Source organism: Vitis riparia, chromosome 18, assembly GCF_004353265.1.
Source record: "Vitis riparia cultivar Riparia Gloire de Montpellier isolate 1030 chromosome 18, EGFV_Vit.rip_1.0, whole genome shotgun sequence".
Lineage (NCBI taxonomy): Eukaryota > Viridiplantae > Streptophyta > Magnoliopsida > Vitales > Vitaceae > Vitis > Vitis riparia.
The window spans coordinates 34,008,483-34,060,887 of NC_048448.1; the positions used below are offsets into that span (position 1 = coordinate 34,008,483).

General features: G+C 35.4%; 2 protein-coding genes and 1 pseudogene across 2 annotated transcripts; 1 reads left to right on the forward strand and 2 right to left on the reverse strand.

Moving 5' to 3' along the window:
• The first annotated feature begins 1,853 nt into the window (after positions 1 to 1,853).
• LOC117906316 (disease resistance protein RML1A-like) lies at positions 1,854 to 6,791 on the forward strand. The gene is made up of 5 exons (XM_034819305.1): positions 1,854 to 2,363; positions 2,779 to 3,853; positions 3,992 to 4,318; positions 4,420 to 5,214; positions 5,664 to 6,791. Exons 1-5 carry the CDS (start codon positions 1,861 to 1,863, stop codon positions 6,738 to 6,740), a joined length of 3,777 nt encoding a protein of 1,258 aa, XP_034675196.1. The 5' UTR covers positions 1,854 to 1,860; the 3' UTR covers positions 6,741 to 6,791.
• A 4,480-nt stretch (positions 6,792 to 11,271) lies between these two features.
• LOC117906100 lies at positions 11,272 to 28,197 on the reverse strand (annotated as a pseudogene).
• Positions 28,198 to 34,388: 6,191 nt separating this feature from the next.
• On the reverse strand, positions 34,389 to 51,325 carry LOC117906099 (abscisic-aldehyde oxidase-like). Its single transcript, XM_034819047.1, has 11 exons — positions 51,136 to 51,325; positions 49,282 to 50,232; positions 43,360 to 44,085; positions 40,373 to 40,626; positions 39,997 to 40,206; positions 39,675 to 39,893; positions 38,492 to 39,457; positions 36,895 to 36,990; positions 36,646 to 36,744; positions 36,221 to 36,410; positions 34,389 to 34,833 (listed from the first exon to the last, which is right to left on the reverse strand). Exons 1-11 carry the CDS (start codon positions 51,287 to 51,289, stop codon positions 34,622 to 34,624), a joined length of 4,077 nt encoding a protein of 1,358 aa, XP_034674938.1. The 5' UTR covers positions 51,290 to 51,325; the 3' UTR covers positions 34,389 to 34,621.
• Between the last annotated feature and the right edge of the window lie 1,080 nt (positions 51,326 to 52,405).

A 52,405-nucleotide genomic window follows, 5' to 3' on the forward strand; every position in this document is an offset into this window, starting at 1 on the left:
TTGTTTTAAAATAAATAAGTCAATTGAGTCATAAATATGTTTGGTTGAGAAATAAATCATATGGATTAATTAAAGACCTAACTCAACCTAATTCTTAAATAGGAGAACCTGATTATTAAATGAGTTAAATGATTTACTTGGTTTATTACTTGTTTAATAAATAGGTAAGATTTAAATTTATATTTTTAACTTAATTATTATTTGTGTTAGGTTTGGGTTAATTTATATAATAGAATATTTAAGTTTTGACACGATATGAATATGACCCATTAACATGAATTGTCACCTCAATTTACTTTAAAGAAAGTCATCCCCTCTTTTATTTGAGGTATACTAGTTTCAATTCCTCTTACACTTCCAATCCCATAAGCCCACTCTTTTAAGTGGTTATTATTGTACTATGGAAATTTCTAATGTCCACCTTAATTGAATTAAAATGAAATAAGTTTATTCTTATGATATACAATTTGATTTAAGAAAAATATTAAGATAAATTTAGAGTATGTTTAACAATATTTTTATATGAAGTGTTTTCAATATAAATATTTTCTACAAAAATGTTTTTTTTTAAATCATTTATCAATTGTTTATTTGAGAAGCACTATAATAAATAAAATTTTAACTTTTTAAAAATGTTTTTTAAATTTTATCAAAAGGTTTTTTTTTTTTCAAAAAATTTTGTACACTAGAAGTGTTTTCTAGAAATACTATTAAACAAATTCTTAGAATGTCTTTGATAGTCTTTATATTTGAAGTGTTTTTAGTAAAGATGTTTCCAGATAATCATTTATCAAATATTTTTTAGGCAGCATCACAAGTAATTTTTCAATATTTTGAGGTGTTTTTTATATTAGAAGTGCTTTCTAAAACTACTATCAAACAAACTCTTAAAAAATATTTTAAAAAAATTATATTTGACCAATATAGAAAAAGACAAGAAAAAATACTAAAATTTATTCTCTTCACTTTTTAAAAAATGTCAAAACCAAATTTAAGAAAAATGCATTCTTGATGATTTATTTTTCTTTTTAAACTTTTTTTAATAAATAACTAAATAAGAAAAAAAGTCTAAAAAAATAAATTTCATTTCTCGAAAGCAAGCGGAAAAAAATATAAAAATCATTATTTTTTTCCTTTTTATATCCATCTAATATATATATATTACCAGGAAAAAGGATGAAGTTTCTCAGAGGGCACCAATGGCTGAGATCTTATACAGTTTGGTCGACTCTTTGCAGACTTCAGTTGACCATCGACTTTCACGCGGAAAGTCTTTGTATATATCCTATTCATTTGTATCTTTTGCATTCATTTGTCTCTTTTGCATTATAAAAAAATGTTAAAAATTAAATATTCAGAGGCATCTTTGAACGTGGACACAACTAAAAGGTTGAGAAGCTTTGGTGCGAGCAATTCGGTGGAATCTCTGAACAAATGCTTCGATAGACTAAAAGAAAGAAAATTGAATCATTTTGTAGAGTTCATTGCACAACTTGCTCACTTGGAAGCAACCTACCCTCACTCAGATGAGCTTCTTTAGCACCAAAATCTGTCAATGAGAGGTTATACATCGTAGATCTCTTTGTTAAACCTATTCTTCTGCTTCTTCAATTTCTTAAGCCCCACTCAGATGCGCTTCTTTAGCACCAAAATCTGTCAATGAGAGTTTCACGACTTAGATCTCTTTGTTAAAACTATTCTTCTGCTTCTTCAATGGCTTCTTCTTCAATTTCTTGTTCCTCACTGGATTCTTCTTCTTTTTCAACAATTTCTTCAATGGCTCCTTCAATTTCTTCACTGGCTTCTTCTTCTTCTTCTTCTTCTTCTTCTTCTTCTTCTCCTTCACTGGCTTCTTCTTCAATGGATTCTTCTTCATCTTCACTGGCTTCTTCAATTTCTTCTTCTTCTGATTGGAAGTATGCTGTGTTTCTCAGCTTTAGAGGAGAGGATACTCGCAATAATTTTACTGGCCATCTCTATAAAGCTTTGGACCAAAAAGGAATTGAAACCTTTATGGATGATAAGAAGCTTAGAACAGGTGAAGAGATATCTCCCACACTTGTTACAGCAATCCAAAGATCAAGGTGCTCTATCATTGTTCTGTCAGAAAATTATGCATCTTCCAAGTGGTGTCTAGAGGAACTTGTGATGATACTAGAGTGCAAAAGAACCAAAAATCTGAAGGTTGTGCCTATCTTCTACAATGTGGATCCATCACATGTTCGGAACCAGACCGGAAGTTTTGGGGAAGCCCTGGCTAAACATAAAGAGAATTTGAAGATCAAGGTAGAGAAGGTGCAGAAGTGGAGGGAGGCTCTAACTCAAGTTGCCAATTTATCTGGCTTGCATTCCGTGAAGAACAAGTAATTTTCTAAAGCCAAACTGTTTTTAATTCATTGCTTTTGTTATTCATTACATTGTCATTATCATCATAATTATCTAGAGTCCTGGTTTAGATCTTAAACAGAATAAGAAAAAGGAACAGAAGTGCTGAAATAACACAATTATGCTAAATCTATTTTTACCTCTATCTAATCATTCAAATTCCTGCTGTTTCATGATTGGAATCAGTTGGAAATTTGATTCAATTATATCTTAATTGACCATTCTATCATACTCAATTAACCTTTCCTTCCCCCTCCCCCCAGCTGAACTCGCAATAAACAAGACTATGCATTCACATGTTTCCTTTCAAGCCGTCAAATATTTTACTACTTTTTGAACTATTTATGGGTTATCAAACTTACTACTATTTGTTTTTCAAATTCAAACTGACAGGCCTGAGGCTCAACTTATTGAGGAAATCATTGCAGATATTTCCAAAGATTTATATTCTGTACCTTTGAAAGATGCCCCAAACCTAGTGGCAGTGGATTCTTGTATAAGGGAACTGGAATCGTTATTATGTCTTCCGTCAATGGATGTTCGTATGGTAGGAATTTGGGGTATGGGTGGCATCGGTAAGACCACCCTTGCTAGAGCTATTTATGAACAAATTTCTGGCCAATTTGAAGGTTGTTGCTTTCTTCCCAATGTAGAACATTTGGCAAGTAAAGGTGATGACTATTTAAGAAAAGAACTTCTTTCAAAGGTACTAAGGGATAAAAACATAGATGTGACAATCACTTCGGTGAAGGCAAGATTTCACTCAAAAAAGGTCCTTATTGTTATCGATAATGTGAACCACCGGTCAATATTAAAAACTTTAGTAGGAGAACTTGATTGGTTTGGGCCACAAAGTAGAATCATTATAACAACCAGGGATAAACATGTTCTAACCATGCATGGAGTGGATGTTATTTATGAAGTCCAGAAATTACAAGACGATAAAGCCACTGAGCTCTTTAATCATCATGCCTTTATAAACCACCCTCCTACAGAAGATGTTATGGAGCTCTCTCAGCGTGTAATAGCTTATGCTCAAGGTCTTCCATTGGCTCTTGAAGTTTTAGGAAGTTCTTTATGCAAGAAAAGCAAAGATGAATGGGAATGTGCACTGAATAAACTAGAAAAAATCCCTGACATGGAAATTCGCAAAGTGCTTCAAACAAGTTTTGATGAGTTAGATGATGACCAGAAGAATATATTTTTGGATATTGCCATTTTTTTTAATGAGGTGGAAGAAGATTTTACAACAGAAATGCTCAATAGTTTTGGTTTTTCTGCAATCAGTGGAATAAGAACCCTCATTGATAAGTCACTAATAAGAAATTTGGATGATGAGTTACATATGCATGATCTACTAATAGAAATGGGTAAAGAAATTGTCAGGCGAACTTCTCCTAAAGAGCCTGGTAAACGTACTAGATTATGGGAGCAACAAGATATCTGTCATGTACTGGAAAAAAATATGGTGAGAGTCAAATATATTATTTTATATATATATAGGAAAATTTAAGCTTCAAAAATATTATTTTTCTTTAACTATTTATTCTTCTGTATTATTTGTGAGATTTTGCATGCTTTTCACTTATCCTATCAATATTGTTAGGGAACTGATGAAGTGGAAGTCATAGACTTTAACTTGTCTGGCTTAAAGGAAATATGTTTTACCACTGAAGCCTTTGGCAATATGAGCAAACTTAGATTGCTCGCGATCCATGAATCTAGCTTCTCCGACGACTCTGAATGTAGCTCCAGACTGATGCAATGTCAAGTACACATTTCTGATGACTTCAAATTTCATTATGATGAGTTGAGGCTCCTAATGTGGGAAGAATATCCTCTGAAATCATTGCCATCTGATTTTAAGTCCCAGAATCTTGTGTTCCTCTCCATGACTAAAAGCCACCTTACTCGGCTCTGGGAAGGAAACAGGGTATGGTTGATTTACTCTTTATTATTTTTATTTTTTTTGGGATAATATGTTATATAAATAATAAAGTGTAATTATTTATAATCACTTGTCTTTTGTTACAGGTTTTTAAAAACTTAAAATATATTGATCTTAGCGACTCTAAATACCTGGCAGAAACTCCGGATTTCTCAAGGGTCGCCAATCTTAAAATCTTGAATTTTGAAGGTTGTACACAGTTGCGTAAAATTCACTCGTCTCTTGGAGATTTGGACAAACTCATTGGCTTGAGTTTCAAAAACTGCATAAACCTTGAGCATTTTCCAGGCCTGGATCAGTTGGTATCCCTTGAAGCTCTCAATCTCTCTGGTTGCTCAAAGCTAGAGAAGTTTCCGGTTATCTCACAGCCCATGCCATGCTTATCCAAGCTCTGTTTTGACGGGACTGCTATAACAGAACTCCCCTCCTCAATTGCTTATGCCACCAAGCTTGTTGTGCTGGATTTACAAAATTGCGAAAAGCTCCTGAGTCTTCCAAGCAGCATTTGTAAATTGGCACATCTTGAGACCCTTTCTCTTTCTGGCTGCTCAAGACTTGGAAAACCTCAAGTGAACTCAGACAACTTGGATGCTTTGCCAAGGATCTTGGATCGACTTTCTCATCTACGGGAGCTTCAGTTGCAAGATTGCAGGAGCCTTCGAGCATTGCCACCACTTCCATCAAGTATGGAACTTATAAATGCAAGTGATAATTGCACATCACTTGAGTACATCTCCCCTCAATCAGTTTTCCTATGTTTTGGAGGCTCTATATTTGGTAATTGCTTCCAACTGACCAAGTATCAAAGTAAGATGGGGCCTCATTTACGGAGAATGGCAACCCATTTTGACCAAGATAGATGGAAGTCCGCTTATGATCAAGTAAGTCCTCTTCTGGTTTCATGTCATCATGATTTCCATTTGCAAAAAATGTTATTTGAAACACAATTTTTTTTTTATATTACCCAACCAATGAAGAAATGTTTAAAAAGAATTAAATTTGTAGTTCAAAATATATATATATATATATATTATATATATATATATATATATATATATATATATATATAACGACATAATATTAATTAATTTTTTAGTATACACCTTCAATATCCTAATCATGAATATTATTAGCAAAAAATCACCACTGCACACAATTGACTTCTTCATGCATGTTATTACCATTGCAGACGATTCATCTGATATGTTATCATAGAGACAGTCGCCAAATATATTTGTAAATAAAGTGAAAAAAACAATTGATTTTTTATTACCAAAAATAATAGGGCGTGTAGGTTTCTCTCAGCAGCATCATGGTTTTTGTTGTGCAGCAATACCCAAACGTTCAGGTGCCATTCAGTACTGTTTTTCCTGGAAGTACAATACCTGATTGGTTCATGCATTATAGTAAGGGGCATGAAGTAGATATAGATGTAGATCCAGATTGGTACGACAGTAGTTTCCTGGGTTTTGCACTTTCTGCTGTTATAGCACCCAAGGATGGGTCCATTACAAGGGGTTGGTCCACCTACTGTAACTTGGATTTACATGATCTTAATTCCGAATCCGAATCCGAATCCAGTTGGGTATGTTCCTTTACTGATGCTCGCACTTGCCAACTTGAAGATACGACAATTAATTCAGATCATCTGTGGCTGGCCTATGTACCATCGTTTTTGGGCTTCAATGATAAGAAATGGAGTCGCATTAAGTTTTCATTTAGTACAAGCAGGAAGTCCTGCATTGTGAAGCATTGGGGAGTTTGTCCATTGTACATTGAAGGTAGCAGTGATGACAACTATAACCATGATGGCGATTATTCCAGTGGGAGATGCTGCTTGAATGAGGGCCTTGGAGTGCAGACTAGTAATGACAACAACATTGATGATGAGGGGAATGCTTGTGGAAGTGTCCTTGATGATCTACGTGAATGGGGATTAGAAGATATCATAATCAGGAGAAGCCCTGAAGATGACCAACCCAGTGGACAGGTCTATGAAGATGCGAATGGCACACATGCCTGGAACCAAGAAAGGCTTCGGATGCAGCCAAACCCTCTCATAGCACAGACTAGTTATGGCCAGTACACTCATGAAAGGAATCCTGCTAAAAGTGTCCTTGATTATCGCTATGAATCCACATTTGAAGATGGCATAGTCAGGATGAGAAGCCTTCTTGAGGAGTACCCCGGAGTAATTGGTTTCTCTCCTACTGACTCACACTCCTGGGACCAAGAAAGGCTTGGGAGGCAGCCAAACCCTCCCATATCCAACAGTGAGACTGGGTTTTGGATTTGTATCACTATTTTTAGCTTCTTCTTTCTTGCTCACATTTTCCATTCCGCTTCATTTCGGATCTCACCACTTCTCGGCGTGTTACTCTTGCTTTTTATCTTTAGTCGGCTGTAGGAACCTGATAAAGAAAAATAATGATAATAATAGTAATATTACACGTGGCAACGCCCATGGGCTTCACCTTTTATTATTGTTTTATTTGTTCTATTTCTCTGTGAGTATTCCTTCTTGTCCTAATAATAATCGTCTTCTTTTCCATTTGGGGTAGAGTTCTTGTTCAGGCAGACCGTTGTTTAAGATACTTCTTGTGTGATGACCCAACCGAAGTCTAGGGATACGTGATTTTATTTAGTTATTATTTATTTCATAGGTGGGTTAATATTCAACATATGATGGCCTAAATTATTATTATTATTATTTTTTTTTTTTTTTGTGGGCCTTCGTGATAGTTGAGTTTTTAAGCCAAAGAAGAAGCAATTGGAGAGAATATTTATGGTGCCCTTGAGATACATCTCTTCTTCTTGGATCTTCTTCTTGTACATCCTTTATTCTTCACTTGGATTTCTTTTTCCGCTTCTTCTATCTTTTTCTCTTTCCACAACATCGTAGGGTTCTCTTTTTCCTTGGAAATGGACTTCAACTTTTGCCATATATGGGAAGCATGCTTCTAAAAAATCTCAAAGAAAGTGATTGATAGCTCATAGGTGAATTATTGAACTGCATAACAATCACTCCACTAATATTGTGTTGTTGAGTGTAGAGAGCAATAGACACGTGCACATACGGTTTATCATGATATGTTTTACGTTCATTAAGCTAAGTGCCGACAAAAGAATGTTGTCCATGAGAAGGAATATTAGAAAGAGTAAATAGAAGAGGTTGTCCATGAGACGAAGTGATAGGTAGGATTTCTCTGAAATTGGGTAACCAACTGGGTGCCTGTGAAAAAAGGCTGGTCATGACATTGGTTATTTAAATTGCAATCCAAAGTATAAAGTTATTGGCTTGATATACCTATTAGTCCAATAGCTAACTTAAAGTGTGATAATGTTGGAGTATTGGCCAGCCAAAAAATGTACAGGAAAGTTCTGGAAAAAGCCTAAAACTAATGGGTTCCCCATATTTTCTTTAATCAAGTTGAGAAAGAATGGAATATTGAAGGTGAAAAACAAAGGAAGTGGAATAATTACAAAGATGAAAATTAACTCCAAGCAACACAAAGAAGACTCCCCCTTTCAGGACACCCTCCAAGTTTTTACAGGGATCTTCCACCATCGGAAATTTGAGGCTTTAAGGAGTGAGGAGACCCCAATTCCAGGCAACCCACCTTCAATCGACCTATTACTTGCTCATGGCTTTTTGTAACAGTTCCCACGGACAACACTAGACTGTTGTGGTGCTTTTTGATAGGATTGTGCAATTAACCCGTAAGGTGCAGATGAGGCGGCTTTTAAGTACTGTTCGTTCTTGGCATCTGAGTCTACTACTTTGCTCATCCTTCAAAGCTAGAAAAGAAACTAGGGTAGAGGTCCCAAGTTAATTAGTTCAAAACCTCAATGTAAAGACAATAAAGAGAAAGAAAAAAAAAAGCACTTTGTTTTTTATGAAGTTCCAAACCCAACACCCTCCCACCCCATTCCACTCCCTGTATGAAAGAAGGGTCATTTTAATATTATTTTCGAGCATGGTGAGCTATGCTTACCTTTGGTGGCTGCAAATGTAGTTCAGTTAATAGAGGTAAAGTGTTGCTCTTGTAAAGTGGTAGCAGGAGAAACATGTTGTAGGTGGTTTGGCAATTTTCCCTATTAAAATATTCCTAGAAAAAAATAATTTAAATTTGAAAAAAAATAAAATAAAATAAAAACAAATCATTTTCCAAAGATTGTCATCTATAAGAGTCATGCTCATTTTGCAACCTGAAACTACACATTTGGCTTTTCTGGGAGCAATATATCTTCATTCATGAAGCTTGTAAAAAATACATAAATCAGGCAAACATTCTTCGTTTGAAAGATTATTTCATTTTATTTTTAATAATAGATAAGTGATAAAAATTAAAGGATCTAATTTATTTATATGATCATATGTCACTACCTATAAGGAACATTAATCAGAGCCATGTATACAATGTTGAAAAGTTAAACTTGTTTAGAATCTAAGAAGGAAAATTAGTTCTAGCTATGTTAAAAATAATATTTTATTTTGAGTGATGAGTGAATTCCTATATTTTTTTTTTCAGAGATTTTATTTTGTTCGATGTAAGTATCCATAAATAAGACATTATATAATATTTAAACAAGAATACTAGAAGATAATAGACTTTAAGTCTCTTCAACTATTTATCCTTCTTTATATAACAGTTTGTATATATATGTTTCTTTCAACCCTATTGCCATAACAAATTTCCATCAAAGTCATATGAAAAAAAATGATAAGTGAATATCCATTTCCGGTCCCTAACTAATTAAACAAAGACAATTTTGATAAATAGAGTATCAATGTAAATGTTTTACTTGATTTGCAAGATGCATGAGAGGTTGTAGATAAAGGCTATAAGAAGCCAAAAGATGAAACCGCATTACCCCAAAATAAAAAGCCTTAAGAGGAAACCATGCTATGACAAAATCAAAGGAATCTTTTGAAATATATAAGAAAGATAAGGAAACTTTTACCCTCATCTATCAAATAATGGATGAAAGTACTTTTGGGAAGATTTGAAGTGCAACTATTGCCAAAAAAGCATAAGAGATATTACACAAAGCACACATAAAGCAGTTGATAAGGTACAAAAAGTTTGTCTTCAAACTCTTAAAGGAAATTTTGAAAGTTTAAGTGTGGAAGAATTAGAACCAATATTCGATTATTTTTCTAGAGAATTGACTATTGTAAATTTATTAAAAGGAAATGGATAAAGAACTACAAGAGATCACTACTCCAAGTTCATCAACTTGTGAAATTTCAACAATATCATCTTCATTAGAAATCTTAGGCCAAAGGATACCATGCATGATTTAGGAGTCTACAAGATATTTATGAGGTAATGAAAAATCAAAACATTGTAACTTTCTTTTGTCCTTTTTAAAATTGTAAAGCAATAGATTTTGAAAAAATAATTCAAGATAAAAGATGGAAAGATGCAATGAATGAGGAAATAAAAGCAATAAGGAAGTATGACACATGAGAACTATGATAACTCAAATAATTGAAAAAAAAATTCAAGTGGATGTGAAATCTACTTTGTTAAATGGACATCTGAAGAATCCATGGGTTATGTGATAAAAGGGGATGAGAGCAAAGTTCTAAAATTGAAAAAACCTTCTATGGACTAAATCAAACACTAAGCATGGAATAATAGAATTGACAAATATTAATTTTAAGACAATAATTTTATTAAGTACCCTCATGAACATGCTCTCTACATAAAGGTGAACAAAAAAAAGTAATATATATATATATAGTTGTCTGCTTATATGTGAAATATTTGATCTTCACTAAAAAAAATTCAATCATGTTTGATGAGTTCAAAGAAGTAATGACTTATGAGTTTAAGACCGCCAATATTGGTCTCATGCTGTATAATATCTTGGAATAAAAGTCAAGCAAACTAAAAAGGTGTTTATTTTTTTCAAGAAGATTGTGCAAAAGAAATTTTCAAGAAGTTTGACATGAATATTTGTAATTTGATTAACAAACTAATAAAATCTAGAGTTAAAGTATAAAGACATGAAAGAGAAACTATGGATTTAATAAATAAAAAAAAAAAAAAGCTTAGTAGGAAGCCAATACTATTTGACTAGTACAAGGTCAGACTCTTTTTTAGCATATAAACTTGCTAGTCATTATATGAAAACACTAATGATGACTTGCATGAAAACTGTCAAATGAATTATTCACTACATCAAAAGTACACTTGATTATGGTTTATATTATCCACTCTTTAACAATTTCAAGTTTGTTGGATATGGTGATGGTGATTGGGATAAAAATTAAACGATCGAAAGAGAATAATTGACTTTATGTTTTTTTATGTGTGGGAGATGTTACGTTCACTTATACATCAAAGAAACAGCCTATTATGATCCTTTTAAGCGGAATTTATTTTAACAACAGTGCATATATATCATGCAAATTGGCTTAAAAATTTGTTGATTGAGCTTAATTTATCACCACAAAAACCAAATTAATCAATGATTATTGCATTATCAGAAAATCCAATTTTTTATGATCCATACAAACATATAGATACAAGATATCATTTTTTTTAGATAGTCTTTAAGAAAAAAAAAGTACAATTAAAATTTGCAAGTCCCATTATCAAATTGCAAATATTTTACAAAAGTTTGAAGATTTTAGAACATTATGGATGTTATTTGAAGTTATAAATCAAGTTTAAGTGGATATATTGAAATCTTAAACTTAATTTAAGAAGGTTTTTTTAAAAAAAAAAAAAAATTGAATTAGATCTGGTTTTTAAAATTCAAAGAGTATTTTATGTGAACGGTTCATTGAGGTTTTATATTGTTGTTGTTAGGAGTTTCTATTTTGTTAGGTATGAATATCTATTCATAAGAAATTATGTACTTTGATATTTGAACAAGAGTAGTAAAAAATAATTTTTTAATTCTTCTCAATTATTTATCTTCCTTTATATAATTGCTTGTGTTTCTTTCAAACTAATTACTCTAAAATACAACCACAATTCTACCATCCTATACAATAAATAGATCCATATACATTCAAACAAAAGCTTGAAATGATTTTAGCATTAAGAAAGCAAGCTTTGTAAATAATTCTCCACATTGTCCAATCCACAGAGCTTCTTCACAACAGGCATTGTTGCTGGGACCTCCAATTGGAATGTTGAATCGGACTTGTTTAGCCCTGTCCAACGAAGAAGCTGTTGTCGGGCTTCTCTAATAGCTGCCCTTGTAGCACAGTGGACTGAAACTGCTAGAAGTAATGGTGGTTCACCAGAAGCTGCACAACACACATTCACCTTGCTGATTATGATTCATCAATCTATATAAAGCAGTGCGCTGGAATTATTACAATGGAGGTTTTCTAGTCGATTGTACTACCAGCAAATAAAGCAAGTTTTTTCAGGTAGTTACAACAATAGCAGTACAAACCAGCTGCTACTGCAGCTACTTCTCATGCTATTGTAACGAGTTACTAATTATTCATGTTACTCTTAACACAGGACAGTTAATGCTACCCCAGCAGTGAGCTATTTCACTTCTACCTTTATTTTTGCTTATATTTTCCTACATTCCCATTTAGGCTGAATTAATATGCTTTTCTTGGTTTAAAACGAGGTCAACAACACTTCCTACCAAGTTGGGTGCCAACCTTCCCTAAGGGGCCACCTGCTGACGTTTTATAACCCTTAAATTACTTAACCTTAACATGGTATCTTGACGTTGAAACACCTGGTAGAATTGGAATCATGGCTGTGGGGATCCAATACTGGTCTTAATCACCTTGGTTGTAGAGCTTTCTCTCATAACATTAGATACATTGCAAGTGGATTAAAGATCGTGGTTCAATGGCTAGGGTTAGAGGTCCACCATTATGGGCATTAACATGAATCAAACACATTAGCCATAATGAAAGGAAGGGTATCTATCCCTGCCTCACATGCTATGAATTAGAGTATGTAGAAGGAAGAGAGATCCTACCAAGATTTATAAGAAAACAGCCTGCCTCACATTGTGATTAATTAGAATTACTTTTTATGAGCATTATAAAACATTAGAGTTGCATGACAAGGCAAAAAAAACAAAGGGAAAGAAATAAAAGGCTTAATCTTCTAGATCTCAATATTCAAAGAGAATTTAGCATTTTTAACATTAGAGCTTAACTAGCATATCATTTCATTGAGATCAGCAAGAGTTACTTCTAATGAATACTGCAAATTACTTCATTTGTATAAAATTCAAGAAAAAGAAAAGGCAAAGCCTCCTCGATTATCAATATTCAAAGAGAATTTAGCATATTTCAATAGATATATATTCTCTTCAACAACCTCCCACCTTTGGCTTCTCGCCCTTACCTTTACTCCACCACCCCCATCTCTCCCAACTTAAACCCTTTCTCATTTTTTGCAACAGGAGAGCTTCTCATATCAGATCTTCCTTGAATATTTCCTTATTCTACTGGGAAATCTACTAACATAAAGAAATAAGGAAACGAGAATTTTGTTTTACAATATTCTATTTTGAAAGGAATTATCATAAATTTAGTATTGGAACCAAATTTAGATATTGATACTTTTCAATAAAACTCCCCAAGCAATCACACCAGTGCATTCATCATGTTTTTCCATTTTCTTTTTCCTATTGTATGGTAATCAACCAAATCATTTTTGAAAATTTTGTACAACTCGTCTTGAAAATAAATTAAATTATGTATATTTTTTACAATTTGGATGAGAAATTTATATACTATAAATTAGAAAAATTATTATTAAGAAAAACAAAATATGACTTTAGCAGATTATGTTTTTATCTATTTTTCCTCTTGTTTCTCAAAATAAATTAGATCTAAAATTTTTTTGAGTTCTCATGTTACTCAAGAGCAAAACCAGCCACATAAAAATTGCTAAATTTGGATGAAAAATTAATCTAAATTAAATCAACAGAATTTGAAAACTATAACTGAAATTCTACTACATACAACTACTATTTTTACCCCACAATTCATTCAATTCTCAGTGAAATTACCTCATTCAAATTTGAAAATAGCACCATTAAAATCATATAATTTGGAATAGAAATACATTTACTACAAATTTCAAAATTCAGCCTCCTATCGTACAATTTCAATGAACAACCATCAATTCCAGTTAAATATCCAATGAACATAAGCAAAATATTCCATCATTTATACTAATCAAAATTTTTTTTTATTAGATTTCTAAAACATTCACACTCATTTAAATATCAACTTGAATAAAAATTCCTAGTTATTTTTCTAAAAAGAAAAGGCTAAGATTTCATACTCTTTCCCAAATGAAAATTCCTAATATTAATGAATTAATTTTAATAATGAAACACCTATTTCCATCACAAAATCATAAATTCAAAAAAGCATCTCACAGAAACAAGTGCTAATTAATAAGTTAAATTACTACTTTTTCATTAGATTTCAAATTAAAATAAGAAATATAATAATTAATTTTATAGATGTTTTAAACATGCAAAAATAAATAGGTTTAAGGCTTAACAATATTAAGATGAAAAAAAATCAAAAATAGAAAAGTCAATATGACAACCACCCTCCAACTTCTTCAATAATAAATGGTTGTGATGAAGATGATTCTTTTGAATGTTAAACATCATGCATGAGTAATCTAAGTTTTGATGATTATAAAACAAGGATTATGGGACGAATAGTTGAATTTTATCTTGGAGAATAGGTTATCAAGATCATATTAAAGGCAATGCCATTATTTAAAGAAATTCAAGAAAAGGCCTTAAAGTTGAAGACCATGGAAAGCTCCCAGGATGGGTTTGTTTTTAGTCTTTTCCTCCTATAAACTAGTACTTATGAATTATTGATGATGAAAAATCTTAACCTAGCTTAGGACGCCACCAATGACCCTTCATCTTCAAGAAAAATCATTGAAGAATACTTAAAAGTCCTCTTGTCAAAACTGAGCTTTAAACTTTAAAAAATCTCCTTGAAATTCAGGCATTATAGCTTAAAGACATGGTCAAATAGATGGAATCAATTTTGGACCCTTGTGGAACCTTTTTAGTCTATCTAAGCATGAAATGCCTCATTAGGCTGAAAGATCAACATAATCAGCAAAAGAAATGATAGATTTGCAAGTTCAGCTGCAAAAAAGTTGTGGTTGAGGAAACTCTTAATATGGTGGATATACCTCCACGCTTGGGAAGAAGCAGGAAAAAGTAGATATAGGCGGTTGTCAAACTACCATAAATCATTGTTTGCAATCTCTCATACCCTCTATCTCCTTTTATTTTGCAACAATTTGCATTTACACTTTATTATTATTATTATTATTATTATTATTATTATTATTATTATTATTATTATTATTTTATAGATAAAAAAAATGTATATAAAGCAAAAAGGAAGCACCAAAAGCAATGCCCTCAGACTATACAGGGAGTATACAAAAGATGCATCAAGGCTCAAACCAAAGTGGAAGGGAAAGAAACAAAAAATATCACCTACCCTTATTTAGAGCCTAACCAATCAATGAAGTTTACAAGTGAAGGAGAGCTCAAAACTATAGACACCCTAACCCAAGACTAAAGATTACATACAAAAGGATTTTTCAATCTTTGGAGCCAAAGCTCCTCATTACCAAATGCTAACATATTCCTTTCCTTCTAGACTGTCCAAAATATACATAAGGGAGTCATTTGTCAACCCTTTTTACGAGCTTTCCCCATAAAAGCCCCATGTCACCCAAGAAGAGTTTCCTTCACTGAACAAGAGAGAATCCAAGCCACACCAAAGAGGGAGAAAAGAAGATTTCACAGAATCCGAGTCTTTGCACAATGAAGTAAAAGGTGATCCACCGTCTTTACTTCAGAGAGGTATAGAAAACACCTATTTGCCAACGAGTACCCCCTTATTTGAAGTTGGTCCAAAGTTAAGACTTTACCTCAAGAAAGCCACCTTAGGAGGCACACTCGTCCTCCAAATACTACCACTAGGGAACAAAGGAGAATCTCTCGGCTCCAAAATAAAATAAATAGACTTGACTGCAAAGGTGTCACACCTCGAAACTGTCCAAATCACTTTATCTTTCACCTCCCTTTGCACCCTAAATGCTTGGATCTTTTGCAAAAAAATGCTCCACCAACTCTACCTCTCAATCATTAAACACCCATGAGAAAAGAGGGGTTCAACCACCCCCATCACCATCAAGGTTCCAAACATCCAATACCCAAGCTTCCTTAGACAAAGAAATGGAAAATAAGGAAGGGAATGACTCACAAAGTGGCTCATCACCACACCACTTGTCCATCCAGAAACTCACTCTCTACTCATTACCCACTTGGTAGGCCAACCTACCACTCAAATAAATCCACTCCTTCCTAATTGCTTTCCACAATCCCACACCATACCTCTCACTTACTGCACGGGAGCTCCACCCCCCATCCTCTTCACCATACTTGTGACTGATGACTTGCTTCCAAAAAGCCTCTCTTTCATTGGCAAACTGCCAATTCCACTTACTTAAGAGAGCTATATTAATTAGAGCAATATTTCTCACACCTAAACCACATTTCCTTTTTACCAAGCAAACCATGTTCCACCTAACAAGGTACGGTTTTTGCACAAAAGCTCCACCACCCTAAAGAAAATCCCTCTAAATCTTCTCCAATCTCAACCTCACTTTTCTTAGCATGTAAAATAGGGACACAAAATAGATAGGCATGCTAGATAAAGTGTTTCAAATTAGAGTGAGTATCCCTCCTTTTGAGATATACTATCTCTTCCACATTGCTAGGCTTTTTCAAAATCTCTCTTCAACTCCATCCCACACAACCACTGATTTGAAGGGGTCCCCCAAAGGCAAACCCAAATAGCAGGAAAGGAGACCACCCACTTTACACCTCAACTCCAAGGCCAAGTCCTCTATATCATGCACCTTGCCCATCAGAATTAACTCGCTCTTCTCCAAATTGATTCTCAAACCTGAGCAAGCATCAAACCACATGAGAAGCCATCTTAGATAAGTCATCTGGTCTTGAGACGCCACACAAAACACCAATGTATCATCAGCAAATAACAAGTGCAAGATTAGAATCCCCTCACCACTCCTACCTCTCACCCTCCAACCAAATAAGTAGCCCCCACTAATAGTCTTCCTCAATAAACAACTAACACCTCCATGGTTATCACGAACAAATAAGGGGAGAGGAGATCTCCTTGTCTCAATCCCCTCGAACTTTGGAAAAAATCGGAAGGAGAACCATTTATTAAAACAAAAAATTTCATAGTAGAGATGTACCATTCTATCCAATTTATCCATTTCTCCCCAAAGCTCATCTTTCTAAGCACTGCAATCCAGAACTTCGAATTGACATGATCATATGCCTTCTCTGTATCCAACTTACACAACACACCACCTTCATTGCTTTTCAACCTTGAGTCCACAACCTCATTTGCAACCACTACTGCGTCCAAAATCTGTCTACCCTCCACAGAGGCATTTTGGGACTCCAAAATCACTTTGCCCATTACCTTTTTAATTCTATTAGCCAACAACTTGGTCAGCAACTTATAAAGGCTACCCACAAGGCTAATTGGCCTAAAATCTTTCAGGTCTTCTGCACCTCCCTTCTTAGGGACTAAAAGGAAGACCAATAAAGTAGCATTCAAAGACTTTACAAATCTACCCCTCTCATGAAAGTCTCTAAAAAAACCCATAACCTCTACCTTCACAACATCCCAACAAAAAAAACCAAAAATCCATGGTGAAGTCGTCCAAACTTCGGGCTTTGTCCTTACTTAGATCTGAGAGTGCTGCAAACAACTCTTTTTCAGAAAAAGGAATCTCCAACCTCTTAGCCTCGCTTCTAACTAGTCCCATAAAAGTCAGCCCATCGATACAAGGACACCACCCCCCTTCTTCTGAATACAGGTTATGAAACACCCCCACCACACTATCTCTTAAATCAATATCCTCGGTATGCTAGTAGTCATTCACTTTCAACTTAGACAGTCAGTTTCTTCTACTAAGAGCATTCACCATCCTATGGAAGAATCTAGTATTATCATCCCCCTCTTTCAATCACACTTCCCTAGACTTCTGTCTCCGAGAGATTTCGTCTCTCAATACCCAAATCTTATAAGACTCCCTAGCCTCCTTTTTGGCTTCACAATCTTCCAGATTCAGAGCTAAACATTTCTCCTTTTCGTCCCAATACACAACCTGGCTAAGAGCTTCTCCCTTTTTAGCCTCAATGAGATTGAACACTTCTTTATTCAAAGTCTTCAAAATAGCTTTTAAGGCTCTCAATTTTGCATCTAAAACAAAGTTGAAGGTCCTAGTAAAATTGAAGCTCCCCCACCACATCTTCATCTGATCTTTGAGCCCCTCTTCATACCTCCTTCTAGCAAAATGGAAAAGTGATCAGAAACTGGTCTAGGTAAAACACCCTGCATAGACCCATTAAACAAATTGTCCCAATTATCTATCACTAAAAACCGGCCAAGCCTAGATTGTGATTGGTTATTCAACTAACCCCTCAAGGTAAAAGGACCCCCCTGCAAAGGAAAGTCCCTCAGCTCCAAATTCTCTAACACTTCTAAAAATCTTCTCATTGATGCAGAAAGCCCTCCTCCCCTACTACGTTCCTCTAGAAATCTAATCATATTGAAATCCCCATCTACACACCAAGGGTCACTCCATAAACCTCTTATTAACCCAAGCTCCTCCCAAAAGTCCTCTCTATCCCTACTACACACCAGACCATACACACCAGTAAACACCCACACAACCCCATTCACACAGTTCTTAAAGCAACATGAAATTGAGTATTCCCCTTCTTCCAAGTCAACCAACTCAAACACTCTATTATCCCAAAACACTAGAATGCCTCCAGCTGCACCCCTTGAATTGACTGCACTCTAGTCTAGATGTCTTCCCACCCTAAGACTACGAACAAGCCCTGTAGTCATTTCTTTAATTTTGGTTTCCTGCAAACAAACCACGCCCACCCTTTGAGATTTTATCACTAACTTAATCATATTTTATCTTTGTCGTTTTCCCCTCTCACATTCCGAGATAAAATTCTTATCTTCATTTGCACCCCAACACTAAAGCCCCTTCAGAAATACCCAGACTAGTATCAACCCTAGTTTTTTTATAGCTCACTGTCCACTCCAACTTCTTGAGTTCCCTACTAGATTTAGAAGACAGTGATTTCGTCTTTCTAGACACCTCATCCTGCCCCTTTTGGTCAATTCTCCCCTTCATCCTCCTCAAGAGATACAAAATACCCTCTTCGAACCCTTCCGTCGGCATACCAAGGCAACAAATGAACTTTGCAAGACAGCTAAAGTTCCACTCTTCATCTTGTCCCCCCTCTTCCAATTGAAAGTTAGTCCTCTCCACTATTGGACTCGCAAAACCCGATCCAATTGGGACAATCGCTAGCTCAATTGCACCAACACTGCCAGCCAAACCCCAAGAAGGCTCTTTCTGGCCATTGAGGACCAAGAAATCTTCAATCGGCACTAATCGTAGAGGATCCCAGCCCATCGCCACTGCCACTGAGCCTTCTGACCCACTAGAAGCCCCTTCCGACACCAACAAAGCTTTGTCAGGCCCTAAGAAAGGAGTAGAAGAATCGCCTGAAGCCCCAAAGAAAAAAAAGAGCAATTGTGAGAAACGGGATACCTGGATGTTTCGTCCATCAATGCCTTGTCGGTGACCGTCGATCGACTAGGAAGCAACCCCCCGGTGTTGAAGTCTTTGTCAGCCAACACCACCTGCTCTAGCCTTAATGCTCCCACAACATACTCAAGAGGAGCCTTCAAGGAAAAGAGTGCCCAAAAAGAAACACAAGGGGATGGGCCTCTTTTAAATTGGGCCCAAAAGGCCCCTTAGAGCACTTAACCAAGCCCACACCCATAGGGCTAAAGGGGTTAGAGCCCACGACCCAGCCTGCTCCACCCGTGGGTTTTTCATGAACCCACTCAGTTGAGTCCAACGTTTCTTTTCCTTTAAACTACTCCCAGCCTACTATCCTAAGCCCAGGCCCACTTAAAACTAAGTCCAAATCAGTGCCCTTAGCCGGCCTACCCACTACACCAACTGCACCCATATTCCTTCTACCACACTCAACCTGCTCCTCTGACCCTCAGCTCTAATCACCAAGTTGAGTCTCCCGCATGCTTTCACCAGCATGTGCAACCCACACCTTCATCCCTAAGCTCACACCCTACACTTTTGTAAGACTCAAACCTAGGCACTACCTGAGAAACCCATGGAGGTGTTTCCCACCAAAGATGAACCGCACAACAAGTATGTCTGGTCACCACCTGCAATGACCTTGGCAGATCCTTCCCAGTGGCTCTCACCAAGAATAATAATATTTATCTTTGTTCAAATTTTTACTAAAAAGTTAAGAATTGGTCAATCCCAATTCATAACCCACCATGTATCTCTAGGTTAGGTCAAGTAGATTTCACCTTTAAACCTAAGGAGCCTAATCCTAATATTAAGTCCACAAAGAATGATATGGTCCCAATTTTTCCTAAGTGATTTTTATTGTTTTATGTCAACAATCTTGTCTCATCATAAATCAAAGTCTTTTCATTGAATGTGATCTTTATCAACATTGGTAAAAAGCAAGTCATACGAAATAGGAAGTCTTAAGATCTTATCAACCTGCACCCTAGACACTTAAAAGTGGTTGGAAATGGGTGTATAAGGTGAAAAGCTAATTTGGTTTACCAATTGCCCCCTAATTCAAAATTCTAAAAACGAAAAAAATTACTAGTCCTGCCACAATGTTCCATATTCAAACAAATTTTTTCTCATTAGAATAATAGGAATTCTACCAAGAAAATTAGAAGGGTGCTTAAGGTTTTGATTTTTATTAATAGAGTAAAAATAAAATGGTGGAATTTGGAGAGCCCAAGCTAAATGATGCAATGTCATTCATAATTTTATTTTACTTATGATTTATGCAAGGAATGTTACATTTGTTCCAGTCGAAGAAAATCAGACATTAATTATTCAGTTTTTTTCTCTACAACTAGGATGCATTTTCAATGAAGAGCTAAAGAGAAATACCTTTAGAAGAAAGAACACGTTTTTTATGCTGTCTGCTGTTCATTATCTCAACATTGAACTGCTTGGGTATGGTGTCAATTGTTGGGATCTTGTATGTCCATGTGCCTTTAGTGACCACCAGTCCATCTGAATTAGTTGTGTATTCCTCAAGCATAAAAAACCCAATTCCTTGAACAAAAGCTCCTTCTATCTGTAAAGCAACTCAGAAAGAATATTAGAGCCACATGGATCAAATAAACCAATAATCAATTAAATAAACACAAGTTTTAAGAATAGGGAAACATTGAACAGTTATAAACATCCTATAGTATTCTCAAATAAATAAAAAATTGTCAGGTGGACCCATGGACAAGACACACCTATCCAGATAAATTTGATTTTCATTGCATTAATATGTGGATGTGGAGACCAAAATCAGAGAAGAGGTTAAATGCCAAGGCTTAGGGGATGGAAAAGAAAAGGAAATGGAAGTAAAAATTGAATTCAAGTTGTGATTAATCAAAGCTTAGGAATAGAAAAGCAGAGAAGGAAACGAAATATTTTAAGATTGTAGTTGGGCTGACCTGTCCTAAATCCACAGCAGGGTTGAGGCTTTGCCCACAGTCATATATAATATCAGATTGCAAAATTGTGGTTTCTCCAGTGAGAAGATTTACTTCCACCTGTGACACCCAAAGTTAAATTAGTATAGTAAAACTTGAAGCATGTTTAAGCATGGAAGCTATAGTCTCCTCCAAGTTTACCTGAAGAATACTAATTTAATTTTAACAAAAGCACTAATGAAAGCGATTAAGGTAATCTTGAAAAACTTGCCTCACTCACTGCAGCACCATAGTTTAGGTATCGCATGGAAGAAAAGTCAGGGACATAGTAAGAACTTGCTGATAAGTTCACAGCTTGACTTTGTGCCTGGATTTTCCTAAAGTAAAAGAATCAAATGGAAAAGGTCTTCAACATTTAATTTTGAGCAAGTCTGAAAAAAATGAAATATATATATATGAAATTCTGCTACACATTGTTGAAAAATATCAACGAGAATACTTTGCCATAAGCTCAATGCCTAGGAATACCTCTCACAAATTATATGATCTTGTAGTCAACTCAACCCCAATTTAGTTCATCAACTGTGAATGCAAGATGATCAATGTTGTCCTATAGTATCACTATAGGAGTCATAGTTCTGAATATGGTCACTGTAACTTGATGCCTTTTTTCCTCTTTGAGATATTACTACTGATGATTTGCAAAATAAATATCACATAAATCAGTGGTATATATCCAGAAAAACGCTTCTCTAAAGTGCAAGACTCTCCCAATAGTATCATAGAAGGCCAACTTAGATATGAGAAGCACATGCAACGGTTATATGCCTTCAGTCAAAGCAAAAGCACCTTCATTTCCAGTTGTAGGATTGCAAACAATCTAATATCCAACAAATAATCAAAGGAGTTAAGGAAAAAAAATTGTATTGACACCAGTTTAACACAAATAAGGTGGATTAGGAGTTGAGAAAATAATTATGATATCAAGATATATTGACACCATTTAGATCAAGTATACATACGCCTACATCTATTTCTTTCCAAAATGGATTGAATAAAGTAAGTCATTTCAGTATTAGAACCCCACTCAAATGCATTTCTACGATCATTATTAACTAATAATTTTAAGTACTAGAGACAAACTTATGTTTGCTTTTCTTTGCATTTTGGACCAAGCACTATTATATATCTCCACATTAACATCTCATTTCAATTCTTTGGGTCATTGCTTATCTCCTACCTTTTGAAAGAGTTTAAGATGTCAAATAGTTTATGATGAACTAAATCCAAGGCCATTTATAAGTTTATCTAATCCATAATCACATACATACTTATCCATGACTCTAAATTTTGAAAGCTGTTGTGCTATCTCTTTGTTTTCATGCTGAAAAGCTAAATACTTATATGCCCATAGATGGGACACATTCAAAATGGGATTTTTCAACCATTTTGGAAATTTACACTCTCCATAGTTGAAGAGCATGATGAAAAGAACCTAGTTTTTCAGCCTATTTGGAAAAAAAAAAAATGGAGAAACAAAAGTCACTGACTCAACAAAGATTGGAGGATATTCTCTCCGTTGATATGAAGCAGCATGCATCTGCACCATAACTTAATAAAGGGAGCATGACTTTATCAAGTCATTCAGCACTGAAAGGCAAGGCAGCAAAGAAAATGTAAAATATTCCAAAACTGCACATAACAACCTGAAGAATTAGTGTGCTCCATTTAACAGAACCCATTTGCTCCTGCAATTTTTCCTTGATAGGAATTAGTCTTTTAACCAACATATTGCAGCAGAGTCTAATAGCTTCACATGTGGACTCTGATGTAGTGCTTCCAGCAGTAAGTCCTCCCTGTATTAAGCTTAAGGTATCTGATTGTATGACCCTTACTTTCTCCAAGAAGTCTCCCATTCCATCACACTGAATTGAACTGAGAGCAAATGCAGCCATCTGTTTCACCTTTGTCCACAGCCCGTGGCCCAATTCAATGCCTCCAACTTCAACAGCAACAGATCCATCACTAAGAATGCTTACTTTCCCTGGAGTCGGTCTTAATGAAACTTCATGCACAATTGGTACTCGAGAAATACCCCTTTTCTGCCATTTATTGCACATATTAAACTGCTTTATCTTTTCAGTCCTTTCTTTAAAGCTTGAAGATGTAGCCAACTTATCCCAGATTGAAGGTAAAGTGTACTCAAAAGGTTCACCTGCACTGCCCTCAAAGAAAAAAAATGAGGCTGTTGTAAGTGTGGAGGTTTTTGCTTCTCACAGAGTCCACATCCACGGAAAGAGTAGATGCAATGTGTTCAATTACAGCTTCAGAAATAAATATAGCTTGTGCCTCCCAGGGGCACGCATTGCTGATTTAGACGAATGGTTTGTTTTGCACAACTTTATATCAAAAGATAAAGCACCCCAATCATAATTTTTAAGGGCTCCCAGCATGTGCTGAGGCATAACTGGGCTTACATCTACAGCTATTCCAGCATTGATTAATATATCAAGGTGTAAGGCAGTAATTTTGCCATCAGATTTGAATCCTACACTGTAGGTTACTTTCATTGGATGTCTTCCTCCTGCTATTATCATATCAGTTTTGCGATTCATATATATCCGGACAGGGCAGTGTAATTTGTATGCTGCAAGTGCACATGCTGTAGCAACCTAAGACATCATGAGTGTTTTCACTTAGAAGCCATTGTTAAGGGAAAGAAACAGTACAAAAGATAGGCCATCAGAAGAAACAGAATCAGATCAAGGACGAACTATGTGTGCATATGTGTGTGTATGTGTTTTCCTTTGTATTTTCCTTCAAATGGCCTTGCTCTTATGGCCATATGGACACAAACATGCAAAGTAATCATCAATTATACTCACAGGCATTGCTCTTATGGCCTTTCCACCAAAACCACCTCCAACCCTTCTTGTGATCACACGTACATTATGTTCAGGAATACCAAGACATCTTGCAATCGCACCATGTGCATATTCAGGGCATTGTATTGAACTGTAAACCACAATGCAGTTATCTTCATCTGGAACTGCAAGGGCAGTTTGGGTCTCCATATAGAAGTAATATTGTGACCCAGGTTTGATCTGGATGTGACAATTTAGAAAGAATTTATCATACAACCAAAAAAAGAATGGAAAAAAATAATATAAATAGGAAAAAAATTGCATAACAAGTAAATGGGAAGTACTTCAGCAGAGAGAATCTTGTGATCAGCTTCAGCCATTCCTTTCGAGAAATCACCAACCTGTTTTGGTTTAAGGATAGAAGGAACCTCAAAAAAGCTTGACTTCCTAACAGCCTCTTCAACAGATAAAATGGGTGGTTCCAGATTTTCCATGTCATAATCAACCACTGCAAGGTTTGCTGCCATATCTGCATGTTTCTGTGTGTCTGCAACCTATACACATATATCAGTGACCAAGTTGGGAATCTTAGTTCATAAAGTAATCGAATATCTTTGTATGCTATGCCTATTAAAAGCAACTTTATAATCAACCAAACAGAACATATATATATATATATATCTGTTTGTGGACAAGAAAGACAGAATCATGGTATTACCACAAAAGCAATATACTGTCCGGCACATCGAGTGAAATCATCAGCAAATAAAGGTTCAGTACCAAATCTATTCTTAGCGCCTATGTTCTCCCCTGGGATATCTTTAAAAGAAATAAGTGCACTGACTCCATCCCCCACTGATTTAGGCCTAAGTTTGATACCCTTTACTTGAGCGAAAGGCTTCGTACTATAAATGAAAGCCCCATGAAGGCAATTAGTTGGAGAGGGAATATCGTCCACATAAACAGCCTCACCTACATTATTGGTTAACTCATGTAAGTTGTCTAAAAGCAGAAAAAAACTAGTAGGTTTATCATCAGAAGCCTGCAGTAGTGGATAGATATCTCTAAAAGGAAATTTGGGGAAAAACAAAAAAAGAAAAGTAGTAAAAATAAAGGCTCTTTTTGGATCTTGAAAAGTTCGGGAGATAGTAGGAAGGGAAGAAAATAGAAGGGGAAATGGAAGGCAAGAAAAAATGAAGGAAAATAAATAATAAATTTGAATTTAATAAATTTTTCCTACATGTTTATCAGAATTTATTTTTCTTCTTTCCTCTTCTATATAAAGAATGGTGAATTTTAAAATGTATAAATTCTTCATAATTTTTCATGCTATTTGATATTCCTTCATATGTTCTATAACCCAAATGGTGCCAATAGGAATTTGTGACCAACACTAATCATTATCATGGATTATAAAATAACACATGGCCTTTTCCAGCCATAAATGTCCTGGCAGAGTGGTAATCAGTGAATTGTACCATGACAAAAAGCACAAACAGAAAGTCAAAGAAAGGTCATCCACAAGGCAGGAAAGAAAGCATCAATTTTATGAATATAAAGCTCAGATTACAAGTAAATTCCCTCAAAAGAAGCATCAGAGACCATAATATCACCAATATGATCTTGATCATAAAAATGAACAGAAAAATAAACTTAAGCATATAGCCAAACATTTACAACTAGAAATTAAATTGCTCCATACTTCTAGGCCATCAATAAAATCAATTATCTTTAACTAGTTTCATGTCTCCTGCCATGCCAACCACCAGCAGAAAGGTAATTGTAAAAGTAAAATAAAAATTAAATAGAAAATTAACTTATGAATGTCATAATATGAAACCAAGTTACATATAACAAACCAGAAGCTTGGATCGCAGCTCCAGACTTTGCAATTGGCTCACCAACTGGATGATACTGTCTATTCAATTCCACTCCCTGCTTTGCAGAAGATAGCAAGGTTGGGATTTTACCATGATCTAACTGCTTTGCAGGAGACAGCAAAGTACTACATCCATTCATACAACCATCAGGGGATTCAGCATTAGCCTCAAGCAAATGGCTAAAGAACTTGAAAAGAAAACTGACAGCCAAGCTTGACCTATAAGCTGGACTTGAAGTGCCATCATCGGGTACCACAATGCCTTTAAGTAATTTAACAGCTTCACAAAAGACACCAACACTTAGCACTTTTCCAGTTAAAAATTCTTCAACTTTTGTAGCTCTCGTTGGATGTTTTGTCCCATAAGCATCAAAAGCAAACCGGCAGTTACTTACAATAATTCCATTAGAAGTTGTACAGCGAGAAACTTTAGCCATTAAAGCAGCATTTAAATAGGGCAATGCATTTCCTAAGGGTCGTGGTGCAGCTCGATACGTTTCAAACAGTAAATTCATCTTAGTCCCTGAAGAAATGCCCATGATCCTATCCCAATCTGGGATTTTGATACTTATGAGTATACTTTTTGAGTCTAACTCTGGCCTTCTCAAGAACCCCTCCAATGTAAGCTCTTCACTTTTGAGACCAGTAATTATATTTACAGTTGAACCTACTGCAAGCAGTACTGTAGCAATGTCAGAGGGGAAATGATTCCTTTGTGCCATCACCAGATTTCCACCTAAACTAGCTGAGTTCCGGATGAACCCTGAAGCAACTTTTTTCATATGGTCAGCAATTTTTTTATAGACCATGTGTGTGAAATCCACCTTGGTTGCATTCCTTTAGAGCTTCAATAGCTTTAGAGATGGTTACAGCTGCTCCAATGCTTATCCCAGTATTATCCCTTCTAATCACTGACAGTTCAGGGATGTATCTTAGATCGATATATTTGTCATAGCTTTCCACTTCCTTGTAATAACCCATACAACAACTACTTTAACCCGAGTCCCATTTCCATCCTCAACAAAACCCAATAAGCTTCGAAGTTCCTCAATGGTAACAGGATTATACCAGGAATATCTACTAGAGTCTAAAAGCAATGTAGACCTAGTTTCAGTTTTCAAGAACTGAGGAAATGTACAAATCTCATCACTATGGTTATACAAGAGTAAGCTGCTTAGTTTCACTTCTTTACTATCACCCTTTCTCCAAAAGGAATTAAACCCCAAATCCTCCATATCAACATCTGCTGCAAAACTTTTACAGGCATCAGCAATGGGGCGATACCCAGTACAGCGGCAGAGATTTCCTGCAATAGCCGTTTCAGCTTCAGAAACTTTCAATTTGGAGAATCCCAGTGGGGGCTCTGGCCTGAGGGTTTTCTCAGCATTGACAAGAGCAGAGAAGAGTGACATGCACATTCCAGGAGTACAAAAGCCACACTGAGAAGCATGGAATCCAGAGAACCTTTCATGAATTGGGTGGAACCCATCTTTCGTGTTCCCAAGGCCTTCAGTTGTTGTAATTGAACATCCATTTATACTACAAAGCAGGGTAAGACATGAACTCACTGTAAAATCATCCAACTGGTCAAGCACAGGGTTATACTTGGAAAGTAGTACAACGCAAGCACCACAACCACCTGAAACAATGAAGTTAGAAAACATATCAAGATATCAGCAACCTTTTTTTTTTAGGGTTTTGATGGGCTATACAGAATCATAATCTTGAATGTGTAAAAAATTTTAGGAAACAATTGAATAATGGGACTATTCAAATCTGTAATACTTGAACCACATAATCATCAGCATAACCAGTAGTGAGCATAAGAAAATGAAATTTTCTTATAGCAAGGAATCAAACCTAAATATAGCAAGGAATCAAACCTAAATATAGCAAGGAATCATAAAATCAAATCCTACAACCAAATACAGAAAAAATAAATCGCAGGCAATACAATCAAAATCAAGCAATAGAGAGAACCAGATAAAGAATATTACACATGCAGAAGAAGAAAATACATCTATCATTGAGAAAAAGAAACCTAGATTGGGAATCGAAGAACTATTAAGAAAGAGAGAGTGATATGACTGCAGCTCATGTGTGTATATATAGAAAATAAACAACACAATTAAAAACGAGCAATAAAGCTTTAAAGCAAGCAATAAAGAGAAGATGATAAAGGAAATTCAACACAAAGAAAAACCCCTATACCCATCAAAGAAAAAGAAAAACCCAAATTGGGAAAAGAGAGAAGCATATGACCAAAGCAATATATGCATGTACAGTGAAGCAAAAACAAGCAAGAGTGCAGAGGTGAACGAAAGAGAGAGACCTTCACCGCAGCTGAGCTTGGCACCTTTGAAAGGAGTGTGAGAACGCAAGAATTCAAGCAAAGTAGTGGAAGGGTGGATGGTGGAGACCTCAAACCTTTTCCCATTAACAGCAAAAACCAGACTGTTGTTTACAGTTGATTCAGACTGCTCCATTTCTCCACTGCAAGTCTGCAACTCAACTCACTGCTTCCTTCATATCAACAGCAACTCACAGACAAAGACTAGCACAGAAATGAGTATCTCCTTACGCCACTCACCTTCTTTGGTATCTGAATAATGATGTTTCGGTGTATTTCTTCTGAAATAAAAAATAAAAATTTAGCCAGTAAAAAACTACTCTTTAAATATTCAATCTCGCCATGTTCACTTTTTTTCCTTTTAACATGTAAATGAGTCTTCAACCTCCAAATACCACTCCTTCCAAAAACCCAATCTCATTTTTCTCCTTCTTTTCTTAATTTTCTCCTTTCCCCTTTCATTTAAATTTAAGTTGTTTTAGGATTTGATAAATACAACTAACCATCATAATAAGTTTAAAATTTTATTAAATACTTAAAAAATATAAATGTAAATAACAAATAAAAAAATCTGAATATTTGATAATACTTCAAATTATCAATAATTATCAATGTTTTTATAACCAAATCAAGTATTTAACTTAAAAAGTTATTGGTTTATTGTTTAGACTAGCGGTTGAATTATAATTAAATCGATGACACCATATATATATTATTAAATTTTAAAATATATAAAAATAAATTAAAAATCAATAATATTTAATTTGTGTCGTATGCATAACTATAAATATATTAATATTTTAAATTTTATTAAATAAAATATTTATAATATTTAAATGTAAATAAATTGAAAATGAAAAAGAAATTAATTATTTAATTAATTTTATAGTTTTAAAAAAATTTTATTATTTTTATTTAATATTATAATTTTTTTAGCAAAAAATATATTTCTTTTGTTTGTTATATGAAACAGTAAATATAGCCTAATGGTTTAGTAATTACCTATATTTAGTTAAAACTTGATGTGTGAAATTAACTCTAAAAATTATTTTTAAAAATAAACAATTCTTTTTTTATAAGGGTTTTAGAAGGTCTTATGCAATGATCCGATACTTTGCTTAAGTGGAATACTTTGAGCTTAAAAAGGTTTTGTGGAAGGAAGGTTTTCTATTTTTTATTTTTATTAATAAAAATTTTATATAAAAATATAAAAAATCTTATACAAAAATTTAAATTTATCTTATATCTTCAAAAAAACTACTTAAAATTTTAAAAATTTATAGTAAAAATATTTTAATACCTAAATATTTATATTAATTTTTAAAAATCATTACATTTTTAATGTAAATCTTTAAAAGATTTATATTTTTTATAGAAATTATTACATAATTTAATTGGTTACCTTGTTTATAAATACATTATTAAATTAAATATTTCATTCTTCAGATTTAAAAAAAAAAAAGATAATTCAAAAAAAAAATTTAAAAGAAAAAAGTATTCTATAAAAAAATGCCCTTAGATTTAGAAACAGTTTTAAAAGTGTTAATTTTAATAAATATTTTTACAAAAATTTCTTAGACGCCTTCTTCTCAGTGAAGCCGAAGATCTTCAACAAAATAATAAATTTAACGAAATGGACAATCATTTCCCACTTGTCCATTTCTGCCTCACACTCTCAAAGAGACACTTTGGGATAAGGAGTCAATCTCTGCTTGCCACTAACCCTCATTGGCAGTTGAGTATAAGAATTCTTAAATAAAATTATTTTGATACCTTGTGTACTTAAAAACATTTTTTAAATTTTAAAAAATAAAATAAAATCATCTCCTCAAATTTTTAAAACTTGGAAAAGATTTATTGAGAACAAAAATTAAAATTTCATTTTTGAATAAGAGTGCTTATATTTTATGTAGGAGTTTCTATTTTAAAAAATAAAAAATAGAAAGTTTATTCAAATACTACCTTAATTCATTACGGTAACTATAATAGTGTTTTTTTTTCGCATTATTTCAAATTTAATATATGAAAGTAAAAGAAAAAAAGCAATTTTTTAATTTTTCTTTTTGTTTTGAAATCATATCCTAAAATTCAATTTTATGTTGAATAAAGTAAGAATTTAGTACCATTAGTGATTTTACCATTTGTTTTGTCTTTTTTCTACATTTGTCACCATTTTGTTGGTCTTTTCCATTATTCTACAAGAGCCATCTCCATAATCAACTTAACTATGATTCTAAACTTAAAGAACTTACATATAAAAGAATGATCCTTCACTTACCTCACTTTGGCACTTTCTCCTTTCTTTTAATTGGTTTTTAATGAAAAATATTTACCCTTTTAGGAGCATGTATTACAAGAGGGAGAGTAATGGCAAAGCCATTAGATTATTAAAGTGGCATTTGTTAAACCTTGGAGATATTCATTAACCATTAATTAATTCAATTTGTTTGTTACTAATTAATGAGAGGTTGACAATTGGTGATGGTTTTGATCATGGGTCTTTCTTCTATTAGGATGACATTTGCTATCGCTTAGGTGGAGGTGTACTACAGTTTGTAGTGGGAAAGTCTCATTAATGTAATGATGAAGGTGATCAACTCATATTCACTATGCTATGATAGGAGGGGATGACTTATTAAAATGGCAAGTGGGCATCTCAAATTAATGTGTCATCCTAGATTATTCGACATGTTAGTAGATTATCTTACCCTTACATCTGCCCCCTATTTTTCTAGAGAATTTTTAATAGATGAGTTGGGAAATATAATTTTAGGCAATACATTTTTTAGCTAAGTAGGCTTTTTGGCGTTCCCAAATATCACAACCAAGTCAATTGTCATCAGTTTCTTATGAAAGACTTTTTTTCTTCTAACGTCACTTTTTCTTTTCCTTTTTTTTAGTGTAGTTCCTTTTCTTAATCTTTCTCAACCTTCTTTACAAGGCATAATAGTGGATAGTAAAGCTATCATAAACATAAGATTGCATTTGGACTTTAAAATCATTACATACCTTTAATGAAACCACAAGTTTCTTCTTCAAACTTTTATTCACTTAAAAGACATGTTATTAATCTTTTGCGGTTTATCCAAGCAAATCAAAATAGTAAGAGACTTAATATCATGCTCATCAATCAACCCATGTAAATGATCACATCTTAGAGCTTTCGAGATTGTAATGAATCATCTAACTCTTATAAAATAACAAGCAAATCACTTACTCGAACTATCAATTATGATTAAAAAAACAAATAATAGGAACAAAAAAAAAAGAAAAAAAGAAAAAAAAATCACCATAGTAACACTTTGGAAATTGGGAAGACACTTAGGACTCAAGGATATTCATGATGTCTTAGAAAAGTTCTAATGGCAATAAATTGAAAGTACACAAACCAATGGTACTCCTAAGTTACTTAAACCTAGAAATGTCCAAAGGTTTAGTAAAAATGTTAACAATTTATAGGAACATACATTGTTGATATTACATTGTCTTCTACCAGGTTTTGAATAAAATAATGTTTGATGCTGATTGATGCTATAAATTGCATGGTAATGAGGGCAAAAATAATATCTTTAAGCTTGATTATAGCATTAAATACAATCTCAAATTAGTTAATTGTATCTTATCTTTCATATGCTTGATTTTCTCATATTTTTCATTAGTTTTTTTATTTTTACTACCTTTTATGAATAATGATGGTCTTGGATCCTCTTTGGGATATCTTAGAGGCAAGGCAAGATGAGAGTACAAGTAGAGATAATGGGTTAAAGTTGAATGAAGATCAATGACACAATTTTATTTTAACCAATCAACAATTTAAAGATCATTGAGGGAGATATTCATATGCTAAATATTTTTATATGCACCATTCGGGTTTAACAAAAACTGTTTTTCTATTACTTAGAGTAGCACTTCCATCAACAAATCCTATGTCCTTCTTATCAAAATTTATTTATTTATTTAAGAAGCTATGTTGTTGAGTGGTGAAAGTAATAGACTTACAGTTTTCTAAATATGTATAACAAGTTTATCATGATATGATTTTATTTTATTTATAAATCCAAGTGCCCATAAAATAATGTTGTCCATGAGAAGGAATATTAGGAAGAGTAAATAAAAGAGGTTGTTCAAAGGTGGTATTTGTTTTTTGGTTGATTTTTTATTAAGATAAAAATAACCTATTGATATCAATTAATATAATTAAATTGAACTTATTATCATAAGTTTAATTTAATTGTATTCGTTGATATCAAAGTAAAATATTTTGACTTTTTTCATTCAACCAAAAAATAAATACCATTGAAGTGTTAGGAAAATTCATTGAAATTAGGTAACTAACTAGGTACGAGTGAAAGAAGGTTGGTCATGACATGGAGTATTTAAATTTCAATCTAAATCATTATAGGTAATGGCGAAATATACTTGTTAGTCTAATAGTTAAGTTGAAGTGTAATTATGTTGGTATCATGGCAACGGGAAGTGCAGGGAGAAGCCTAAGCTAATGGGTTACACCATTGTCGTGTTTTAAACAGAGTTAGAGAAAGACAAAGGGAAGTGGAAGATCTAAAGTTTTCTAAATAATTCCAAGCAATTAACGCAATGACACAACTTAAACAACCGAGTTAAAAATATAAAAATAACATTACAAAAAAGACTTCCCTTTTCATGACACGCTCCAAGTCTTCATGGGATCTTCCACTGTGGGAAATTTGACGCTTAAGGAGCGAGATACCTAGATGCCATGCCAAGTAGCCCACCTTCCATCTATAACTTGCTAAAACGGTTTCCATAGACAACACCCGATTGTTCTGGTGCTTTTTGACAGGTCGTGCAACCAACCCACAAGGTGCAAATGAGGAGGAATTTAAGCATTTAATTGGTTCTTGGCATTTGAGTATCCTACTTTGCTCATCCTTCAAAAATGGAAGAGAAACTAGGGAACAAGAGGTCCCAAGTTTGGTTCAATACCTTAATGTAAAGACGATAACAGAGAAAGAAAGAGGAAAACACCTTTTCGTTTGATGAAGTTTGAACCCTAACCCCAACACCACCTAAAGCTAACGTAAATTTTCCTGAGAACAATACATCTTCATCCGTGAAGCTTGTAAAGAAGACATAAATAAGTCAGACATGCTTTGTTTGAAAGATTTCTTGATTTTATTTTTCCATAATAGACAAGTGATAAATATTAAGATATTTAAATCTTTTAAACTTTTATATTTAATTAAATAATAGTGAATTAATAATAAAACTTGTTATATTATAGAAAATTATTGAATAAAAAGTTTTATCACTCATTTACATTATTTATTTAAACAAATTTAAATTTTATTATGAAAATTACAACATTATTTTAAAAACATTAAGCTTTTGATATAAAATTTATCAAAATGATAAAAAAAAAAAAAAAAATTCTATTGAGATTTTAATTATTTTGAATTTTCTTTTAAATATTTTTAGAACAAAACTTATTTTTCGTTTACTTTTTTTTATTAACATAAAAAATTGTAAGGACAAGATTTGAAATATTAGTAAATACAAATATATCAATACTTGGATTTTATAGATATATTGAAAATATCAATAACATGAAAATTATTAAAAATTTATGAAAATACTTAAAAAAATTATAAAATAAGCAAAAATAATTATTTTGTAATGGTAATTAATATAGGTATGATAAAATATAATGTTTATCAAACTTTTTAAGAAAATATTAATTTAAATTCCTTTAATATATTTGTATTAATTTATTTTAAAAATTAAAAACTATTTTTATTAAAACATGTTTTATTAGATTTTAAATGAAAAAATATAATTGATTTATATAAAATATTTTATTTGAGTTTTCATTTCTAAAATTTTGTTACAAATTTGTGGTGATAATTTTTTGCTATTAACATTAATTTATTTAAATAATTAAAAGTATTAAAAGTTATACTAATAATTTATTTTATCAAATTAATTTTAATTTTAATTTATAAAATATAAGAACTCATTATTTTTTTATTTTAGCAAATTTTGAATAAATTTATATTTTTAATATTTTAAAATAAAAACATTTAAAATTAAATAAAATTAGAAGGATAAATATAAAAAAAAAATTAAAACATGGTAATTTTTTAAAATATGATTAATGAGATAAATAGGAAAAATAATTAAAAATAAAATGATAATATAAATTGTGGAACGTGTTGTGTAGTAACAGTAGCACTATCAATTGTGCGGAACTTTAACTGGTTTAGGCACTAGTAGATTGGTTGCTAAAGTGGTTGATGTTCTACCTCCAACAATGACCTTTAATTCTCTAACATGTAGTCGAGAGTTCTTGAACATATAAATGTTTACAACTGTCGAAAATCATTCATCTCTTTAGAGAAAAGGGCTTTTACTTTGTTCTTTGAGTGCATTTCTTCAAAGGGTTTAATTTATTTATATGATCATCCGTGACTGTGAGCTAGGAGCATTCTTTAGACCAATGCATATATACAACCACAACTTCTACCATCATATACATACTATTATAAACTAGAAACAGATGGATTCAATCAAAGGCATGAAATGGTTTCCAGCATTAAGAGAGCAAGCTTTGCAAGTAACTCTCCACATTCTCCAGTCCACAGAGCTCCTTCACAACAGGCATTGTTGCCGGGACCTCCAACTGGAATGCTGAATCACACTTGGTTAGCCCAGTCCAGGAAAGAAGCTGTTGCCGGGCTTCTCTAATAGCTGCCCTTGTAGCACAATGAACTGAAACAGCTAGAAGTAACGGTGGTTCACCAGAAGCTGCACAAAACATATTTACCTTGCTGATTATGATTCATTGATCTACATAAAGCAGTGTGTTGGAATTATTACAAAGGAGGTTTACTAGTGAATTTGATTCAAAATGAATTACATAGTCAATTGCACTATTAGCAAATAAAGCAAGTTTTTGCAGATGGTTAGCCGGTACTAAGCTGTTACTACTACTGGTATGTCTCATGCTATTGTAACGAGTTACTAACTATTCACCTCTTTGGTTTAAAACCGTATCAACAACACTTCTTATGTAGTTGGCTGCCTTCCGCAAGGGTATAAACCCCTAAATTTACCTAGCCTTGACATGGTATCTTGATGTTGAAACAGCTTGGAATAATTGCTGTGGGGATCCAATACCAGTCTTAATCCCCTTAATTGTAGATCTTGCCCTCATAACATTGGGTAAATTGAAGTGGACTGAAGATCTTTGTTTAATGGCTAGAGTTAGATAGAGGTTCACCAATATGGGCATTAACATGAAAGAAACACTAACCATAATGAAAAGGAAAGGTGTCTAGCCTTGCCTCACATGCTATGAATATCATTCCATTGATCTCAAGAAGAGTTTCTTCTAATGAATACTGCAAATTACTCCATTTCTATAGATAAACCAAGAAAAAGAAAAAGCAAACTCTTCTAGATTCTCAAAGATTCAAAGACAATTTAGCATTTCCCGACAGGTGTGCTTGATCTAAATTATTCTCTCCAACACCCTCTTACCTCTAACTTCTCACCCACACCTTTGCTCTACCCTTTCTCGTTTTCCAACAAGAGAGCTTCTCATATAAGCTCTTCCTTGAATGTTTCCTTATTCTACAGGGAAACCTACTTGCATAAAGAAATATGGTAACGAGAATTTTGTTTTACAAGATTATCTTTTAGAAGAAATTATTATAAAATTAGAATCGGAATCAAATTTAGAAATTGACATTTTCCTATAGAACTCTTCAGGCAATCATACCAGTGCATTCCTCAGATTCTTCCATTTTCTTTTTCCTATCATACGGTAATCAACCAAATTCATTTTTGAAAATGAATTAAATTACTTATACTTTATGCAATTTGGATGATAAATTTATTTACTATAAATTATGTTATTAAGAAAATTTTTACTCTTTCTGAAAATTCTTAAAATTAATGAATTAATCTTAATAATGAAACATCTATTTTGGTCACAAATTAATAAATTCGTAACAACATCTCATAGAAACAAGTGTTAATTATGCATTATTGCAAGCAAGTCTATTGCTTTATGTATTCGATACAAATTTTGTAACATTTTCTTAGCAACCATGTAAAATTAGAAAACAAATTATCCAGTTTCTTCTCCACAACTAGGATGCATTTTCAATGAAGAGTTGAAGAGAAATACCTTTAGAAGAAAGAACACGATTTTTATGATGTCCGCTGTTCAGTACCTCAACATTGAACTGCCTGGGTATTGTGTCGATTGTTGGGATCTTGTAAGTCCATGTGCCTTCGGTGACCACCAGTCCATCTGAATTAGTTGTGTACTCCTCGAGCATAAAAAACCCAATTCCTTGAACAAAAGCTCCTTCTATCTGTAAAGCAACTCAGAAAGAATATTAGAGGCATATGGATCAAATAAGCACAAGTTTTAAGGATAAGGAAACATTGAACAGTTATAAACATCCTATAGTATTATCAATGAAAAAGTTCCATTGCATTAATATGTGGATGTGGAGAATAAAATCAGAGAAGAGGTTGAATGCCAAAGCTTAGGGATAGAAAAGCAGAGAAGGAGATGAAATAGTTTAACATTGTAGTTGGGCTAACCTGTCCTAAATCCACAGCAGGGTTGAGACTCTGACCACAGTCATATATAATATCAGATTGCAAAATTGTGGTTTGTCCAGTGAGAAGATTTACCTCCACCTGTAACACCCAAAGTTTCATTATTATAGTAAAAATTGAAGCATGGTTAAGCATGAAAGCCTAGTCTCCTCCTAGTTTACCTGAAGAATACTAACTTAATTTCAATAAAAACTCTATAGAGAGGAATTAAGGGGATCTTGAAAAACTTGCCTCACTCACAGCTGCACCATAGTTTAGGTATTGAAAGGAAGAAAAGTCAGGGACATAGTAAGAACTTGCTGATAAGTTCACAGCTTGACTTTGTGCCTGCATTTTGATGAAGTAAATTGCTAAATGGTAAGAGATATTCAACATCTAACTTTGAGCAAGTCTGAAGAAAGTAAAATGAAAAAAAAACCTCTTTGGAAAAGATGGCAAATGTCTTTGATATTTAATTTGGATTTCAACACATGAAGTTCTGTTACATATTGTTTTCCCATAAATCTAGTTTAAGAACTCTTTTAATGAGAAAAATATCAAAAAGAATACTTTGCCATAAGGTCTCTGCCTTAAGTACCACTCAGAATTTGTATAATCATGGAGTCAACTCAACCCCAGTTTAGTATGATCAATGTTGTCACATTCTTCAGTACTTTTAACTATAGGAGTCATAGTTTTGAGTAGTCATTGTTTCTGAAGTAATGTTTTTTTTTTCTTTGGAGATACTAATACTGATGGTTTGATTTTTATTGTTTCTGAATCCCTACATAATGCTCTTTCAATACCCAAAAAATGATGACCAACATGAATACAAGAAGAATTAATTCTAAAAGAATAAATATCATATGAATTGGTGGTTCACATCCAGAAAAAGGTTTCTCCCAATAGTATCATAGGAGGCCTTTTATGGAATTAGACCATTATTATTTTGGTGACTCATCCTTAAGCTTCTAATTTGTAGAGAAAACAAAAGAGGGTTAGATCACTTCGATTTTCTATTCCCGTACATGAACCTAAAAGTTTTGAAAGAGCAATTCAAAACAAATTAATGATACAAAGATGTTATGAATGAGGAAATAAAAGTAATAAGGAAGAATGACATATGAGAACTAGAATCTCTTCCAAAAAGAAAAGAGGTAATCAGAGCAAGACGGACATATAAGGCAAAGAAGGATGTGAAAGGAGAAATAGAGATATGCAAAGCAAGGTTCATGACTAAGGGTTACATGCAACAATAAGGTATACACTATGTGAATACGAAATCAACAATTGCATCATAAAAAAATCTTGTTTTTCATGATTGAAGCAAGTACATTGATATAAGAAATCATTTATTACAAAGTGCATTATGAAGAAGGAAGTACAATTACAATTTGCAAAATCTCAAGATCAAATTGCAGATATTTTTACTAAGCTCTTAAGTTTAAAGATTTTAGATAGTTAAGGATGCTACTTGGAGTTACAAATCAAATTTATAAGGGGGTATGTTAGAAAGTTAAACTTTATTTAAAAAGTTTCTAAAGATTAGAATTAGATTTAGTCAAGTTAAAGAAAAAAAAATTATTTTGAGTGCTGCTTTATTTTCTATACTTCAGTAGTTAAGTCCTAGAAAGTTTTTATATTTTATGATTGAAAGTTTTTGATTTTATTATCCATAAATAAGAGACGTGATATTTTAACAAGAGTGATAGGAGATAGTAAATTTTTAATTCTACCCAATTGTATGTTCCTTTATTTAATTATTTATACTTCTCTTTCAACCCTATAATTCCAACAAAGGCAGCAAAAGAAAAAAAATGTAAAATATACCAAATGTGCACATAATTACCTGAAGAATCAATGTGCCCCATTCAACAGAACCCATTTGCTCCTGCAATCTCTCCTTGATAGGAGTCAGTCTTTCAACCAACATATTGCAGCAGAGTCTAATAGCTTCACAGCTGCACTCTGATGTAGTGCTTCCAGAAGTCAATCCCCCCTGTATTAAACTTAAGGTATCTGATTGTATGACCCTTACTTTCTCCAAGAAGTCTCCCATTCCATCACATCCAATTGAACTGAGAGCAAATGCAGTCATCTGTTTCACCTTTGTCCACAGCCCCTGCCCCAACTCAATCCCTCCAACTTCCACAGCAACAGATCCATCGCTAAGAATGCTTACTTTCCCTGGAGTTGATTGTAATGAAACTTCATACACAATTGGTACTCGAGAAATACCCCTTTTCTGCCATTTATTGCACATATTAAACTGCTTTATCATATCAGTCCTTTCTTTAAAGCTTGAAGATGTAGCCAACTTATCCCAGATTAAAGGTAAAGTGTACTCCACATGTTCACCAGCACAGCCCTCAAAGAAAAAATTGAGGCTGTTGAAAGTGTGGAGGTTTCTGCTTCTCACAGAGTCCACATCCATGGAAAGAGTAGATGCAACATGTTCAATTACAGCTTCAGATATAAATGTAGCTTGTACCTCCCCAGGACTACGCATTGCTGATTTAGACAAATGGTTTGTTTTGCATACCTTTATATCAAAAGAAAAAGCACCCCAATCATATTTTTTAAGGGCACCAACCATGAGCATAGGCATAGCTGGGCTTATATCTACACCTATTCCTGCGTTGATTAATATATCAACGTGTAAGGCAGTAATCTTTCCATTCGATTTGAACCCTACACTGTAGGTTACTTTCATTGGATGTCTTCCTCCTGCTATTTTCATGTCAGTTTTGCGATTCATATATATCCGGACAGGGCATTCTAATTTGTATGCTGCAAGTGCACATGCTGTAGCTACCTGAGGTGTCATAGATTGAGTGCTTTCACTTAGAAGCCATTGTTAAGGGAAAGGAACAGTACAAAAGATAGGCCATCAGAGGAAACAGAGTCAGATAAAGGAAGAACTATGTGTGCATTTGTGTGTGTGTGTTTTCCTCGTATTTTCCTTTAAATGGCCGTACTCTTATGGCCATATGGACACAAACACACAAAGTAACCATCAATTATGTACTCACAGCAATTGCTTTCATGGCCTTTCCACCAAAACCACCTCCAACCCTTCTTGTGATCACACGTACATTGTGTTCAGGAATACCAAGACATCTCGAAATCGTAGTATGTGCATATTCAGGGCATTGTATTGAACTGTAAACCACAATGCAGTTGTCTTCATCCGGAACTGCAAGGGCAGTTTGTGTCTCCATGTAGAAATAATACTGTGATCCAAGTCTGATCTGGATGTGACAATTCAGAAAGTATTTATCATAAAACCAAAACAAGAAAGAAAAACATTAATAGGAATAGAAAAAAATTGTATAACAAGTAAATGAGAAGTACCTCAGCAGAAAGAATCTTGTGATCAGCTGCAGCCATTCCTCTAGAGAAATCACCAACCTGTTTTGGGCTAATGATGGAAGGAACCTCAAAAAGGCTGGATCTCCTAACAGCCTCTTCTACCGATAAAATGGGTGGTTCCAGATTTTTCATGTCATAATCAACCACTGCAAGGTTTGCGGCCATATTTGCATGTTTCTGTGTGTCTGCAACCTATACACATATATGACCAGTGACTGAATTGGGCATTTCAGTTCATAAACTAACCAAATGTGTTTGTATGCTACACCCATTAAAAGAAAATTTATAATAAACCCAACAGAAAGCAAAATATGCATATATATATTGGTGGACGAGAAAGACAGAATCATCGAATTACCACAAAAGCAATATACTCTCCAGCACATCGGGTAAAATCATCTGCAAATAAAGGTTCAGTACCAAACATAGTTTTACAGCCTATGTTCTCCCCTGGGATATCTTTAAAAGAAATAAGTGCACTGACTCCAGCTGCCACTGATTTGGGGTTAAGTTTGATACCCTTTACTCGAGCCAAAGGCTTTGTACCATAAATGAAAGCCCCATGTAGGCAATTTGTTGGAGAGGGAATGTCATCCACATAAACAGCCTCACCTACGAAATCGTTTAACTCATGTCAGTTGTCTAGAAAAAGGAAATATCAGGAGCCTATGGTAATGGATAAGCATGTCTAAAAGGAAATGTGGGGAGAAAAACAAACATAAAAAGTAGGAAAAATCAAGGCTCCTTCTGAAACTTGAAAAGTTTGGGAGTAGGTAGGAAGAAAAGAAAATATAAGGAAAGAAAAATGAAGAAAAAAAAACGGGTGGGTTTAAATTGGATAAATTTTTCATTTATGTTTATCCCCCATTTTTTTCTTCTTCTCTTTTATATGAAGTGTGAAGAATTTGAAACTGTAAAAATTTTAATTATACTTGATATTTATTCATACTTTTCCACAATAAACCAAACAAGAAAATTTAGATACCTTCCTATTTCTTTCCTTTCCCTAGAACTTTATATACTCCTAATGGTGCTAAAGATATATGTGACCAAAGGTAGTCATTATCATGGATTATATAGTAACACATGGCCTTATTGAGCTACAAATGCCCTGCCAGAGTGGTAATTGGTGAATAAAATAGAGTAAGTGAGATAAATTGAATCCAGTGTGGTTGTAACATGACAAAAAGCACAAACAAAAAGTCAAAGAAAGATCATTCACAAGGCTGGGAAGAAAGTATTGATTTTTTGAATATAAAGTTTTGATGACAATAAATTCCCTCAAAAAAGAAACATCACACACCATAATATAACCGATATAAACTTGATCATAGAAATGAACAGAAAATTAAATTTAAGAATGTAACCAAATATTTTACTATTTGAAAATTAAATTGCTCTAAAGTTCTAGGCCATCAATAAAATCAATTATCTTTAACTAGTTTCATGTCTCCTATTGTTAGCCCCTTGACTCAGGTGACACAGTGCCAAGGGTCTCATGGGTAGGCACCTTGCACCCATAAATACCCTAGGAGAGTGAGGCAAATCGAAACCAAGGTTCAATGCATCATATGCGCGAGCTTGGTGGTACAACACATGAGCTGGCATGATGAGGTGGCAAGTAGCACGTGACACAACAGGTGTCGCAAGCTAGATAGTAGGTACTGACACAACAGGTATCACACTTGACATAGCAAGTGCCACACACAACATAACAGGTGCCACATGCAACATAGCAAGTGCCACAGGCAACATAGCAAGTACCACACGCTACTTAGGCCACTACCACATGCAATGTAGTGGGGTGTTGCATGCGATGTAGCAGTTGTAGCCCATGGCTTAGCACACATGCACTAGGTGGCATGACCTAACTCGGGTAAAATTCAAGTGTTGAATTTTGACATGCTTATATTTTTCCTTTGAAGAGGAACCTTCAAAAGGGAGTCTCCAAGTGGAATTGTGGCTTTTTGGATTTTCATGAATTAATGAAAAATCATGATGCCTCCTTAAGACCCTTGGTGTCTTATATTGGCACTTTGGGAATGGCCTAAAATGATTGTTAAGAAGGGTGGATGCATGATTTAAGGCAATGTGGCTTAATCTTGGCCACACAAAGGGGGTATGATGCAAAGCCTCAGACATGGGCAAGACACTTAGGTTGGCCTTGCTAGAACCGACACATGGACTCAATAACATGTGGTGGTGTGCAACCTATGACCACAATTCCTTCTGCTACATTTTTTTTTTCCAAAATTTCAGGGGGGATATTTGCCCCTCCTAGGCACAAGGTGGCTCCACCCCTGCATTGTTGCATTGAAGTGAGAATTGGGCATGGCAGGGTGCTTCTGCAACAACAAAAGGCTGCCTCAGACATGGTGGTGCATGGTTGATGGGAGGCAAGAGTCAGGGTATGGCATGCTGACTCGTGGCCTGTAAGGCAAGACCTTGCAGGGGGCTGTCCCATGGGCGCCTAAGACATGGGCAACAACTCCAATGTTCCAAGGGCATAAGTAGACAACCTGATGCATGGACATCACATGGTGGGCTAAGGCACACAGATGCACAGATGGGCTGAACATGCATTGACGAGCTAGCATGCATGGGTGGGCAGACTTGCGCACATGGACCACATTGATGTGGGCTGACATGCAACTTGGGAAATAACTCCAATGCTCCAAGGGCATAAGGAGACAAACCTGATGCATGGACATCACATGGTGGGCTAAGGCACACAGATGCAATCAGATGGGCTGAACATGCATTGACGAGCTAGCATGCATGGGTGGGCAGACTTGCGCACATGGACCACATTGATGTGGGTGGGCTAACATGCAACTTAGTGGGCTGAACATGGCATAAGGGCTGATTCCATCAGAGGGTAGGTTTGATTGGTTTCATGGGTGTTTACTTGGCACCTTTTAGGAAGAGAAGGCATCAGAAGGCTTGTGAGTGATTGTGTGGCATAAAGAGGCACCTCAAGGGAAGACGGTCTGGTCAGTTGGGTGGTTTTGTAACTACCCCCTACCAACTTGCATTCAAATGAATTGGAATTCAAATTAAATATGAGAGTGTAGCCTCTGGGTATAAATGGTGGTAGGGGGTTGTGGGGCTCTTCTTTTGCCTAAATAGAGACACACAGTGAGGTGTATGAGATTGGGGGGTGGGGGTGGTGCCGCTCATTTCAGAAAACAGGAAAAAAAAGAGCCTTGTTGCAAATTTGTGCATGTGACACCTACCATATCCATGAAACCAACAACAGAATGGTACTTGTAAGAGTAAAATAAAAATTAAATAGAAAATCAACTCTTGTTTTTCATAATATAAAACCAAGTTAGTGTAACGAACCAGAAGCTTGGATGGCAGCCCCAGACTTTGCAATTGGCTCACCAACTGGACTATACTGTCTATTCAATTCCACTTCTTGCTTTGCAGAAGATAGCAAGGTTGAGATTTTACCATGATCTAACTGCTTTGCAGGAGACAGCAAAGTACTATATCCATCCACACAACCATCAGGAGATTCAGCATTGGCCACAATCAAATGGCTAAAGAACTCGAAAAGAAAACTGACAGCCAAGCTTGACCTATAAGCTGGACTTGAAGTGCCATCTTCGGGTACCACAATGCCTTTAAGTAATTTAACAGCTTCACGAAGGACACCAACACTTAGCACTTTTCCAGTTAAAAATTCTTCAACTTTTGTAGCTCTTATTGGATGTTTTGTCCCATAAGCGCCAAAAGCAAACCGGCAGTTACTTACAATAATTCCATTAGAAGTTGTACAGCGAGAAACTTTAGCCATTAAAGCAGCATTTAAATAGGGCAATGCATTTCCTAACGGTCGTGGTGCAGCTCGATAAGTTTCAAACAGTAACTTCATCTTGGTCCCTGAAGAAATGCCCATAATCCGATCCCAATCTGGGATTTTGACGCCTACAAGTATACTTTTCGAATCTAACTCTGGCCTTCTTAAGAACTCCTCCAATGTAAGCTCTTCGCTTTTGAGACTATTCATTATATTTACAGTTGAACCTACTGCAAGAAGTACTGTAGCAATGTCGGAGGGGAAATGTGTTAGGCCACCTGTGCACTTCACCTACACTAGGCGTAAGAATAATGCTGGAATTGCAAGCAGTAGCTGACGTGGAAGGAATGATTGCAAATTCAGTTAGAAAGGAGGTGTTGGGTATTTGGTTGAGATTTTCTGTTAGGACCAGAGGGGTGAAGGGAATAAAAGGTGAGGGGAGATTTGGGGGGAGGGGATGGAAAAAATGATATAGAATTGGGCTTGCCCATTTGGGAGAGAACTAAGCCTCTCGAAAGCTTGGATATCCCATTTTCAGACATTAATACAGAAATACCATTTATTCCTCTATTTTTCTCTGCGTTTTCTGGTTAATCTCTTGCTTTGTGCGTATCAAATTGGTATCAGAGCGGTAACGAACTTGAGAAAATGGCTAGTAAAAACATGGCTCAGCGTATGGATTCTATGGAGGAGGTAATTGCAGCAGTGCAAGGAGAATTTCGGCGTGAAGTGGGGACGCTAAAGGAGGAGATGCAGAATCTGAATCACAGATTCGAGCAATTCATCAAATTGCAAGAAGACGTTGTACGGGCTGGAGGAATTTCGTCTGGGGGAAATAGGGCAGACAGACCTTTTATGGGGGAGGTTCAGGGGTCAGATGGCAGCCCTGGTTCCGCCGGATTTCGCCATGAATCCCGATTTCGGAAGCTCGAAATGCCTCCGTTTGTCGGAACGAATCCGGATGGATGGATTCTCAAGGCGGAGCGATATTTTGCATTTAATCGGCTAACAAATGAAGAGAAACTTGAGGCTGCAATTATGGCTTTTGAAGGTGATGCACTGCTTTGGTATCAGTGGGAAAATAGGAAAAGATCCATCGTTCTTTGGGAAGAGATGAAGATGCTTCTCTTGAAGCAGTTTCGAACAACCCAGGCCGGCAGTCTTCACGAGCAATGGTTAGCCCTGGTTCAAGACGGAAGTGTACACGATTATCGCCGGAGATTCATCGAGTTGTCGGCGCCATTAGAGAACATTTCTGATGAAGTAGCTCTGGGTAATTTCATTAATGGGCTGAAGCCAGAAATCAGAGTGGAGGTGAGGATTCTGGAACCCAGCAATTTGGGCCGGGCCATGGACTTGGCCCAAAGGATTGAGGAAAAATTATGGATCACTAAAGCCCATAAACCCTTTAGTGGGGTTACAAGAGCAGGAACAGGGACTTCACGGGGCAGTATTGTGCCCTCTGAAGCCTCCCGATCAATTTTTAGGGCAAATCCTTCGGAAGCCAAGATCGCCGGGGAAGTGAGGAGACTTTCTGATTCGGAGCTACAAAAGAAACGAGAGAAGGGATTGTGCTTTCGGTGTGATGAAAAATGGGGACCCGGGCATCGCTGCAAGAAGAAAGAACTAAGTGTTCTTCTCATACATGACGCCGATGAAGAAGAATCGAGTCAGATGGACGTTACGGAAGAGGCAGTGGCTGATTTGGAGGCAGTTGAACTTAATCAAGTGGCGGAAGTTTCGCTCAGCTCTATTGTGGGATTAACTACCCCAAAAACTATGAAATTAAAGGGAATGGTGGGTGAACAGGAGGTGGTGGTCTTGATCGATCCAGGTGCAACCCATAATTTTATATCTTTAGATTTGGTTAAAAGAATACAGTTGCCTATTGATGACAGTGAGGAATATGGGGTTACTATGGGGACCGGAACTGCTGTCCGTGGGAGAGGATTATGCAGAGGGGTAGCTCTTCATCTACAGGGGATTGATGTTGTAGAAGAATTTTTACCACTAGGGTTGGGAAGTGCTGATGTGATTTTGGGAATCAAATGGCTTGAGACCTTGGGTATGACACATACCAACTGGAAAACTCAAGTAATGAAGTTTAGGCTGGGTAATGAATCTGTTACTCTACGTGGGGATCCTTCACTGGGGAAGACACTAGTGTCTCTAAAGGCTATGATGCGAACCATCAAGCATGAGGGCACTGGAATTTTAGTGGAGTTGAATCAGTTAGAAGGCTTGGGTGAAGAAAAGTCCGATGTGCCACCATTTCTACATCAGATTTTGGCAGATTATGCAGAAGTTTTTGACATGCCCATGGGACTACCCCCTATTAGAGGACATGAACATTCCATTGTACTCAAAGACGACAGCCAACCGATTAGTGTTCGTCCGTATCGCTATCCTCATGCCCAAAAAGACGAAATTGAAAGATTAATCAAGGAAATGCTTGCAGCTGGAATAATCCAAGTCAGTAACAGTCCCTTTTCAAGTCCAGTTCTGCTTGTTAAGAAGAAGGATGGGTCTTGGCGATTTTGTGTGGATTATAGGGCATTGAATAAGGTAACAGTACCAGATAAGTATCCAATTCCAGTAATAGATGAGTTACTAGATGAGTTACACGGTGCAAAAATTTTCTCTAAGTTAGACTTGAAGTCGGGTTATCATCAAATCAGAGTTAGTAGCCAAGATGTTCACAAAACAGCTTTTCGGACTCACGATGGGCATTACGAATTCCTCGTCATGCCCTTTGGGCTCATGAATGCCCCTGCTACTTTCCAATCCTTGATGAATGATGTCTTCCGGCCCTACCTTAGGAAGTTTGTCTTGGTATTTTTCGACGACATCCTGATTTATAGTCCTTCTGAAGAGTCTCACCAGCAGCACCTAAAACAAGCTCTAGAGATTCTGCAAGCTAACCGCCTCTTCGTCAACCAAAAAAAGTGTGAATTCGGGAAAACTGAGGTGGCTTACTTGGGCCATATCATTTCTGGACAGGGGGTAGCAGCAGATCCTAGCAAGATTCAGGCCATGCTCTCTTGGCCAACCCCCACCACTTTGAAAGCTCTAAGGGGATTTTTGGGATTGACAGGGTATTATCGGAAGTTTGTGGCTGGGTATGCCCGCATTGCTTTGCCATTGACTGATCAATTAAAGAAGGATAAATTTGGGTGGAATTCGGAAGCCGCTACAGCCTTTGAAACACTTAAGCAAGCCATGACCTCAGCCCCTGTTTTAGCGTTGCCCGATTTCACCAAACCCTTTATCATAGAGACAGATGCTTCTGGATTTGGTTTGGGTGCTGTTCTTCTCCAGGACCAGCAGCCAGTAGCTTATTATAGCCAAGTTCTTGGTTCTCGAGCTCGCCTTAAGTCTATATATGAGAAGGAATTGATGGCCATTGTATTTGCTGTTTTGAGGTGGCGGCCATATCTACGTGGAAGACGGTTCATTGTGAGGACAGATCAGCTGAGTTTGAAGTTCCTTTTGGAGCAGCGAATAGTTGGGGAAGAATACCAAAAGTGGGTACTAAACTCATGGGGTATGACTTCGATATACAATACCGTAGTGGGGCAAGCAATCGAGTAGCAGATGCTCTCTCCCGTGTATCTGATCAAGTAGAGTGTACTACCTTAGTAGTACCTCAGTGGCAGCATTGGGACACTTTGCGGACAGAATTGGCAGAGGATGATTTTCTGAAGAAATTAAAGGACAACATCACTTCGGGCACTCAGTCTCATGTTGGGTTTACTGTGGAACAAGGGGTATTGTTTTACAAGAATCGTCTCGTTATTCCACGGACATCTAAGCTCATTTCTACTCTAATTGGAGAGTTTCATACCACTCCAGTTGGGGGCCATTCAGGGGAAACAAAAACTTATCACCGCCTTGTAGCTGAGTTATATTGGGTGGGTATGCGTAAGGACATAGCCAAGTTTGTTCGGGAATGCTTGGTTTGTCAGCAGCACAAGTATTTGGCCACCACACCTGCTGGGTTCCTGCAGCCCATTCCTCTTCCGGCGCAGGTTTGGGATGAGATCACACTTGATTTCATCGAAGGGCTACCTCGTTCAGAAGGTTTGGATGCAATCTTGGTAGTGGTGGATCGACTTAGTAAATATGCTCATTTTATCGGCTTAAGACACCCATTTACAGCCGTCTCGGTCGCTACCATTTTCACTCGTGAAATTGTGAGGCTTCATGGCATTCCTCAATCCATTATTTCTGATCGGGATAGAGTATTCTTGAGCAATTTCTGGAATGAGTTGTTTAAGTTGCAAGGGACTTCTCTTAAGCGTAGCACTGCCTATCATCCACAAACTGATGGCCAAACGGAGGTTGTTAATCGATGTCTAGAAACTTATTTGCGCTGTTTTGCTTCTGATAAGCCGCGTAGTTGGGCTCGATGGTTGGCTTGGGCTGAATATTGGTACAATACTTCATTTCACTCCTCCACTTGTTGTACCCCTTTCCGTGCTTTGTATGGTCGCGATCCACCCCCTCTCATCCGTTATGAACGAGGCACTGCATTGGTGTCTACTGTAGATCAGCTTTTGGATGATCGAGATGCTGTCTTGGATGATTTGCGCATGCATTTGTTACGGGCGCAACAGCGGATGAAGCTGCAAGCTGATACCAAGCGTCATCATGCAGAATTTCAGGATGGTGACTTAGTTTTTTTGAAGCTGAAACCATATCGGCAGCGTTCTCTTGCGCAGCGAAAGTTCGAAAAATTGGCTGCTCGATATTATGGTCCTTTCAAGGTTCTGCAGCGTATTGGCAAGGTGGCTTATAAGCTGGAGCTTCCCCCAACAGCAGCAATCCATCCTGTTTTCCATGTCTCTCAGTTGCGACCTGCACATGGAGTCTCCTCTTCTTCACCAGTTTTACCTCCACAATTAACTCCTGAACTTGAACTTGTTGTGGAGCCGGATTTATTGCTAGATGTTCGTCCGAAAGCTCAAGGCCAGCCGGGTGAAGTTGAAGTGCTGTTGAAATGGAAGTCTTTGCCAGAATATGAAGCCACTTGGGAAGATTTTCATTTGATTCACCAACAATTTCCTGATTTCCACCTTGAGGACAAGGTGAAAGTTTGGGGGGGAGGTAATGTTAGGCCACCTGTGCACTTCACCTACACTAGGCGTAAGAATAATGCTGGAATTGCAAGCAGTAGCTGACGTGGAAGGAATGATTGCAAATTCAGTTAGAAAGGAGGTGTTGGGTATTTGGTTGAGATTTTCTGTTAGGACCAGAGGGGTGAAGGGAATAAAAGGTGAGGGGGGATTTGGGGGGAGGGGATGGAAAAAATGATATAGAATTGGGCTTGCCCATTTGGGAGAGAACTAAGCCTCTCGAAAGCTTGGATATCCCATTTTCAGACATTAATACAGAAATACCATTTATTCCTCTATTTTTCTCTGCGTTTTCTGGTTAATCTCTTGCTTTGTGCGTATCAAAATGATTCCTTTGTGCCATCACCAGATTTCCACCTAAACTAGCTGAGTTCCGGATGAACCCTGAAGCAACTTTTTCCATATGGTCAGCAATTTTTTTATAGACCATGTCTCCTTCTGAGTAAAATCCACTTTGGTTGTATTCCCTTAGAGCTTCAATAGCTTTAGAGATTGTTATAGTTGCTCCAATGCTTATCCCGGTATTATCCCTTCTAATCATTGAGAATTCAGGGATATGTCTTAGATCAATATATTTGTCATAGCTTTCCACTTCCTTGTAATAACCCATACCAGTGTTACCAACAACTAATTTAACCCGAGTCCCATTTCCATCCTCAACAAAACCCAATAAGCTTTGAAGTTCCTCAATGGTAACAGGATTATACCAGGAATATCTACTAGAGTCTAAAAGCAATGTAGACCTAGTTTCATTTTTCAAGAACTGAGGAAATGTACAGATCTCATCATTATGGTTATACAGGGGTAAGCTGCTTAGTTTCACTTCTTTACTATCTCCCTTTCTCCAAAAGGAATTAAACCCCAAATCCTCCATATCAACATCTGCTGCAAAACTTTTACAGGCATCAGCAATGGGCCGGTACCCAGTACAGCGGCAGAGATTTCCTGCAATAGCCCTTTCCGCTTCAGAAACTTTCAGCTTGGAGAATCCCAGAGGGGGCTCTGGCCGGGGGGTTTTCTCAGCATTGATAAGAGCCGAGAAGAGTGACATGCACATTCCAGGAGTACAAAAGCCACACTGAGAAGCATGGAATCCAGAGAACCTTTCATGAATTGGGTGGAACCCATCTTTCGTGTTCCCAAGGCCTTCAGTTGTTGTAATTGAACATCCATTTACACTACAAAGCAGGGTAAGACATGAACTCACCGTACAATCATCCACCTGGCCATGCACAGGGTTATACTTGGACAGTAGAACAACACAAGCACCACAACCACCTGAAACAATGAAGTTAGCAAACATATCAATGTATCAGCAACCTTATTTTTTGAGATTTTGATAGGCTATACAAAATCATAATCCTCAATGGCTAAACTATATTAGGAACTAATTGAATAATGGGACAATTATTTAATAATTGAACGGCATAATCATCAGCATAGCCATTAGTCAAATAGTCAAATAGTCAAATTTTCAATCTTATGTTTCTTGCCGTTCATCCTCCCAAAAAACAAAGGGAAAGCCTACAGCACTACAAGAGCAATGGACCCCATTACCCCCATCGATTTAAATATAGGTAGGAACCAAAAAATAAAATCCGACAACAAAATACAGAAAAATGGAATCACAGGACAATACAAATGACAACAAGCAATAAAGAGAACAAGGAAACAAAAATTAGACACGCAGAAGAAGAAAATACATCTATCATTGAAGAAAAGGAAACCTGGATTGGGAATCCAAGAACCAGAGGAAAGACAGAGTGATATGACAGGGTGATATAGAAAATAAAGAAAATTTAAAAGGAGCATTAAAGGGAACATGATGGAGAAAAACCCAACATGAAGGAAAAAGGAATATCCAACTTTATCCGTCAAAGAAAAAAGTAGCTCAGATTGGGCATCCAAGAGTACAGAGAAACAGAGGTTCATACGATTACAGGCATGTGTGTACAAATATATACAAAAACATGGACAACAAAATTAAAAGCAGAAGATGATAAAGGAAAGTCAACACACAGAGAAGAAAAACCCGTATACCCATCAAAGAAAAAGAAAACCCAAATTGGGAAACCAACAAGGAGAGAGAAAGAGAGAAGCATATGACCAAAGCAAACATATATATGTACACTGAATAAAGTACAAAAAAACGCGAGTACAGAGGAGAAGAAAGATAGAAACCTTCACCGCAGCTGAGCTTGGGACCTTTGAAAGGACTGTGAGAACGCAAGAACTCAAGCACGGTAGTGGAAGGGTGGATGGTGGAGACCTCAAACCTCTTTCCATTAACAGCAAAAACCAGACAGTTGTTTACAGTTGATTCAGACTGCTTCATTTCTCCACTGCAAGTCTGCAACTCAAATCACTGTCAAGATTATGTACAGATATTATTCTATCCTGTATTTGGGGACGGAGAAAACTAGGAAACTCGTTCACAACGACACGATTTCCGACGTGTCCATTTTTCACTTAACACTCAACTAGACAAACAGAAGAAAGAAATCAATCTCTGCACGCCATTGACCGGCTTTGGTGTGTCTTTGCTATAGTACGTAAAAACCTTATCTTTAAATATTTTGTCCTGTAAAATTAAGAATTAATTAGTTAAGAGGGGAGGTATTCCTTGTAATTGTGAATCTAACACTTTCGATATTTTTATTCGAAGAGTAATTCACATTTGATGTGAATGTTTTTTTTAATATTTTAAGTATATACATATATATTTTTAAAAAATAAATTATTTTTATAAGAAAGAAATAATATATTTTTATCAAAATAAAATAAAAAATGATAAAAATTTAAAATTTTAAAATAGAGTTTTTAATGATCCATTTAATCGAATAACTTTAAAATTAATGTACTCTGAGTATAAACTCTTAAGTTAAAATAAATTTTTAGTGCATGTTTAGATGCATTTTTTATTTTTTTTAAAATAGAAAATTTTATATATAATTTTTTATGACATCGTTGGATATATTCCTTATTTTTTTTTATATAATATCAAATTTCTTAGATAAAAATGGGTAGATACCTTGTGTATTTAAAAGTGTTTTTTAAAATTTAAAAAAGTAAAATATTGTAAATTGCTCAAATTTTGTAATTTTGAAAAGAATTTTTAAGAAGGTTAGGATAATTATTTTAAGAAGAGCTAGTTTTTATTAAGATAATTTTTTTCGCTACTTTTTTTATATGAAGTGTTTCTATTTTTTGAAAAAAAAAAATTAAATGTCTATCGAAAAACACCTTTGTGGACCCGCATTTTTCACGTGCGTCCCCACTCGATCGGCGAGACTCGCTTTTTATTTGTGAAAAATTAATTTTTGAAAAAAATTGGAGTCGCCACTTATTTTATTTTTATTTTAAAGGGGAAATAAAACAAGAAAGAAAAACCCTAAAATGTGACTCCATAATTTTTGAAAAAAAAGGCATGTCTTTGAAAAAACCCGAGTCT

What these genes read in the sequence shown, in the direction of transcription:
- LOC117906316 (XM_034819305.1), top strand. Translation starts at nt 1,861, where the DNA reads ATGGATTCTTCTTCATCTTCACTGGCTTCTTCAATTTCTTCTTCTTCT. An exon ending in ATGTACTGGAAAAAAATATG is followed by an intron (nt 3,854 to 3,991) that starts GTGAGAGTCAAA and finishes CAATATTGTTAG; the next exon opens with GGAACTGATGAAGTGGAAGT. An exon ending in GGCTCTGGGAAGGAAACAGG is followed by an intron (nt 4,319 to 4,419) that starts GTATGGTTGATT and finishes CTTTTGTTACAG; the next exon opens with GTTTTTAAAAACTTAAAATA.
- LOC117906099 (XM_034819047.1), bottom strand. Translation starts at nt 51,289, where the DNA reads ATGAAGCAGTCTGAATCAACTGTAAACAACTGTCTGGTTTTTGCTGTT. An exon ending in CAAGCTCAGCTGCGGTGAAG is followed by an intron (nt 50,233 to 51,135) that starts GTTTCTATCTTT and finishes TCATTGTTTCAG; the next exon opens with GTGGTTGTGGTGCTTGTGTT. An exon ending in CTGCTGTGGATTTAGGACAG is followed by an intron (nt 36,411 to 36,645) that starts GTTAGCCCAACT and finishes GTTGCTTTACAG; the next exon opens with ATAGAAGGAGCTTTTGTTCA.